The sequence below is a fragment of the Seriola lalandi genome, unplaced genomic scaffold (assembly GCF_002814215.2).
Source record: "Seriola lalandi dorsalis isolate HSWRI2012SDOR001 ecotype SW California unplaced genomic scaffold, Sedor1 jcf7180002053898, whole genome shotgun sequence".
Taxonomy (NCBI): Eukaryota; Metazoa; Chordata; class Actinopteri; order Carangiformes; family Carangidae; genus Seriola; species Seriola lalandi.
The window spans coordinates 246340-314313 of record NW_019524451.1 but is presented as its reverse complement, the minus strand read 5'-3'; the positions used below and the strand labels follow the sequence as shown (position 1 = coordinate 314313).

Genomic DNA, 67974 nt, shown 5'->3' with positions numbered 1-67974 from the left:
CACCTGTGGTAATGTGTGAAGACATGCTGGAACAGAGGAGTAAAACGCCGGCAAGCCTGTGCTGCGTGTCAGGGTTTGGAGCGGTTTAAAGCTGAGAGGCAGCACTGTAGTTTTATTATAAAAGTCCTCCAGACCCGCTCAACTAGCGGATCGCAGCAGCCAATCAGCTCACGGAGCAAGAGAAAACCTCAGAGGTTTTGCTCTAAGTGGAAAAAAGTGGGCGGAAAGTTGAAAGGAAACCCAGACGCAAATGAGACAGACAGTTATAAGCCGTTATGCAACTCCGGTTGAGGCTTACATTTTTGTTCCATGTCTTCAAATGAAAAAAAAACAAAACAAAACAAAAAAACAAAACTTGTGTAGACTTTAAAAGTTGATTTCCCCCGTTTAGTATTCATTATAGATTTATCATGTTTTTGGCACAAACAGTCGGCAACAAAGGGGTTTTATTTTAAAAAAAAAAAGGACCTCAAAGATAATAAGCTTTATTGAAGAATTCAAACTCTGACGATCGATTCACGTAAAGACTTTGTATCATCTTACAATTAATGCAGTCTTTTTGGATATTTTTATTTACTTACATTTTTGATTCGATCAATTTATACCCAAGCCCCTGGTTGTATAGTAGCCAGGAAATGAAGCCTAGCCTACTTGAATAAAAAAAAAAAAAAAAAACTCCTTCTCCAAATGTCAGAAAACTAAAGCTTTAAAGAGGAGCCTATAATTCTGCTGTAGTCGGTGCAGTACTTTACTCTGTCGATAGAGGTCCCCCAAGTGTGATTCCTTCTCCCAAAAGCAGATGTGCATGTCTTTGGGCTATATCATGCAATTTTCAGTCAAGTAGCCTTGGTTTACCAGTGGTAGTGGTAGTCAAGTAAAACTTAGACAGTTTAAAATACTGCATTACAAGTAAAAGGTCCTTAGTTCAAACTTTGAGTTAAGCAAAAAGTAAAGAAGCATGAAATGAAGTTCTGTAAAGAGTGGGCTAGAATATTTACCTCTGAAATATACCTCTAAAATTGACTTCCCCAATGAAGTTTACCTAATGAAGAAACTACCAGTTTACATCCCCCAAGAACCTTTTAACATTGCTAACACTCTCATTGATGTTAATTATATTAATTTGATCTCTAGGGTTATAAACAGGACAGAGGAGAATAAAACAGGCGACAGGTGTGTCAATAAAAATAGGTGTGTAAACACATCAGGTATTGGCACATTAATCCTTTCCTGTATAGTTTAGAGGCAAGATATATATAATCCTCAGGCTTCCTTTTTTATTCTTCAGCAATGCATGAGTTGTTCCAAAAACATTTGTTCAGCTCATGCAGGTAAACCTGTTGTTCCTGTGACTTGTCAGTCTGACACACAAGGTAAGTGTTGTGGGAGGGGCATGTAATGAATCATGCTTTCAGCTGTGCAGGTTTAGGTTGCTCCCTCTCTCCTCAGCATTCACTTGCTGCCGGGGAACTAGGGTAACATGTGTCAGGGCGATGGGCCATGGGACTCCTGATAATATGAACTGGGCTGGACTATTGCAGGTCAGTGAGTCAAAAGCAAGAACTATCCACTCTGGTGATACTGGATTATGGTCTCTGTGTTTCTGATTGAGTGAAAGGGTATAACTGGAATGTTATTCTTTACTGTGCAGTTTCAAAAAAAATATAAATGTACCTAATGTCAGCTGTTGGGCTTTATGAACAATGGTGCCAAGTCACAACCCTTTAAAAATTAAAAAGAAAAACAATGTGTATAATCATCAAATATATGACAGTATGAAATATTTGTTAAACTGTAGAAATATATGCAAATGGCATGTATTTGTAACACCAAGTAAATGCTTTGATATTTACTTTTTGATTTTTTTGTGTGTGTTTTATTTGTATGTGAGTGTAATTGGTTGGAGATAAGTGAGGGGCATCACATTACCTTCATTGTACAGTTGCCTGCTTTGAAAAGAGCTCACTGAGGCATGAAGTTTAAACCACCTGGAAAAACTACTCTGTCAGAGTGAAGGGCAATAATAGGGCTGCAAAATCACCACCAAAACATGAAAAATACTGTTATATATATATATATATATATATATAAAAAAAATAAAAAATACTTCTGCTTGTTTGTTTCTCCGTCAGAATCTGCTGCTTTTGTTCCATCTTAGGCAGATCATATGTGGGTCCGTCTGGTTTTCTGTCCCAGAGGAACAGGAGCCTGGTACTCTGGCCGGGTCACTTAGTGGACACTTTCCACCTCCGTACCAGCTGCTGACCCAGGAGTACCTGTGGATGGATACAAACACAGGGAATTTCTACACCACTGAGCAAAAGATGGATCGTGAGGCCCTCTGCCCCGAGGAGACAAAAGCTGAGGAATGCATTATTATACACAATGCCATCGTGAGGCCCTCGGGAGACCTTATACAGTTTCCTGTGATCATAGAGGACATCAATGACAATGCACCTCATTTTGAAAACAGTGAAATACACCTGAAGGTGTCTGAGGACGTGACTGTAGGCACCAGTTACTTGTTGGATGACCAGGCTCAGGACAGGGATGCCGGCCTTAATGGAGAGCTGCTGTACCACCTAGAAGATTCTGATGGAGTTTTCAGTTTAAAAGTTGAAGCAGATGGGCCTTTCATCATGCTGGTTGTGCAAACAGCCCTGGATAGAGAGACTCAGGACCAGTATCGGATGGCGCTGGTGGCCACCGACTGCGGCGCAGATCCTTTAAGTGCTACAGCAACTTTAATAGTCACAGTGACAGATGTTAATGACAACTGTCCAAGCTTTAGTTCTGACAGCCCACGCAGTGTCACCATCCCCGGAGACTCCCCGAAGAACATGTTGGTTGCTCAGGTCAGAGCCACAGACCCAGATTCAGGCCCGAACGCTGCCATTCTTTATTCCCTCAGTCCCAAAGTCTCTGAGTGGGCCAAGAAGCTCTTTAGTCTCGACAGCCTCACTGGGTACATCAGACTAACGCAGGACCTCCGTAGTGACAACTCGGAGGAGCTGGTGTTGAAAGTGTTAGCGAGCGGTCATCACTGCCCCCCAGCAGACACTCAGGTAACTGTATCCGTGCTCCCCATGGTGAACCAAGACCTGACGATCAAGATCGGGTTCATAGCGGAGCATCAAAACCAGACTATGGTGTTACCAGAGAACCAACCCCCCACTGTTTTAGCTGTCTTGGAGCTTGAGGGTGACAGCAACTTTAAAGGCTCATCTCTTGCCATTGAGGGCGAAGTGCCTTTCACTTTGAGCCCACAGAATGGCAAATATCTACTTTCCACATCAAAGCCCCTAGACTATGAGATGAAAAGGGAACATCATATTTCTGTGGTAGTGCATAGGAGATCAGGTGAGGCGTCTGTGATCATTCCTTCTAAGCATGTTATCAGGGTATTGGTGGCAGATGTCAATGATAATGCTCCACATTTCCTCCAGTCTCAGTACCAGCTGGAGGTGGAGGAAAACAACGAGCCAGGAATGCCACTGTTGCAGGTCTCAGCTTCAGATGCAGACAGCGGGCACAACGGTAGGGTGACCTACAAGCTGGACAATCACACATCTACCATCTTTAACATTGACCCAGTGACAGGTCAACTGTGTGTGTCAGCCTCTCTGGATAGGGAACAGCAGGGGGTACACAAACTCACTGTGTTTGCACAAGATAGCGGCTCTCCTCCCTTGGAGTCCGTGACCACAGTAACCGTTCGTGTTCTGGACCAGAATGACAATGCACCCGTTTTTCTAACTCCTCACTTCATCTTTTTCATCCCTGAGAATGTACCACCGTTCGCCCAGGTGGGGAGGGTCGGGGTGACAGACCCAGATGAAGGGGAGAATGGGAACACAGAGTTGCATGTTGTAAACAGCAGTGGACCATTTGTTGTGGATAACACCCAGGGGACACTTCGCACCACCACCAGCTTGGACCGCGAGACAGAGGACCGCTATGAACTGTACCTGCTGGCCAGCGATCATGGGCACCTGCTCACTTTGACATCCAGTGCCAGGGTAACTATCTTTGTGGAGGACATCAATGACAACCAGCCAAAAGTGATCCTTCCAAGCAGCAACTCCTCATGCCTGACTGTCTCTCCTTCTGCAATGGCAGGCACCATGGTGACAAAGATCTATGCCATCGATGAGGACTCAGGGCTGAATTCAGAGATTACATACACCGTTGTGGCGCCAGAGCCAGTGCAAAACAGCAGCCCCTTCCAGGTGGACTCAAGGTCAGGGAACATCACCTTAGCTCAGCAACTTCTACAGAAGGACCTGGGAATGCATCACCTGCTCATTGTGGTCAGAGATGGGGGGAAACCAATTCCACTTTATAGCACTGTGTGGGTTAATCTGTTGGTCAATGACAGCATGGAGCCCTGCCACTTGGACAGACCACCCACCTGGGCAGGAACACCTGACTTGGTTCAAACTCCCTCAAGGGCCCCCATTTGTGAGCTAGAGAGTCCAAAAGCCGCTCAACTGACCTTGTTAGCAGGCCTGGGTTTAATGCTGGCATCCACATGCTTGTTCGTGGTGACAGTCATTTTATACCTGAAGCAGAGGAGAAGAAGTCGTCTAAGACAGAACAAGAGGGGGCCCATTGAAGAGAATAAGATTCCGTTCAGGCACAAAGACAAATATTACTGTGATGACTAACAGAATAAAACAAGCAATGTGCATAATCCTCGCTCACACACTGTCAAGGATAAATTCAGCCTGTGAAATAAATGTATTCGGAATATTTGTCAAAGGCTTCTTGCATTTTAATTATCAAATTTGTTGAATTATTCTGATACACAGTGTGTTCAAACATCTGTCAACAGCAAAAATGCTAAATTCTGTGGGAATAAAGTCGATCCATTTTCTGATAAAGATCCCTGTAAGCTACCGGAAAGGCAAATAAAAGGTGATCTGATAAGTAAAGTGTTTGAAGTTTCCAGAGGAGACTTGTTCCACATACTTTCTGTAGAAAAATTTTGAACACCATAATTGCATGATGCCTTCAGTATTACCCACCCTAAGATAGAGCCTATCACAGCAAGGCATTGCTTAAATACCAGTATTACAGTCATTATCTTTAGGGATTATGACCACTGAAGCCAGAAGAAGGCTGAAGTAATGGTCTGCTAAGTTGATTGGGCCTTTCTCAAATTTCTAACTCTGAGTGATGGGGAATCTAAACTATTTAGACACACAAAAGGGTTTAATGTTCCTCCAGTGGGGAGGTGATGAAAGTCTCTCAAGAAGAAAATTCAGCTCTGAGACAACCACAGGAGGCGGGGAGCGACTGTGGACAGGTGAGAGGCGGCAGAGGGAGGGCACATCTCAAGTGACCGCGTCACACCTGTTACCCGATAGCACCGCTTCTCACCCACAGCGCTGGATGACAACCAAAAGGCAGGAAACCGACTGTACTGCACCCAGTAACCCAACAGCGTTGTTGTTTTGATGACAGATGTTTGGAGTGAAATCATACTGCGTTCAAAGAAATCTTTACAAAAGGCATTTGCTCTCATGTGTTACTGATACATTTGTAGGCTCGGGAACAATTGAGATATCAAACCAGGTTAAGTGACGCATTAAGTACGAGTGAGTCAGGGAAAAATATGCTCACAAATCTGTGAACACACAATTACAAACAGGGCAGGGTAATTGTTTTAGAAAACATTTTTTTTTTTTTTTTAATCTTTACAGTATCATACGCTATTCAGTGATCTTTTTCAGATACACCTTTGTTAGAGGATAGAAGGAAAGCCAAGAGTCAGAGCTTGTAAAACACTATGTACAACAATCTGGTTAGTGGAGAACAAGGCTTGTATAACATGAGTGGTGTCTCTCTGAGGATTTGTGAGCTCGCAGCTGAAAAATAAATAATCTAATAGGATTGTACTTTGAGACTAACTACATTAACTGAGAGGAAATAAAGAGCCCCTTAACAAAATTACAAATTAAACAGCATCTTTACATAAGGAATTACAGGCTCCATTAGATTACATCATGTACAAATTAATATTAAAGAATAGGCCTATTGGAGTTTTTCAATGGAGACATTTCTGACCCGCTTGGCAAACTGTGGTTTTCACAGCGTCATGTTTAGAGACAGTTCCAGACAAAGCTGATGTTTCTCTAAAAATTGTAGTATTATGGGATAAAAGTGTTGATGTGCCTGCTGCTGTGCAAACGCTTTGGCAGGAGAAAGCCTGCCATCTACTGGACAAAGATGAAGCCAAATCTGGCTCTTTATTCCTGGTATTTTGCCAGAGGGTGGAGATGAATCAGAGGACAGTCTCTCGCTCCGCCACAGTCAGGTGGCCTCTGATATCAGTGATGTTTCCATGCTGCATGCTGCTCTGCTGCACTCACAGCACATTTTATTTCAATCAATTCATTTTCTCCCCAAGTTCAACATTTGATAGGGGGTTAAGAGTTTGCATGAGCTGACATGGACAAGGAAACCAGCTGGCACCGACCCAAATACCCAGTGGACGGTTTCTAATACACATCAGGGATTTCATAATCACAAATGACATAACAATCCAGGCTAATTGACATACCAGATCTTTTTTAATCAAAGAAGCTATGAAGACTATCTAAATGTATCAAAAGTTGAGCTTTCCACATATTCATGGTCTGTGAATGCCACTTGAAGCTTGCTTTTAAAAAGGAACATTCCAGGACTCAATAGGCCCATTTAAGAGATAAACGATAAAGCACATATCTGTTTCGCCAGCTGTGATGTCAGATCTTTTCTGTTCAGTACCATATCTCAGCGACTGCAGTCAAACAGATAGTATCTGACAATTTCCTAAGTCTGGAGAGCATCACCTGACTGTCCACAGGCTAATATTGATGGCGTTTTAATCTCAGACAAATCACCTTCGCTGTTCTTAGACATACAGACATGAGATCAATCCCACTCTGCATGATACATGAGCTGCTCTTCACTTGGTTATATTTTTCAGGTTGAAAATAACAAAACAAAAGGCCTCGGCGAACCAGGGATTGAAAACCTTAGGGTTTGAATGACCAACTACTCACAGAGGAAAAGTTATATTTTTTCCATGGGGCAAAAATGTAACTTTCCCTCTTCTGTATTTGCATAAGAAGTTGCAAGTTGCTGTCTAAATGCAAATATGCGTCAACAATGAACTAAGTAAATTTCTACAAGCGCAAGAACCTTGAACTCCTCATTATTCTCCGCCTTGAAGTTCATTGAAAAGCAACATTGTTCCTTTAAGATTGCACTTGCAGTCATCGGCGGGTCTGTCCATTGTTGTAGGAACAGAAAGCGAGTTGAGATTGATATACGGGGGCCGAAGACAAGTTGCGCATATCATCAGCGGACCAGCTGCAGTGTAGGCAGCAGTGTAGCCAACAAGTCCTGAACGCATCCTTCCAGACATGGGTAAGAAACTCCTGCCAACTAGAATCTAACTGTATTAGCCTTTAGCAGATAGGATACTTCTTATTATCAAATCTGTATTTTATTTTATGTGATTGCACGCTGATAAGAATGGGACTGTGAGAGAGCATCAGAAGTTATTAAGCTTTTTTTTTTGTGTGTGTGTGTGTGTCAGTTTAGAGGTCGGCTACCCACCGGCTGATGCTCCACTGATATGATGAGATTTATTTCATGCTTGAGATGGCAGGGCTACATTCAGAGGAGCCCCTTCGCATTTGCTTTCGGTCGCAATCTTTCTCAATTTTTAAAGAGACGAACTTGGCCTGGGCTCTGCATTTTCGAGCAGAACTAGACCTGTATTTTCATTTGAGTCACAGTGGAGAGACTGGGGGGGGGGCTGCCTCGGTTCAGATCCTTCAGCTGTTTGCTCAGGCTGGTGATGTCATTAATTAGTTAATTGGTACAAGGTGTATCTGAAGGCGCGACTGTAAGATGCTCCAAAGCTCTGGATTATGTGCGCGCTGTTACTTGTGTACTTGTACTTGTGGTGACTATAATTCTTTGTGTGCATAGAGGTAACTATGTGTATTTGCCCTACTTTAATTATGTTCCTTTCTAATTTAACAATACTCAAAATAACTGTGTGCTTTTGGCTAAACTCCCTCTTCCATGCTATAGTACTGTCTGAATGGCAGTGATCACAGTTTTGCCTCTCTCTCTCCCTGACACACAGACAGTCAACACTGCCATGTAGATGTGTTCAATTAAAGAGCTATCTATTTGCCCCTCCTGCCATCTGTGTTTACTGTAATGGTACCAACCACAGTCAGTGTGCTTCCATTGTGTGTGTCTGTGTGGATGCATGCATGCAAGCGTGTAATGGCACACATGCACACAGTTGCATTGTTTGTTTATAGATTATCTTTTTTTCCCCCCCTCCATCCTCTCCCAGTGCAGACAGCCTCCGCACTATCTCCTTCTTGTTCCTGTGTCTAGCCCAGAAGGAAGTCCATGAGTGTGTGTGTGTCAGGCGTAGAGGTGCCTCTGGTCTTTGTTTGCTTGACATTGGTGGCCCTTGTACCCCCATGATGCTGTGGGACAAAGACTGTTGTCTCTCCAGTCACAAAAGCAGCCTCTCTCTCTTTCACTTTGTCTCTCCTCTCCGTCCTCCCCCTTTTTCTCACACTCTCCATGCTGGGTGGTGAATGGAGTCAGGGTGTGAGCTGGGGTCAGAGCAGACACATCCCCATGCCCTTTGCCCTTGGCATCCATTCAAGCAGCACATGACTATTAGGGAGAATGCAGAGCTTTACCAAGTGAACTAAACGTTACAGCTGCAGCTTGAGCCATAGTGATGAAGTAGCATAGTACAAAGTAGCAAATCTTCTTTAAATAGTTGGTTCAAACTTCACCTACCCCTAGTGTTATCTAGGTATGCAGATAGATTCAGCTTCAGATTTGAGGATATCCATCTCTGCAGACTTCTGCCATCACCCCTGTTCAATGGAATTTTGTAAGCCGTCCACACCATTAAAAAACAACAGTGTTCCTGTTAGTCCAACCTGATTGTACACTTTTGTTTGTGGGAGCTACTTTCTACTAAAGAAACAGTCACAACAAAAACTGTTGACAGTGTGTTCTGTGAATTATCCAGCATAACAAGGAAACTGCTTCTGGATAGAGGAGAAGTTGTTGAATATACTGTATCGATCCACTGAAAAATTAATGTCCAACAGTTTTGATAATCAATACATTGTTTTCGTTAAATGTCAAGCAAAAACTATTTCCAGGTTCCAGCTTGAGGATTTTCTTTTCTCTGTTTTATTTCATTGTAAACAAAATATCTTTGGGTTTTGGTCTGTTGGCCGCACAAAACAAGACTTCCGAAGATGTCATCTTGAGCTCAGAGTGTGAGACTGCGGTAGACATTTAATCACTTTTTGTGGAGATTATTAGACCAAAAAATAATAGCTTAATCAATGATGAAAATATTCTTTAGTAGCAACCCCTAGTTTGGAGCAGCACAAGCAAAATCCATTTCACATTCATTGTATTGGGATGGAGGCAAAAATCTCAGAGGGATGCTTCAAAAGCAAGGCAAATGCGACCACCAGAGTTACCTTTACAGGAAAGGAGTGATATTCTGCTGTGCATCATTTGTACATTGGAGCAGAGTACTTCTGTGTACTCTTCATATAGCATTAGTGATAATAATGTGTCCTGACCTTAATGGTATGTCGTGACTCACAGGTTGCTATGACTGCTGTATGCGCTGTTTGGGTGGGGTGCCATACTGCTCCCTGGTCGCCACACTGCTGTGTTTCTCTGGCATTGCCCTCTTCTGTGGTTGTGGGCACCAGGCACTCACAGAGACAGAGAGACTCATTGAGACTTACTTTGCCCGTAACCTTCAGGACTACATCACCCTTGCCTACATGTAAGTAGTAAAATTTAGCTTTTCCATCATTAGAGTGACATCTTCTTAACCTCCCCATGGGATTCTTTTGGTGTTGTAGTGTCTATTTTGAAGATCTGAATTCTCTGTAACCCTGAATTTTGACTGTTTTCTTTTCCCCTTTCCTCTCCCTCTCAGCATTCAATATTTCCAGTATGTCATCTATGGTTTGGCCTCCTTTTTCTTCCTGTACTGCATCGTGCTGTTGGCTGAGGGCTTCTACACCACCAGTGTTGCCAAGCAAACCTTTGGAGAGTTCAGGAGCACCATGTGTGGCCGCTGCCTCAGCTCCTCGGTGAGAGGGCCCAGAGTGGGACAAGTAAAGGGGATTGGAGAGATTGGATGGGATTAATACACATATCACTCCCTGGTGGGTGCTGAGCCGAAAATCTTAAGGCTGCTAAAAACCTTTGGGGACATGCAAAGATAAGCATACAGTGTGTGTTTGAGCGGTTGAGGGGGAAAAAAACTGAGTGGTTCAAAGAGGAGGAGAACAGAGAGTGAGATAGTAAAGTAAAGCTAATCAGAAAAAAGTAAATGTGGTCACCAAGTGAGTCACTGCTCATAAAGACACTCTCTTAGATTACTTATGTGCATCAGTTTATTATGATGATGCACCATAATGTTTATTTGTATATTGCTAATGTGAATTGCTTTCTCCTTGTACAGTTTATAGTGTTGACATATGTACTGGCTGTGCTGTGGCTGTTGGTGTTTGCCTTCTCTGCCCTGCCTGTCTACTTCTTCTACAACATGGATGCCACCTGCCACACCATCGACGTACTGACTGAGACCCCGGCGAGTATCAACCAGCTGTGTGTAGATGCAAGACAATACGGTAACAAGAAACCCTTTCATGGCAGCCTAAGCTACTGCCCTCCCACATTAATTTTGTTTTATATATTCTATATGTCTTTTTGTTTACAAATCCCATGAAAAGACAAAAACCAACAATGAATTGATCCTTCAACAAGTATTGCCTGTGTTGCCAAAGACTGATAAAGCTTATTCCTAGCGCCCATAGACTTCCATTGTTGTCCATCAGTGAGCCAGACAGTTGCACTGGGTGACACGTTTCTTCATTACTATGAACATGGGTACTGTAGTTTTTGAGTAAGTCCCACATACACCCATCTGCTGCTGTAAATACTCACTAGCTCATCGAATGTGTATTAATCCTCAGCTGAAAATAGTCCCCAACAAATGCTATTTACTCATGTTTTGGTAACGTTGGCGATTTACTACAGTGCCCAGCTTTTGTAGGACATTATCACTTTTTATTTTTATTTTAAATGAGAGCATGTATTTGGGACCTGATTTACATCTTCAGTGTGAACCAATGGACTTAGAGATAACAGCCACAGACAAGTTAGGGAAGTCTGAACATTTTGGAAATGGAAAAATTATTATTATTATGGTCTGTTATGGTCTGTTCATGGATTTGTAAACAGTGAGAAAAATAAAATATAGAGTAACACCTGCTTTATCCTTTACGCTTGATTTGAACAGGGCTCCTGCCATGGAATGCAGTGCCAGGGAAAGCTTGTGGTATGACTCTGTCCACTGTTTGCAAGACCAGAGAGGTAAACGCCTGGAAATAATTCAGACTCTGCAGTCATGTTCTACAACTGGCCTGACATGAAATGAAGTAGACATGCTATCACCACCAATGTAAATCTCTTCCCTTTCAGTATCAAATGACCTATGACCTCTACATTGCTGCCTTTGCCGGAGCGGGCATCACTCTCTTGGCTCTGGTGAGTGATCATGCTTCAGCCGGAGCCAATTTGGCTGCGCTTCCACAGTGGGGTACAACAATAGTGTTATGGCTCATGCGACTTAGTGACGCTCAGAGTGTAGGCGGCGAGGCATCTCAGACCTCCATGACTGATGACTTTTGTACTATTGCTCTCTGTTCCTCTTTCTCAGCTGATACAAACATCATACTAATGCTGTAATGTCTGGTGGGTTTTTTCCAGACAGGCAAATGGTGTACCCATTATACTCACATGCTCCATTACAGAGGCTGTTATACGGATGGTATCAGCTACCAAATTAATGCCATTAGCAGTTAATCAAATTTTTTTATTTTTTATTTGTAGTTTGGAGTTTTCTTCTCTTCACTTGTGTTCTGACACTTCCTGTCTCTGCTTCTCCTTCCATAGCTGACCTATACTGTGTCAACCACCTATAACTTTGCGGTTCTGCGGTATCTGGGGAGAAAGGGGATAGGTGCACGGTGTTAGGCTCACCAGCTTCCTGTCGGCTCTCTCACTACTTCACCACCAACACAGGGGTCTAAAGGGTCAACAACAATTCTCTCCTTCCACATCATCTGCACAGGACCACCACATGGACTTTTAAAAAAAACTTGTCTTTATATTTTTACTTTCCTTGTTATAAGGATATTATTGTTTTGTATTTCCTTTTTCTTTTTCTTGTTGTTTTTTTTGTGTGAAGTTTCTCTGCTGTGTTGTTCATTATTTTCAGTGCCACATCACCAATATATTTGTAAATTATTGTTTTTGTTGCTTGTTGAGGTTAGTGTCTAAAATTAATTTCTGCTTCCCATCACAGTCAAATAATAACACTCAACTAATCAATTAACATATGCAAGAAATAACCACCAATTGACAACACGTACAGCTATAATGCAGCTGTTACGGAGAGTAGGGATTATAGGTTACCATGGCTACCATCCCTCACATCTGGTTGCCATGGTGGCAGACAAGCACGCATTTGCAGTCTCACGCTGACCTCAGGACTTTTCTCACGGGCTGGAGAAAAGCCTCAACAATGGAGTCATGCCCGTTTTGAAAGCTAGCCAATAAGGATCCAGTTCTGGGGGCCACCTGCGCTACGAGCCTCTGCCAAGGGTTATATTACATGTCAAGGGAGAGGCTCCCCTGGACAAAGAGAGGGCTAGACCTCTCTAAGGCCACAATGCAGCTCTTCTAGGACGGCAACCACACACACACAACGCATCCATATGCTGCTGCATGACCGCCACCTCCCCCCGAATAATGGAAACGATGGATTCAGAGTGAGGGAACTGAAGGAATTTTAGATGATCTTGACTAGTTTCTTTCTGACGAAGGGACTTACTTATTTAGATCTGATCTAGAATGGTCTGAAATTGTTTCTCATAATTTTGAGATGGAAAAAGCACTAGGTGCTAACTTATTGAGTAACCTCGTATTATTAGATGCAAAACACATTGTTGAGGTGTGACTCCCCCCTGCTGTTAATGCATGACTGAGGTACTTTTATAGAGATAGGACAGCTTTGTTTTATCTCTAATTCTTTAGGAATTTTGTTGTAGTTATTGTATAATAATTCTTTTTACTTATTGTAGCTGTATTTACTAATTGTACTCTTTGGTATTACTAACAAAACCTATTGCAACATAATGAGTAGATTATTCTATTTGGTGGAAGCTTTACCCAGCTGTGAGTGGTGGATTTGTCAAGTGGCAGCTGGCTGTTTGATGATTATTTTTTGTGTTGGTATAATTTGATAATAAAAAGAGTATTCTTTGAAGTATTTGTGCAGAGTGCCTCTGAAAATATTTGTTTGAAGTCTGTGTGGAAGCAAAGAGTCTGGTGTAGTGTCATGGTGTTCAACTCGTGCTCCATCCTTGGCTTCCTGCCATATCTAGGGGCCAAGGTGTTTTGTAAGGTGTTTTGTATTCTCTCCTCTTGTGTCCACAGGTGCACTGTTCCCTGCGCTTGGCTGTGAACCAGGTGTACCTGAGGAGGCTGAGGCACAGGGCGAAAGAGGAGTCGAGAGGCTATGACCTATACGGGAGGCTGCAGAGGGACAGAGGGGGGACGCTGTGCTCTCCGTACCCTGCATACACTTCTGACATCTCCTGACAGTGCCTCCAGTTTTGCTGCATAAGCTTCTCTGTTATGAGCTGGTCATGAAGTTATGTTGTTTTGCTCCAGTTTGTTACAAGTTGGTAGTAATTAAGTTGATTCCCTTCATTTTTTTGGCATTAAAATACAGGCAATTGCATGTTATATCTTAAGTTGTAAAATGTTACAAATGCACTTTTTTTTTTTTTTTTTTACTGAGCCACACCATCTCAGTATTTTGTGCTTACTTCCTATAATGTTCTGCATTTGACCAGTCTGAATATTTAGACAGTTAGAGATTTAAAAACATTTATTTTGAAAGGCAGACTGCCTCGGTCAGATTTCACAGTATGCAGAGCACGCTTGATATCCTTTTTAATGAAGGGAAAATAAATCTGCAGTGCATGCTTGATATTCTTTTTTAATGAAGTGGAAATAAACAGCGCTCACTGTCTCTTGGGTCCCACACATACTTGGTCAATCAATGACATTCAAGGTCTTGTGTGATGAAACTCAAACAAGGTGTGTATTGGGGGTAAAATCGGAAGACTTCGGTTTTACTCATGATCTTAGTGCTTAATTTTAACATTGCTGCTTATTACTGCAAATATTGGGGCTTTTGTTCCTGATGGTTAAGTGAGCGAAGGTGGAGAAAGGTGGAAAACTTTAGTTTTTTGTAAATTTGAGTGACCTATTTTAGTTTTAAAAATAGTTTAAAAAAACCTTTTGTTTTCAGACTTGAAAGTAATTTTGAAAGCCATGTACTTTCATGGATTTTCAAGGCATCGGCACAAAAACAACAGATGACATTATGTCTCCATTTGGTATGTCGCATGTTTTATTTGTAGCCAAGCACTGGAGAGTATTCACCGCTTTGCCAGCATGTTGGCACAACCAGTCTTATCTTCCGTAGTGCAAAAAGAGGAGACAGGGAAGTTGTCCATTAGATCAACACATAATCAAGATGAACAGTCTTAACTTTCACACAGCTTAAATCACACTCATGGGATGAGCACAGAGTGAAACAGACGTTCACTGTCATTTTTGTACATTATTATAAAATGAATGCCCTTTGCAATTTACATAAGCCATTAATATGGACAGCCCAAAGAAATTAGTTTTTACATTCATAAATATTACAGCAACATTAAAAAAATACTGACATTACACTGGGTTGCAGTGATATAAGACAGCAACATTAGGACAATATACTGTAGGGTTATGCTACCAGCTTGTAAATACCCACTCATTCCCGGGGATGTTAGATTTCAGGTAAACACTGTGGTAGGCTACATTATCTGGACAGGATTTTAACTGTAATGGTAAATACAGAGACAAGGTATTCTGCTTAATCCAGAAAGCATTAACACTGACAAATAATACACTTTCAGCCCTCATTATTGCTTTGAATTAATGTAGGCTAACAGCTCCATTTTGTTGAAATGCCCGACTCTGTTCACAGCTGAGAGTGCCATTACTCAAACACATCTTATAAAACTTTAAACCATGATCACATAAACAAGCTAGTTATTATAGGCCTACATTAAAACAAACAAACATGTAATAAAGTAAATATGACAGTACCTGATTGGATTGGTTTCACTTTCACAGAGAAACTCTTGTAATGTTCACCATTAATCTGCGTGCATACTGAAATATGATGCAATTTTTGACTTGAAAGGCAAATAATGCAATCTCAGGCTGAGAGACTACACTAGACCATTAACACAACAGAAAGCTGTATGAGAACATAGGGCCATAATGAGAACCATGGCGACTTTGTGCAGTGAGAAGATGAAAACATTTTATCTTATTTATGCAACAGGTTTGGTTTTTAGAGGAGACACAATATAAATTATTTGTCAAGCAGCAACTAAAATACTGATAAGAATGAATTTAAACCATGTTAAACTCAGTTTGAAGCAATGAATATGAGGCATATTATTTTCTAAAAGCACACAGGCAAACAACACTGCCCTCTGGCCAACGGAAGTAAAAACCAAAGGGACAAATACAAGTGCACCTGTGGCAAGTAAACCGGTGTGTAGAAACACTGAAATAAAAGTAAAGTACCATCCAGATTTACACACGTAAACGTCAACAACTTTTCAGAATACTCAGCTGTAGGTTTCATTCAATACTGTATGAATGGACAGGAGAGGTGATGCACACATTAGTGGTAACGGCATTATCCTTGTGCTCATGCTATTTCATATTCAGGTGAGACCTAGAGTGACAGACTGACAGCACACGTGTATGTAATGTATCAGTAAAGGACAGGAGACCTTCAGAATAGGCAAAGCTAAAAGACTGGAATGTTAAGGCCTGCCACGCAATCAACAAGGCAGACACATGATTACAAACATGCCATAATTATCTAAATTAATGTTAATAATTATAATAATTATAACCTCATCTACACATCAGAATTTTAAATCAGCCCCTGATCAAACGCAGAAGCCTAAAGATCAGACAATAAAGTCTGTTAAAAAGATAAAAAGTCGAAGGTGGAAATGTGCTTCTCAGAAATATAAACAGCAGTTTATCAACAACAGCAGTATTATTTCTGAACTTTGAGAAACACTGAACCTTACATAATAAAACAGGCCCATGTACATAAATCACAGGAAATAAATATGATCTGATAATGCCTGGCTCGTGCACCTGATACCTCCGGCTACACAAAAGTGCAGTGGTAATGAATCTAATAATCAAATGAATAAGAGCACCACAATAGTCCGTACCCAATGCTTACAGTCAGAGCTGTAAAATTAAAGCTCACAATTCCCTTCGCATTGAAGACAAGCGAATCTTCCTTTTGAGAGCAGCAAATATTTATCGTCCTCGTACCTTGAATCGTATTGGTCATTATACTGATGCCAGGAATTCTTAATCAAGCTCTCCAACAACTGCTAACACATCTAATTAAAAGAGAAGGCAATGTTGTATTCAGTCCTTCTAAAACCCTGGAAATAAGCTCATGGACAAAAAGTTGAGCAGTAACAAGACCAACTCCAAGTTGCTGTGCCAAAGACTGTGCTCTTCAATAGAGTACTGGTGTATTCTCTCTTCCACTGTATTTATTTAAGTTTAAATTATTTTGATTAAAACCATAACTTTGAAAGCACTGTTTGATAAAACTCCTGCATAGGCAGACAAAGCTTAAGCCGGGTAAAAATATTTTGTGCAACTCTACTGAAAGCAGACAAAGTACAAAGGATGAGTGTGCCTGTTACAGTGTGTCTGTACCTCGGTTAGAGCAATAATTCAACAATCTAAACACCAGATGAGTCCTTGACACCGCCCTCCTCAGAGCAGCTGTATCTTAACCATATCTTAAGGGGATACTGTTCTCAGTACCTTGTACCTACAGTATGTGTACCATAAACAATATCTGACTGCCTCAGGCAAGTTTCAGCCAGAAAGATTAAGACAAGGTGTATTCGCACCTGACCAATCAGCAGCAAGATGTGCGAGAGGTTTTGCGGTTGCCATGGAGATCAATAGTACTACTCAGTAGTGCATGGTCAATCTGGTCCTCAGCAGCCAGAACCTCTCTGACAGCTGCCTCAAATGCAGCTGTGACATTAGTGTCATCCTTAGCACTGGTCTCAAAATAAGGACAGCAGCCGTTCTCTTCACACCAAGCCCGTGCTTCGTCCTCCCCCACCTCCCTCTGCTCCATGTCTACCTTATTGCCAAGCACCACAAAAGGGAACCGTTCAGGGTCTTTAACGTCTGAGTAGTACATGAACTCCTTCTTCCAGCAGCCAAGGTTCTGGAAGCTCTGCAGGTCATTCACAGCAAATGTGAGCAGACAACAATCGGCGCCTCGGTAGAAGGGCGTGCGCAGGGACTTGAAGCGCTCCTGACCTGCCGTGTCCCAGATCTGAAGAGTCACCAGGCGCCCATCCACCTCCAGGTCCCGGTTGAGGAACTCCACACCAATAGTGTGAAAGGACTGGGAGTCGAAGCGGTCTGTGACATAGCGGTTCATCAAGGAGGACTTGCCCACTCCACCATCCCCCAGCAGGATCACCTTCAGTAGTAGGCTCTTCCCGCTCATCATGCGTCCTCCCACCCAGAAAGGCCTCCTCACTGGGTTACAGCCCCCCACACCAGGTGGCAGACCAGGGTGGATTTAACCTAGAAAGAGAAATAAAGGCAAAAACAGATATTTACTGGACAATCAAAAGAGAAATACAGATCACCATTAGGCAAAATGCAATGAAAGATTCTGATTTCTCAGAAAAAAAAACTCAGCACGCATCCACCCACCTAGGGTTTGACTTTTTTGATGATTCAGTGAAGATTACTCAGGGAAAAGACTGCTGTTCTAGCAACATTTCCATTCAACCTCAAATGAACTTTTTCAGCAACAAATGAAAGCCTTATGAGAGATGTGTAATGGTTGACTAGTTTCAGGACACAATGACAGGGGTGAATGACCAAGATGTCTGCCAAAGGTTTCTGGCTGAAGTAAGGACGCTAATTCTGGGCTAGACGACCACAGCCTTGTTGTTTACTACATGACACAGTAATTCTGACTCATGACTGTGTAGTACTATGCCTGTTTAAACTGAAATGAACAGGTGCCAGCCATAGAGTAGGCATAAACATTAGCCTAAGACAACATTTGTTTGATGACTTATGTAACAGGTAAAGTGTCTGAGTCCTACGCCACAAAAACAAGGGCGAGTCAGGATCAAACACCGACTCTGGAAACGACCATTGCACCTGCGCAGACCACAAACACACAGGCTGCCGGCTAAACTCTCTTTAAACTGCCTCGTCGAAGCTGTCTGTGAAACTGTGCACAGGGTACTTAAGGACAGAAGTTAAACAGGAACCGAAACAGATAACAGACTTCTAAATAAAAACGTTCATGCAACGGGCATGAAACTGTTCAACTGTGTAGCCGCTTAGCATGCCTCGCAGCCAACTAGCAAGCTATCCGGCTAGTCTGACGGCTTGTTGACATTCCAGCCAAGCCAGGCTAACCGTTAGCCTCAGTGCATATGCGACTAAAAACTATTTTTAAAAGCGTTGTAAGCAACAAAAGAACAAATACTGCAGTGAGGTGATACATCTATACATGAATGCAGCCACTACAAACAGAACAAATAGGTATTTTCATTTACCCTGTTCCTGTTGTTGATGTTGCGTGGTCTGCCCTGCGCCCCTGCATCTGACTGAGATTGAGTGTCGTGACGTGCGCGCGCCCATCGACGAGCTACATGTGCACACCGCTCAGGCAAACCCGGGTCTTAAAGTCCGACAAGTTCACCACCTTTCATAAATGATGACAACATACTGAATGTTGTCGAGTGTAACTAAGTATACATTTAATCAAGTACTGTACTAAACTACAAATCTAGGTTACTTGTACTTGAGTCTTTTCTTTTCATGATACTTTATACTTATACTTTTTCTTATACTAGTTCACTACATTTCATGGTGAAATCACATTTATCTGACAGCTATACTTTATAAACTAAAATCTTTGTATAATAGAACCTATAATATATGATGCCTTGTCGATTAATCAATAGGTTGACTGACAGAAAATGAACTGACCACTCTTTTATAATAATTTAAGTCACTTTTTTCATGTAACGATAACATGTTTCAGCTTCTCAACCTGCTGCTTTTCCTTTAAATTATTTTAATAATTTTAAGGTTTGAACCAAAACTGAGGCTAATCGAGAAAATAAAAGATGAGCACAGATAAACTTTTCCCTCTAGCATTTGAAAACAGCCTTCTAGTGTCAGACAATGTACATCATTCTGCACAGTGAAGCTCAAACATCAAAGTTAGTATAGAAGCCCTTCAATATACTAATATGTACAGGGACTTTAAGTAAGATTTCTACCAGTGTTTAAAGCAGAAGGAAATACCTGTGAATTTAACCCTTCAGAGTAAGACAGATTCAACAATAATAAAGGTACAAAGCTACGGTTGCCATAAAAAACACTGTAAAGCTAAACGCTTATCTACAACAGGAATCATAATGACAAATCTTTTTTTTGATGATTATTTTAAATAACTTCCATTCATTATTTAGTTATTACCAATTAGAAAAAGCAAACGAAAGAATGACATGGTAACGTTTTATTAGTGTCATTGTTTTTTTTCACATCTGTAGAATTAAATGTAGGGATGTATTTGTATAGGAGACTATATTTCAAAACTGTTTCGACATTATTTCGATTTGTTTTTCTTTTCTTTTTTTTCTATGAAGTATTTGTTGTACTTTCAGTACACTAATATTCGCTGACAAAATAAATGTCACTTTGTCCAAACTGAACACGGAAAAAAACGTGCTCCAGCGTTCACAGATGTTTATTAGAAATTCGCCTGTGGGAGGCGCTGTGGGGCACTAGGTTCGTTTACGAGCCACAGAAGAAGAAAACCAGAAACGTAGAAGAAGAGTCCAGCTGTTTTTATTCCCCCTGTATCGTTGGCTGTTGTTAGAGAGCATCCCGTTGTCTCCACTCCCTCAAGGCAAACTTCTTCGGCGAATAGCCATACAAGTTTTTGAAGAATAAAGAGAAACGTACCTTCATGTGTTTGCTGCAGTGACAGTGGTAGGAAAAATGTTGCCATATTGATGCATGCTCTGACAACACTGACACGTATGACTGAAATGTTTGACTTACTTGCTAGGGTATTTGTTAAACGAAGTTGGTTTCCCAGAAGCAATAACTAAATCCGTACGCCTTTAATTTTAGTTACGGGCAATGACGCAGGCCGTGATTTTATATGTTAAACTGCGTATACAATCATTTTGTTTGGTTTGTCCTTTTCACTGTTGACTGCTTGTATCCGAGTTAATGCCTGTCTCTTAAATTTGTTTTCTGTTCTTTTCAACCTTGCAGATGGCAGGTAGGGGCAGGCTGGTGCCCTGTGTGTGTCTGGGACTGTTTGGTGTCCTGTGCTGGGTATGGGTCTCCTTTGCCTCCTTTCCAGACGATCAACTTCCCCTGGAGGCTTTGGATGCAGTGGACCGAGGAGCCTTTCAGCCCCAGAGTGCTCTATCAGAGATGGAGTTTGCCTCCATCAGTTCATACAGAGGACCTGGCAACAGTGACCGGCGCAGCAACAAGGAGCTGCCCATTATCCTCTGGTGGAGCGGGGGACTGTTCCCTCATTTTCCAGGTGACACTGAACGCATTGACTGTGCCACGTCCTCCTGCCTAGTCACAAGCAACCGCAAGGTACCAGAGATATTTAACCTCACAAAGCTTTTTATTGAAACTCATGGTTTAGACAAAGAGGAGATGCATGCACACATTAGTAATAATTATCATTCCAAGCTGTTCTGCCAGTAATTTTGAGTTTGATCTTGAAAGGTCCAGCTGTACAAGCGGACAGCATCCATCATCTTTTATGGGACAGACTTCAGGGCATATGAGGCACCGCTCCCTCGACTCCGCCACCAGACCTGGGCACTGTTCCATGAAGAGTCACCCATGAATAACTACATCCTCTCTCACGGACCGGGAGTCAGGCTGTTCAACTACACTGCCACATTTCGCAGAGAGTCCGACTATCCTCTGACCCTGCAGTGGCTGCCCTCCCTGGGCTACTTGCTGGAGCCTGCAGCTGTGTTATTGCAGGAGAAGAACCGCCTGAGGAGGGAAGGCATGGCCCCTGTGCTTTACATGCAGTCTCACTGCGATGTGCCATCAGACAGAGACAGATATGTCAAGGAGCTCATGAAGTATATCGAGGTGTGGTACAGAGGAGGTCTTCCAGGACCATGTTTACTAAGATGCATGCCAAATGAGTGATGAGATTCATATTACTACTGGCAATGAGTATGTTCATGGAGATTCAATTTTAAAATTATAGCAACTAAGGGGCAGTCATAGTTTTACATGCTGCAGCAGTGCTGTCCAAGCGATAAAACATTCCAGTCAGAGAGCAGACTGTGATATTGCCAGTGAAGCGTCCAGTGTCTGCTGGAATGCGATCAAAAAAACAAAGTATTTGAACACAGTGATTTAGTGGTGTATATTTCATTTTAATCTCACCCTCTAATATTTGAAAGCTAAGCTGTTCTCAAATAGCACACATCTTTAAATTGTCTTGTTTCACATCTTTATTTTGAATACTACCATGACCACTTAAGATTAATTACCAACTGGATCACATGGCATTGAAGTTTTCCCCATTTCCACTCACACATACTCCTGCACACAGGTCAGTAGCTCAAGGTCATTAACAGTAACACCACTGTAATTGCTTTGTAAATATTGCTCTCAGTGATGTGTGTGAATTCCCATCAGGGAATAAAATATTAAGGTCAATTAGAAATGTCTAATCAGTGTTTTATGAGAAATGTATTCCATTAAATGTTTGTCATCGCTCATTAATAATCTTTTCCCAAATGTTTTCTAACCATCCCCCCCATATGTCTCCTTCCTCCTGTATTATTTCTGTCTCTGCAGGTGGACTCTTATGGGAAATGCTTGAACAACAAACCTCTACCTGAACATCTGGAGGACACAGCCACCGCTACCGGCGAGGAACCCAGATTCATGAATTTTGTTGCACGCTACAAGTTCCACCTGGCCCTGGAGAACGGCCTGTGTCCAGATTACATGACGGAGAAGCTGTGGCGGCCTCTCCATCAGGGCTGCGTGCCTGTCTATCGAGGCTCCTCTGTGGTGGTAGACTGGATGCCCAACGACCACTCTGCGATCATCATAGATAACTTCCCCTCACCAAAAGCTCTCGCTGACTTCCTCAAACGTCTTGATGAGAATGATGATGAGTATGCAAAGTATTTAGAGTTTAAGAACCCCAGGCGAATCACCAACACTCGCTTGCTGGAGGCTCTAGATACCCGTGAGTGGGGGGTTAATGACATGAGTAAACCTAACTACCTGAATGGATTTGAATGTTACGTGTGTGACCAGGAGAATGCACGACTGACAGCAGAACGAGCATATAGGAAAGCACCGAAGAAGAACCCGCCTCCTCAGCCTAAAATGGCAGATAACTCTCACATGGGGTGCCCCCTGCCCAGCCCTGGGTACGGAGACATTCAAGACTTACCTGCAGATGATGGGTGAGTTTGTCCTAAATTATTCACAGTGCTAGTTGTTAAATCCTGCTACTTCCAGTACTTGATGTGAATGACAATGTCTCGAGGGAAGAGAAATCCGCCTATTTTAATTGTCTAATTAAAATATCCTCTGTGATGGGTCTAATCTGTTTGTATATCTGTCTGCAGATGGTTGCAAATATGGCCTCAGGATTACTGGCAGAGTCTTGACCAAGCGGAGGGGCTGGAGTCTCTGATAAGACATAACGAGTCAGACCCTTCGCTGCTGTGGAAGCACATCCAAAACATCGCTGTGAGCAGAGCCAGAGGAAAACACTGACCCAGGCCTTGAAACAAACAGAGGATGGACCACATGTATATTACAGGAGTGTCCCATATTATGCATCCCCCCCAGTTTAAATGAGGGAATGAAGCAGAAGTGACTCATATTTTTGCACCTGAGCCAAAACTCCTTTACTCTTATGAGCAGTTTAGTTATACTGGAACAGATTTTGATATTATATTCTGCTGACGTGATACTTTTGTCCTTTATCCCAAGTTCAGTAATGGGAAAATAATGTTTTAGAGTGGTATATGCTAATATTTTCACGTTGTTTTATTACTATAACTGAGGTGCCATCATTGCCCTTACTCTGCATTGCATTGTTAACGTTAACTGCATGCAGTGCAGTTGTTCCAGAAATGCACATTCCCATGGGAGGCACATTTTCATTGGATTGGGACAGAGCCAAAGACGTGTCCTCTGTACCAAGGGAGCTCTGCCTAACTGAGTGTGAAGACCATCAAGACAGTCGCCAATGAACTGCATTAGCTTCTCTACAGTTACTCAGCAGGTAGCTGATGGTTATTAGCTAAAGTCACATTTATGTACACAGCTATTTTAAGTGACTATGCAAGGAAAATATTATCTCACCAAGGAGTGGAGAAAGGCAAATGTAAAGTTAAGCACAACTCCCAGTGGGAAACCACCACTGCATTTGCAGAATTTCTGTGCTCGATATTTTATACTGTTGCTCTAACTGTATTCTGATCATTTTTATGTGCAATCATTTTTGACTAATGCTTTTCTAAGACCTGTAATTGCTGGAGACTCCACAGCAATTTTGTGTGTCTATTGGCACACTACCTTTGTATCACATATTTATACCAGGATCTTATAAATCATTTTATTTTGTTAACAAAGCATCACACATGTGAACATACTATTTTGTATCAAGAAGAACAAAGGAAGTAAACATTTTGTAACAAAGTCATTTTCTTGCATACCATCTGTTACTAAATTATAATATTATACCCCATTTGCCAGTATTAGTCTGTTCACAGTTCACTGTGTTGTACAGATATATCCTTCATAGTCTACTGAGTCAGATACAACTATTACCACCAGGGAAAAAAAAAAAAACACACAGTTGTATAACATGTTTGAGAAATTACAAAATTTAACCTAATGTAAGAATCAACATTGAGCAATGGTATTGTTCACTATAGGAGGCTCTGATCACCCTGAACCACGGAAAAGTTCAAACTGAACACCGTACAAACTTTGTGAAAGAACAGTTCTCACTTTATATGCAAATGAATGCGAAGGGAAGCGGGTGAGGACAAGAGACGGCTGAAGAGCCTTGTTAATCAGTCGAAAGATTTGGAGTAGCAGCTCTCGCAGTGGACTTTCCCACCATGTAGGAACATACTGTAGAGAAGGTCTCCCATGGGCTTACTACACACACCGCACTGAAAAAGTATGAGAATGTCATTAGAAAATGTAATTAAAAAATACAGCGCAGAGCAATGTTTTTATACTTGAAATTCAGTATTGCATTTTTACAAAACACAGAAAGAGAAAATGGTTTTAAGCTGTTAAAACACAAGTTACTGGTTACACCTTGTTATAGACTGATAGTATACCAAAGTGATTATGAAAGTTCATCACACTTATATCAGTCAAATATGAAGCTGTAGCCCACAGCCTGTTAGCTTAGCTTAGCACAAAGGCTGGAAATGGGGAAATAGCCAGCCTGGTTCTCTCTAAAGATAACAAAAGGTAACAGCACTTCCAAAGCTCACCAGTTAACATGTTACATCTCATTTGTTTATCAGTGCAATAAGCAAAAAGTTGTGGTTTTGCAGGTGAATATGTGCCAGTCTTGTCACCATGAGGTTACCAGGCAACCACTGAAGACAATCGCTGCTCCTGGCTAAGAAATAGTCAAACAAGATATAACATGTTTAATGTTGTATTTTGCTTTAGAGCTGTTGGTCAGTGAACTTTTGAACTATGGAGAGTTTACCCCTGTTTACAGTCTTTATACTAATCTAAGATGTACGTCATTTATCTATATTCATCATTCATTTATGGTACAGACATGAGAGTGACATCCAGCTCTTGCCGAAAACGTGATCAAACCCATTTACCAGAATTTCAAACTATTGCTTGAGGTGAAAAAAAGCAAATTTTCTGCAGGGAGATGTGAGTATGCCACAATGTATCTTCAGCGGGATTGTATCTGAGCAGACAGATTAATTACCTTGAAGCAGGCAGGGTGACAGTTGATGTTGAGGTGCTCAATGGTGATCTTGGCATCATTGCCCACCTGCTCTCCGCAGTATGTACAGGTGGATGACAGCGAGCCACTGGGGAAGACAGAGCGATTGAAGTTAGTTTGGCCAGTGATGCAGAAACAGCTCTTGTGAAACTGCAGCTCTTTCTGGTTAAATAACCTGTGACCTTTTCTGTCCTGTGTGAGGGAATTTAAGAAGTGTAAATAATCCTTTCATGTCCCTGCTTAGCCTCCTAATGAGCAGGCTTGGTGGAATTTCTGCCCTACTGCTTACACCTATCCAGTTTCGTCAGAAGGGGAAATAACAAGGCAGTGGGAGAAAGGGCTTAAAGGTTTTAAAACAGGTTTAGGGAAATGTGTTGTTAAGGAGTTAAGTAGAGGAGCAGCTGTAAGAGCAACTAACAGAGCTTGATATCAAATAATATGACCCACTATGGAAACGAGAGCAAATACAAAAAGTACAAAATATATTGAGGAAAATGTACTCGTGCTTGTTGAAGGAAATTTGCAGTTGAAGCATTTGAAATAAAAAAGAAGTTGAAAGTGAAGTTGAAGCGACAGTCACAATACAAATACTGAAAGTAGCTGAAGTGGCAGTGACAAAAAGAGGTTCAAGTTTCAGTGGACGTGTTAGCAATGAGTTAAGTTGAAGTAACAATTTTAAGAGAGTGTGTTGAGTGAAGTTTAGTGTACTTTTTAAGTTGAAGTGAAAAGGCTGAAAGGAGTTGAACTGTCATCTGAAGTGTGACTGATGTGAACTGAGCTGGAAGTGTCAGCTGATATGGAAATGTGTATAAACTGAAAGAAGGTATCAGTTGAAGTGTTAACTAAAGTGTAAGCACTGAAAGCAGTTAGAGTAAATTGGTTACAAACAGTGGAAGTTGTGGGAAGTTTTATTTGTTGTTCAAAGCTTAAGATCTCAGATCTGAAAGGACTTGAAGTGTCAGTCAAAGTGTGAGAAATGCCAGTTGAAGAGAAACAGAAAAATTCAGTGAAGAAGCAATGTTACATGTAACCGCTGAAAGCAGTTGAAATGTCAATTGAAGAGCAAGAGATGAAAGCTGTTGAAGTGTCAGGGGAGAAAGGGCTGACGCTTATAGCTGGTTCAGGGAAATGTGTTATTACCTGGAGTAAGTGGAGGGGCTGCTGTAAGAGTAATCCACGGAGCTTGATGTCAAATTGTCTGATCCACTGTGGAAACAGGAGCGATAAGTAAATCATCACCAGAGCAGTGTTTTTAATCAGTACTGTTTTTTTTTTATCATTATGTAAATAATGTAGTGGTCCTACCCATCGCTTGTATCTTTGGCATTATGCAAGGACAGCTCTGTTGCATTGACATACTCTTTCACATAAACGAACCCCCTTGAACAGAGGCAGGTGAAGGAAAGAGTGAGTTAGTATACACACTTAAAAAAAAGACATTAGTTGCCACCTTTATACAAAAATCTAGTTTGTAAAATCCCTCACTTCTTGGTCTCAGGTTCTGGTGTTTGGACACGACGGTCTTCTTCTATCACGGTCCTGGAATAGGTTTCATAACTGGAGAAGGAGAGTGCAGTGGTGTTAGTCTCAGCTTTGACTCACTGATGACAGCAGTGTGATGGCTTATACAGAGGGACTCTACATCTGTCAAATGTAACTCAAGAGATAATCATTTTCTGCCATCGCTTGTTAATGGCATGCTGTTTAACGGGCTGTGATTTGACAAAAGGACATCTCTAATACACATCATTAATCTGACATCTGGAGACTGATAATTAGAGGGAAGGAAATGAGTGCAAATTGAAATACAGTGGGAGAGAAGATCTTGTCATTTGGCTTCAGTAACAGAGTTCAGACGGGAGACTCATACAGGAGTTGCAGGTAACTTGAGATCCAGAGTTTAGTATTAAGCGGATACAGCTGCATTCCCACAGGGTTTGGCCTAAATCTCTCACCCATCTGACTAAGACGACAAACACAGAGACAAAGGCAGATGTGGTGTAGGTGAAAGTGTAAAATAAGCCCAGATGACCTAAATATAGGATATTGTTTGTTTGATATTAAATAGATGTTATTAAATTAATTATTTAGTCCACTCAGAATAACAGGAACATTTAATTTCCATGCAGTAGCCCGTCATAAAAGACAAAAAGCTCTAGTGAAAAGAAAAGTGTCTTTACAAAAGAGAGAAAATCAACCGACCAAATAGTAGAAAATAACACTCAGGAGACACTCTTGCATTATACTGTGTCTGATGCGAACAAGATCATAAACTTACCGATCCATAGCAGGCTCTGGTTCACTGTGTGTCTCCCTGGAAGGTAAAGAAAGCTGTATTAGACTTTTACTGTAGGCTGTAGAAACCAATAAGTTGGACGCTATCCAGTGAGCAGGAATTCTGCGGTTTTTATAAGTGCATAAAGCTGATCTTTCTAACTCACAGCTCCAGAGGGGTCTGGGTATATTGACCAGGTGTGGTCTGTTTTCTTTTGTACTGCAGCATTGCCTCATCCTGAGCCCTCCTCCCATCACATTGTAATTGCAAACATTAACCTACATGCCTCTCACGCTCCCCATCCCTTCTAATCGCTGAGGTTTTGATCGGAAGATGGGAGTCTTAAGAAATTTTAGGAGTTTTTTCGAACCTGATAGTGGTGAAGGTTGTGACTGTCTGCTTCTGTGTATCCTCAGGGCTACAAAACAGAGGACATTCCTGCATTATAATAAAGTCTGGCAGCACAGATAAAAAAATAAAATAAAAAAAAAAACAGTGACAGTATTAAAGTGAAAAATAACAAGTCAAGAAGAAGTTGATTATTCTCTGAGTGAGCCGTGAGGAACTTGTGTTTAGCTCACTTTCAATTAAATGGTTGACAGCCACTGAATTTTAAAGTGCTATAATCACATCCTGCTAAAATGGTACAAAAAATAAAAGTGCTTTAATATGCATTTAATGAGCTCAGCCACAGCAGAGATACCTTTCTTCCTCCTCCTCATCCTCCTCCGCCTCCTCCTCCTTCTCCTCCTCCTCCGCCTCTTCTTCTTCCTCTTCCTCTCCTGTAGTGACAGTATAGACAGTGGGTGATGTCCACCTGTCCCATGGGGAGTCATTCTCAGTGGACCTTGAGAACAAACAAAGACATGACATTGTAGCTTGAGAGGATGACGAAGTCGCAACACTCACACAACAATACTGCTGGAGAAACAAATAAACAAACAAAAAAAAAGGCTGGAACTGGATCTGTTTACGACAGTTGTGAGGGAAAGTTGTAACAAATATATACAGTATCTGACCTATTTTCATGAGCACCAGTGCACAATGTCTTCTGGCTCAATGAGTAGATGCTGCAAAAGCCTTGTTACTCGACTGTAGTGAAAGGTAAGGAGGTTATGGGAATAAAAGGAGCAGATATGCACCCGGAGCTTTTAACAAAAAGATGACTTACTTTCTCTCAAACATGATCAGCGTCTGTTGATCTTTAGCTTGGCCTTCGGGTTCAGGTTCTTGGCTGAGAGGGGACATACATTGAAAGGCTTTTAGCGCGTAATGGACAAGGATGGGTGCATGTAGATGAGCGAAACATAGTCGGCCGCATTGTGTGGAAGTGAAAGAGTAAATCGAAGTGTGTCATCACCTCTCCTCTGCGTTAGTCTGCTGAAGTGTGCTGGTTTCCCATGTGCGTGCCCATGACCGCCTAGTGCTGAGACTGAAGAGCCAAAGTGGAGAGAGAAAGAGACGATGCAGGAGTTGTGACAGATGAAGCATATCAGACACTGGTAACGTATGCTGTTTGAGAAATTGATTTCTGCAAGCCCACACTGTTCCTTTCCTCCCCATCTCTCAGTCACACGTTCTTAACACAACTATGCACTAGGTTTAATACCTTGTGGTGTCAGTGTTGATGGGGATCACGTCCTCTGCAAGGGATTTCAGTCCATTACTGCTCATACTGTCAAACACAAAGGAAAAAAAAAACATTTAAGACACTGTATATTAAGTTAATTTTAGTGCTGACATGATAAGAAAATTAGTTGAAAATCATTTAAGTAATTTAGAGCAAAATTAGCAACATTTTCTAGTTCCAGGTTATCAAAGGTATGAATTTGCTGCTTTTCTCTGTTTAATAAAATTTATACATTAACATAACATAACATTATAATTGAATTAATTATATTTTTTGCACTGTTGGTCAAACTAAATAATCTGAAAATACCTAATTTCTGGGAAATTACAACATTTTTTTTATATTTAATATTTTTATTTTTATATGTTTTATTTGCTTAACAATTAATTTACTGCTGGGCTGCAAATAACAATTATTTCCATTATCAATTAATTTGCTGATTATTTTCTCTATTTTCGACTATTTGTTTTATCTATGGTATATGGTATATGGTACTATAAAAAGAATGCCCATCACAACTTCTCTGGACCATAGGTGATAGTCCAAATCCCCAAAGGTATTTAATATACAATGAGTTAAGAGAAAGAAAAGCAGCAGCATCACATTTAAAAATGGAACCAATGATGATGAAAGGATTATCAAAATTGTTTCTAATTAATTTTCTTTCTAATTGACTAACTTTGTAATCATTTCAGCTCTAATTTACTGCTAAAAAATAATAAACAAATTAATCAATACTCGAAATTATTGTTAGTTGTTGCCTTATTTTGCTTAATTTTTAGCTTAATTTAAAGAGTTAGATAAGCGCAACCAACTTACTTTATTTCTGGACTTGGATCCTTGTTCTCCATAGAAGTGGCTGATGCACTGAAGAAATAAAAAAAAGAAATGATAAACCAACAGAACTAATAATAATCCTATTAATGAGATGGATTGATAGCTACTGATTGTGATAGCTGCTGATTACAAATAATAATTATTGGAATAACTTTCAAAGTGAGGTGAAGAAGTGGTAAAGAGGATGTTATGTAGCAACATGCTACAATCAGAGGTTACACTATAGAAAAAGAGGAATTTGCATTATCATTCCTGGTACCTGTTGATGGAAATATCTGTGAGGGGCTGGAGCAGGTCAGACGAGCTGCAATAGAGAAAAGTGGCTCATAATCAGAAACTGCTGCATTATGCATGCCGAGATGCTATCTGGCTGGCTGGAAAACAGTCACAGCTCCAAACCAATATGATTACCTGTTAGGGGATGTGGTCCCTATCGGATATGGATCAAACGGATCAGCCGAGCTGAAAAACAATTTCACACTGATTTCACTCTCAATTGTCAGCATGGCCCATCTTGTGTTGGAGGAATTCTGATCACATTGACTCATAATGGAAAGATTTAATGCAGTTTGAATGGTAAACAGAAACACAGAGGAGCTTGGGGCCAGACTCAATCAAAAATTAGAATCTGGATGTCTTTGACAAATGGAAAGACTGTTCTGCTGCTGAATGGCAAAATCAGTGTATTTCACATTTTCTTCACCTAAAATGTTAATTTTAGTTAATATCAATTGCACTAAACAAATCTTTAACATTATCAATTCTGTTTTCAGATATTTCACAGACAACTATTTTATTACCAAGATTAAACTTGTATGCCTATTTAACAGGAATGAGAATGTATCTTACAAATGAATCCATTTTTTTTTTTTAAAGCAAATTAGATTTTTTTTTTTCACTCAGTGTCAGTAGGGTAAACTATTCTTTTACACACATTTACATATATATTAGATACATTACATTACATTACACTGCAACACAGACATCTTAAAGCACTAGCCCATATGTGACATGGCGGTAAATAAACTACCTTGATTCAGTGACCGCAGTTGTCACATGTGTGCTCCAGGGATCTGCATTGTCCTCTTCACTGCACAGAGGCAAGACAGAAAAGTAAAGAGGGTGGTACGGATGAATGGCATGATGGGAAGAGAAAAGGGGGCAAGTAAAGGTTAGTGTGGTTCTTCTCATACACTATTTACAATGTCAGTCCATTAGAAAAGCCTGAAATCCACTGAACTACATAACAAGCATGAAAACCATCTGAATATAGTACAGAACTGACTTCTTCTGTGTGCGTGCACGTGTGTGTGTGTGTGTGTGTGTGTGTGTGTGTGTGTGCGTGTGCATGTGTTCCCATACCTTTTGTCAGTAACGATCACAGTTTTGGTGGTTATAGTGACTGTCTCTGTGGGGCTGACAGGCAGAGAGACACACAGCACAGTTGCAGGTAGAGTTAGTATAAATCATTACAAGGCATATCTGAATTGAATGCATTTCTTAGCAGGAACAGCTCTGCATAGATAGTTAATTGTTTAAGAGCAGCCTGTCATCTCTCTCTACCTTTGTGTTGCTTTGGCTGTCTCATCTGTCTGCTTCTCCTCCTCTCGCTGCGTGCTGAGGCTGGCAGAGACAAAACAAAGCCGCAATACTAATCAGTACAGAACATTCTCTTCTATTTCCAGTCGCACGGCAGATAAGACGTGGCTCCCCGTTTCAAAGTGTTACTCAGTCGCTTCAAGAATCTGCGACTTTCGTTTCCATCTCACACGGAGCAGGGGTTAAAATAGAATGCTGGGAGTAGAGGAGCCCCGATTTATGGATCAAACTTGAGGCGGATGGGGTTTATTAAAAATCTTACACCTCAGGGAGCTCAGATTCTTGCCCACCCCCCTCCCTCCATCTGTAGTGATAAAAATTAATGGTACACAAGGAGGGAGGGATGGGGAGCAGAGGCCATCATATGTCTACCTATTTCTCACCTGTGTGGCTCTGTGTTGATTAGAATGACATCATTAGCCAGGAGATCCAGGGGGCCACTGGTCTTTGCTGGTTCTGCCTCACTAAAGAAACCAAACACAAAAGTCAAATACAGAGCAGAGGTTTTTTTTTTGTTTTTTTTTTTTGCTGTGTGTTTTCCAACCCTGGAAAGGGAAGTTAAGGTAATGCTTTTGCTTGCTACTGACAAGGGAGCTATTGATTTTCCACTGATGAAAGGATAATTCTTTGCATAACTCTGTGTTCAGGGCTTGGGTGGGAAAGAGTTCTTCCTATACCTGTCTAGTCCGCTGAGCAGATCCTGACTCCAGCGTCCTGGGCTGGAGGGAACAGGCTCTGCTGACTCCTCCGGACTGCGGAGGCGGAAAAGAGGAGAGGAAGAGGAAGTGGAGAAGATGATGAACGAAGGGGGATTTTGGAGTCAGAGGAGATTTCAGAGCAAGAGAAGGCCAGTTGAGGTAGAGGCGAGGGAGAGCATTCAAAGTCCAACAGTGCCACCTTGTGGGTAATATTCAGAGGATAACTTATGTGAGGATTTCTTAATTGCACAATCAGTAAGAACATATTTTTAACAAACCCATCATTGAGAGCCAGGAGATCCTCTGTTATTGGTTCACAGTTGCTGAGAGCTGTAGCTGGCTCCTCTTCAACACTGCAGACAGTAAGAAAGAAAATCAGTGCAACTGCTTTGGCACATGCACACATGTTTCTATACTACACTGCCACATTTAATGAAGACTAATTTGGGACACCCTGTTGTGTAAGGCAGTTTCAGGCACCTGAAAGTGAGGTGTGGCGCATTCTGTGATTACTCTGAAGTGAACACAGTGGTAGTTTGTTACTATAGATTTTCTTGCCAGCCCTGCTAGGAATGAGGAAGTTTTTGGTTTTATACCCATTCTCTGTGGTGTGACCGTCCACTGAGCCTCCCTCTTCCTTTGCCAGCTCTGGCTCATCACCCTTGAAGCTGGGGAGGAAATAAACTCTGATTATCAGATGGAGGCACTAACTTGCTAGTGTCATGGTTTATTTTCCTTTTTTTCATACTGGTATCTGCTGCTTCTATCTTTTTCTTTTTCCAGTACCTGGTTGAACTTGTGTCGAAAGAGATGAGACCGTCGTACAAGGCGATGTGAGTGTCAACATTGGAGCTGTGAAAATAGATGAAGAACAAACATGTGGCATTCCAGGGCTGTTTTCAATCACACAAGTGAAAAGAATGAGAGCAAACATACCACAGACATAAAGAAAGCAATCTGACAGCTTATTTGAAGCTTTGCTTAAGAATAATGATATTCAATTATTATAAAATATGATGTCATTTTACTGTTATAGTTAGTCAAGGTGGAGCTAGTTTGAGCTGCTCAATATAATGTTTGGTAGTTTAATTTGTAACAATCCACAATATAATTTAATATTAAGTTGATCTTTGTCTGTAAAATCTTCATATACATAATTTCCAGCAACTTGTGAAATCAAATTTGAGTTAAAAAGTACAATATTTTCCTCTGAAATGTAGTACACTTATAAATTAGCATGTGTAAGCAATACTCAAGTATATGAGCTATGTGAAGAACTTAACTTGCTTTGCATCAATGATACTAAGCTACAATATGTGGCAGCACTGATTTTGGTTAGTGAGAACCTCACCTCGGCTTTGGGGACAGTTTAGATTCTGGTTCTGACCCAGGCTCAGGTTCAGGTTCAGGTTCTGGCTCAGGTTCTGACTCAGGTTCAGGTTCAGGTTCAGGTTCAGGTTCAGGTTCAGGTTCTGACTTCACTGTGATGTCTGTTACAGTAGCTGGAGTGGGTGGTAATGCTGGGGTGAGTGGAACCAGAGGGGTGTCAGCTTGCACAGAAACATCTGAATCCTCAGGTTCTGGGTCTGCGCAGACAACTTGAACACACACAGGGCTGAGTTCAGGGAGGGGCGTGGCCACCTTGGTGCACCCTGGTTTCATGTCTTCAAATGGATTTGTTTTTGTAACAGACACTGGAGGGAGTTCTTCTTTCACAGGCTCTGGTGCAGTCTGCTCCACCTTTGGAGCCACTGGCTCATTAGCAGCTGTTGTCACACTGGTTTCAACTCTGCAGACAACACAGGTAATGAATGAAATTGAAGGAACAGAAATCACTTGTTACGCTGGAAACAGAAACATGGCACAGGACTCACATTTTCCTTGGTTCGGGCTGAGGCGCGGAGGCACCAGATGTGACGGGGATGACGGGGGAGGGAGGCGGAGAGCTGGCAGGTGGTGGAGTTGTAGCGCTCTCATCATCATCAATAATCTCCACCCTGCACATTTGTAGCCAAGCACACGTGCACACACACACACATGAATGCATGTGGAGTTGGGTGTGCAACACACCCATAAAAACGTACAAACATTTGGACACACACTTGGATTCACAGGTTTTTCTTTTGGCTTCAGTGTCAGATATTTTAGAGGGAGAATTTACCTTTTAGCCACAAATGATGGAGTGACGGTGTCAGGCGCGTTTTCTTTCGACCTGTGGTTTTTCAACACACAGCTTTCATAAATACCACCATAAATTCTCGCCATTTATAAACATATGTGAGTGAAAAGTGCAATTTCTTTTTTCTTGTTTTTAATATGTAGCTCACTTCTTTTATAATTAAAGAAATCCAAAAACAGGTTGACTGTTCAGATTAGCATAAGGAGACATGAAACACACATACTCGTATTTCTTAGCAGCAGAAAGCACATAAGACCGTTGCCTGACTGTAGATTTCTTCAGAACATTGCTGGCTGCCTCCGTCCTGCGAAATGAATCATTATGATGTTAATGTAATCTCTTTTCCTGGGTGTGTGACCTCAAATTGGATGATGTTCTTTGAGCGAGGAGAGTCTCACCGTTTGTCCTGCTCCTCCTGGCTAAGCTGGCCCTCTTGGTTCTCCGAAGTGGGCCTCACAGTGTGGGGGGCTCTGAGGAACAGAAACACAAACATACACCTAATGAAAAACCCATTCTCACCCAGCTGCCAGCAGTTCACAGGGAATCTGATTTGTGCGCACTCACATCCTCTTGTAACTCTCCGAAGGTTTTTTGTTGAATTGTGTTGTTTTACTGCGAAGAGAAAGGAAAATTTGGGAAGCTGTGCATCACTAGTCACACTGTTAACTCTGCTCATTCAAGAAAGAGAAGCTCTTACCTAAAACCGTTAGATGTTGAGGAGGACTCAGGCTTTTCATCAAGTTTAGTGAAAACGCCTCTGAATGGAAAACAAAAAGTGTGAATAGATAAAAACCTTTTCTCTATGTAATCTATGTTGTCAGAGCTCAGATCTCCCTGTGTCTGAATGGATTGGAAGCCTAAACGCTTGAGCCAGAAAGTGACTCTAAACTCCGGAGCTATAATCCAAATGTTGTTGTAATTGTAAAAAAAATTCTGCTAATTCTTGTACTGACAGTAAACACACTGAAACCAAACGGCACCAGAATGATGTGCTCATAATTTCACAAGTCAAGTCAAGTTACCTGATCAGGAATCCTGACTTCGGGGGTCTAAGATCAAAAACAGAGAGTTTTTTATCAGCACAATCGTGTTTTGTGGGAGGTTTGAAGGTGCTCGGTAGATGACTGAGTGACATGAGAAACCTGTGTTTACCTTTCAGTGTCAGGCTTGTTGGGTGGCAGAGTGGGTTTTGTTGGTGAAGACACTGGACTGGTCTCAATAGGGGCTCCATTCACACGGCCGGCTCTCACTTCTGCTAACCTGCATGGACGCACAGGATGTTGGTTTTGTCTAGTCAGGTAACTGAGTAATGGATAACATGGACGGAATAGGGGTGTCGCGATATACCAGTATTTACGATAACGTGATATTTAAAATAAAAATGAAATACTGATACTGTGTTAATAATAAACATATGATAATACTGTGATGGCAGATGTGAATCCTTTGTTTATCAGTTCCTCTGGTTGCCTTTTCACTATTCATTAAGCGCAATTGTTTTGTTGTACTCTTTTATAAAGTTATGGTTACACACAAAACACACAATAAACAAAGTTACAGATGAATTTGACTGATAGTATCATTATTATTCTTCATCATTATTCTTTTATTTTTCTAAGATATTGTGATAATAATGTTATCTTGAGTTCTTTTGGCCACGATAATGGTGTAGGGGAAACTCTTATATCGTGACAGTCCTACTTAAAACATGTGGTTTACCAGGGTTTCTCCTCCCTCGTCTCAGCCTGAGTTTCATCGCGGCGCTGCAACCAACTCCCATCTCCCTTCAGCTTGGTCCGCACTTTGGTGGTACGAAACACAGCCGCTTTGTCCCCCTCTGAGACACAAACACGTGCACGTCACATACCCACACACCATCTGAGATACCATACACACTGTAGGCTGCATCCTAATGATATCCAAGTCACTGTGCATGATTTTCAGTCCGCTTTGGGCCGACACACACCACATAATCAACCACTTGTGTTTTGCATTAAATCAGGGCAATGGCAGAATTTACAGCGTCAACACTCTGAGACATGCCCTTTGATGACCTCTGCTTTTATTGGAGGAATACATCATCACACGTTCAGATCAGAGCAGTCACCTTTTCTGCTTGACATGGTGGTTCTAGATGTTTCTATTTCTTCTTTGTTCTGCCTTCTCTTCAGGCCACCTACAAAACACATGGGCACCACATTGAGATTAGTTACAGAGATCGTTTTAAAAGGAAGTGTAACAGCAAATTTCAGTGTATTATGACACAGTTACGAAATGGTCCTTCCCACACTGGGTTCCCTCCTAATTAGGAGCATGTGCTCTGTGAAGCATTCCTCAGTCTCATCCTTTAGACATGTAGATCATCCTGTCCTACCACTTTCAAAAAATACTGCTGTTTTTTAAATATGAATGGGCAGCACATACTTGATCACACATATGATCCTTTGTCTTATACAAGGATACAAGGTATTATCACACAGAATGACTTATGTGATTGGGAAAATACTGCATCCTTTTCACACATTTCCAAATTAGTTAACCTCACACTTTTTTTACAATCAAAAATGAACAGCTCAAAGGGAAACACACTTCCCCTAGGAACTTCAGAAAAAAAAAAGGAAGACACTAATAAAACACTGATGAGCGTTTGCTTATCTGAAAGTAGGCGCAGGCTACAGCTTATGCAAACTTATGGCGCACTGCCAAATTCAGAATGCAGATGTAACTTGTAAAACTCCTGGGGCTGTGAATTCACTTCTTCTAAAAGCACGTCACCACAGTATCTCTTGAAGATATTGTCCTGAATACTGGTGACAGAAGAAATACACCGAGGGCTCAGAAAGCATATTTATTCTGGGTTTAACACATAAATCCACACACGATAAATGATTAATGAGGAGCAATAGCATTTATGACAGAGCAAGGAGCAAGACAGACAACTCCACTGACAAGCAATTATGGCAGGGAAACACCCAGAAAAATGAGAGTAAACACTATCACCAGCTGACATTTTCAACAGTTTTTATAGCATGATTAAACACTTTTAAACTCTCCGTTCTTACAGTTGATGATTACTGAAGCTCTACATTCAGAAAGTATCCAGATAACTTGCTGCATCACATTGTAAATAACACAAACATCTGCCAGTCAGAGCACCTACCTGCTATCACTTTATATCCGGCAGAGCAAAGTCCACGCAGTTCAGTGAAGAATCAGTCTCAGTGTGTCCCTCCAAGTGTGGCTGGTGCGAGCAAATGGAAAGTCTTTCTCTGTCTGACAGGTGTTTCACTCCCTGAGCTAGTGAACAGGTACGGGCGTAAGCACTAACAAGCCCAGCCAGTCAAGGTAGGTAGATATGGGGTGGAGCAGAGAGTGTTTGTCTATTCGTGTGTGTGTGTGTGTGTTTGTGTATGTGCGTAATAGAGGTTGCTAAGAACTCATTTTTGTTTACTACATCTGTGCTTTGTTAATGGGAGTAAGCAGGCACATACCTGTCACACAGGTGACTGAGGATCAGCTCTGAGAGCGAGCTGAGGCAAAGGGAAGAGAAGGACGACAGCATGGTGAACACACAAATGAAGCAACTTGCAGCGACATCTCCGGTGGGAACTCTGTTCTCATGCTCACTGGGTAGGGACACCCAGGAAGCAAAGGCATGATTCAACTGGGATCGAAAACAACATACACAACTTGAACTGAAATAAGGAACAGAAAGAGTGGTCCACACACCAATAAAAAATAATATACAGGTCAACCTAAGCATTTTTTTTTAATTATAACTTTCTAGAAAAATTGTAATTTTATATTAGTGTTTTTGTACAAAAGAAAAGTCAAACCACAATATATATATATATGTGTGTGTGTGTGTGTGTGTGTGTGTGTGTGTGTGTGTGTGTGTGTGTGTGTGTTGTCTTAAAGAATTGATTTCCTCACATAATAGGGGTTTTGTAAATGTCAAAAATGACTTATTTGAACCTCTTGTGAGACATAATGCAGGTACAAAATAAAAATGTAAGTCTATGGTAAACAATGTTTGCTCAGCCTAAGTGACTGTCTGTGTTTGTACAAGTGAAAGTCAAGAAAAATGATGAGTCTATGCTCCTGCGAATTGTTCAGCAATTTCTTTGACAAATGGCATTGAAGAGCACTGTGTGTGTGTGTGTCCATGGTGTGCGCTCTTTGAAAACACAACATGGGGATCAACCTACCACTGTTTCTGTACAGAAAAAACAATCTCACACATACTGCGTATACATTTACAAAGCCCTTACAAATCAGAAAAAGGGTGTGAATAGATTTCGCAACATGTCACAGAGAGTAGGTGGAAGAGGAAATTAGCAAGTCTGAGAGCCAAAGTTTCACTCTGGTGAGCACACTGGCAAGTGTAAACGCTCGAGTCTATTATCTACATGGATCCCTCTCCCTCTCTCCCCTGGAACACGAAACCAGTCTGACGGCCTTGCCCGGTGACTCTAGACTCTCGCAGTGAATCATGTGGGTGCTGCTGGCGTAGAATTAAAACGAGAATGCAAAGTATCTGAGCTTAAACTCCACCTTACTGCCACCACACCAAGACAGGGAATGACAAAAATGCCTCACCTAGAAAAAGGAAAGTCTCCGTAGCAGTTAATTAATACATTAAACATAAATATTGTGAAAACGAGGCACTATAATTTCTACAAGTTCATAACATTTTATAACTTTGTCATTATCAAAATGACAAAATGGCAGATTAAACATGGACATAGAAGGATTGTGGATGACAATGCATTTCCATTGCCCATCCCATTATTGTTTTTGACGACAGTCCTTGTATATTATTCTAGCAGTTTGCTTAACTTGTAAAAACACATGCCATAGTGATGATATATAGTATCTAATACCAGAGAGGCGGAGTTACTGCAGTATCAGAGTGCAGATAGAAATTGTGTTCGGAACTCGGGAAAGATGTGTGTGAATTATGTATCTCTGAAAATACTATGGCTAGTCCCATGTGTGATTGTTGGGCATCTCATTTGTGAAATCTGTCTTAAAATAATGCTCACATGCGCAAATGTGAAAAAGTTATTGATCACTATAGTCACTCTTCCCTCCCAGAGCCATCAAAAGAACTTCTAATTCTGCATTCGTATAATTCCATTATAAGAGACTGCCCTCATTCTGTGTTAAAATCCCTTCTTAAGTTTAGCCTGAGTTAATATGCAATTTTGGCAAGTGTGTATCCTCCAAGGTTTCAGGGTTTTTTTGTGTGCAAAATTCTCTCTTTTCTTTTCCTCATATAAGCTTTGGCTGAACTTCAGGATCCAGTTTTAACACAGAATGAGGACTGTCTGTTACACTAGAATCACATTAAAGGGACCCCTTTTTATATCCTTTGGACAGGAGGAATAATTACAGCAACCATAAACTGTTCCGTTTACATATGGGCACGCAAGGGTATGTATTTGGGTTGTTTTTGGACAAACTTTGTGCTTTAAAATGTGGGCAGTAATATGCTGCTGTAACAGCCCACAATCTTTAAGGAAGGCCTTCCACAAGATTTTGGAACCTTTAGTACTTTGGTAAGATCAGCCACTGATTTTGAGCAATAAGGCCTGGCTCACAGTTGCCGTTCTTATTCATCCTAAAGATTTGGATGGGGCTGGGGTCAGGGCTGAGTGCAGGGCCAGTCAGGTTCTTCAACATAAAGTCCAAAGAAACCCTGTTTATATTTATGTGGCACTGTGAATGGGGACGGGGGATGGGGCTGGGGTGTGTTGTTGAAACAAGAAAGGGCCTATCCCAAACTGTTGCCACAAATTGGAAGTGCATTACTGTCTGAAGAATCACTGTGTGTTGTAACATTAACAATTCTCTCAATACAAACTGGTGCTTATTAAACTACATTACAGCTAAATAAAACCGCCCCAAACAAAACAAAAAAAAAATACATTCCCCTCCATATACTTTTGGCCATATAATGTAAAGCTAGTTATCTTTGTAAACAATAATATTCATGCAAGTTGTATCAGGAGAACCATCATTTAGTGGAATGTATTAAGGCAATTTGACATACAGTATCAGCAGCATGTCAATGTGTGTACAGCACATGGGTGAAACATGAAAATAGAACATGTGTAAGTCTTCGTAGTTTTCACAGTGTAAGGTCGCTATATTTAAGCTGAAATAAACTGCTCACTAAGTGCTTTAAAACTTATGTAATATCAGACTGCAACATGTTAACCAAAGCCAGGATCTTCTGCTGCCATCTGCTGGCGAAAATCACACATAAACGTGGAAAGGGCAAACAAATGCTTCACGTTGTGAGGTTTGGATAAAGATAAACTGTCTCTCCGCTCATGTTTGATATGTCCATTTGACGTGACATCATCACTTCATTCTCACCATGAGCATAACTGTACTAACATCCACAGCATTACACATCTCTACAGTCTTCATCTCCACGCTGCCGTCAAGCCCCTCGTCTGAGATGAGGGTAGCTCTCCACCGTGCGCGCGATGCCCTCCTTCAGACTGACTACCGGCTTGTAGCCCATGTCCTGCTTGGCACGTTCACAGCTGTAGTAGTGGTGGGTTCCGGCCAGAGCCACTCTCATTGGAGTAAAAGTGGGTTTGAAGGACACTAGAGGACGCAGGATCAGGGCCAGCAGCCACAGGAGCAGGGCCAGTCCGTACACAAGGGTGTAGGGGAGTCGGTAGCGCGGAGCGGCGTATCCCAGCCCCACTAACACGTCAGACATGAAGTCCCAGAATCTAACCGGCTCGTCATTGGTGATGTGGTATGGCTGAGAATGAAGCAGAGGATATAAGGCTAAATATACAATGTTGTGCTCATCAGTAACTAATGCCTCTGCCAATGGCAAGACAATAGTTGACTTGTTTGAATTGGCTTGTTGTGAACTTATTATCATTATTATTAGAAGTAGTAGTATTAGTATTAAATTAATATTAAATTCAATTTGCCCCGCCATAGTTTCACATCAGTATCCCATGTGTGTATGTAACTAGCAGCAGGATCTCATGGACAGAATCCTTTAAACCAGCTGTACCATGAGGTTGGCTCTGCTTTTTGATTGTGTTTTCACTCACTTTTCCACATAAAGGCGAGTCCGGCCTCAGGCGTTCAGCAGCCAGGATGTGTCCGTGAACTACATTCTCCACAAAGGTGAAATCTACCAAGTTGGTTCCATCACTGCGGTAAATGAAATAAAAGAGAAATACCATTGAGCACAGAGGACGTAGGAAACAAGAATCAGCTGTCCCTCAGCACAGCGGTACGACAGTCTATCGGTTGAATGACTACCTCACTATTGATTCCAGCTTTTCAAAAGGCAGGGTAGAAGTGGGTAGGCTGGTAAGAGTGTGTGAATGAAGAGTTTAGAAGTAGATTTTAGAGCTAGGAAGATGTCAGAACCCAGTGTTTTCACCCACAGTGAAAGGACATAAATACATGCAGATAAAATCTTAAAACAACCAATATGAGTCAAGGTTTTAGATTTCATCCGGTAAAACAAGTTCCCAATAATTGTGCAAAAAATTTGGTCTTTGTGCCAGTGGAAAAACACAGCTGCCATCACAGGGGGTTGATAGATTATTTGTGTGCAGCACTTCATGTCAGTGTTTTAGGTTTACACAATAAACAGGTTTTTAAATCAAGCTCTGTGTTTATGTCTAGGAAGCCAAAACAGAACCGGACTGATGTTAGTTTCACTTAAACTGACTCCAATAAGTCACACATTTTCCTTTTGAAGAGGCGAGAGCAGTTCATTATAGTTCTATTAATGAGTAAAACTGGTGAATTGGCATCAATGCGATGAATCGATGATTCCCAATGATTACCCAATGATGAACTTCATCTTGCCCCTGCGAGCCGTATCCACCAGGATAGGAACCAGCTGTGGGTCCCGAGGGCCAAAGATGCCATGAGGCCGGATGGCAACAGTTAGGAAACCCTTCTTCTTGTCACAAGCCTCGAGGACCAACTAAAACAAAGACAGAATATGGCAGATGACATGCAAATAACAAAGGAAGTCCAGGTACCCACTACTGCTGAAGTTAATATTAAATTGTTGTGGGATGCTGATGAAAATAAAAGTACTTGTTGAAAATAAAAATGTATATTCATCTGAGGGAGAGAATTTAAAAACTACTCAAATTACACCAATTAATTCAATTAAAAATCACATATTTCTTTCCAAATCATGAGGAGCTGGATCGTGGTCCAGCAGCAGCTGAGATCAGCACATCACACTGTGAGTTACTGGGCCACACTGATGAAACCAATAAAACTCAAGTTGAAATCACCACTCTCCTACCTTCTCCTGTTCAATCTTGGTCTCTGTGTAGTAGTCGATGGGCTTCTTGGCATACGGTAGGTCCTCTCTCCCATTCTTAATGTCTGTCCCTTCAAACACCACACTGGCACTGCTGGTCAGGACCAATTTCTGGCAAACACATTGAGTGTAAACGCTTTTTTTCTCATCCTTAAACACCGAACAGTCGTGTGCGTAAACAAAGGGAAAGCCAAGTCTCTCATCGTCTGGCTGCCTCACCTGCACTCCAGCCTCGATGCAGGCCTGAATAACGGTGCGTGTGCCCTGAATGTTGACGCTCTCAAACAGTGCACGGTTATCACTCCCGGGGGCTGGGGAGGCACAGTGGAAGACCAGGGACACATCCCCCAGAGCTGGCAGCAGAGTCTGCAGCAGAACAACACAGAAACCTCACAGCTACTGACAGCGGCATCTAAAGAGTCACTGCTCCAGGCCAAAGATGTGTTCATTTATAAACTGCTGGTATAACAGATGTCTGAGCCATAAAGTGACACAGCATTTGCTTTTCAAAGCTGAGTCAACAGTGTGTTTTAGCTAACATCAAGCACTTTTAATGTGCTCAAGACTTGAATGTATTTGATTCTGTTAAGTCAGGCCACTTCAATGGGGAGTCAAGTCTCACAGCAGTCCAGCGGCTGAGAGGACAGCCCTTACCTGTTTGTCGCAGAGGTCTCCCTGGTGAAAGGTGACACCGGGCAGCTCGTAGCTCTGACGGATGTCGAACACAGAAACGGAGTAGCCTCGGTCCAGCAGCTTCTCCACCAGGTGTCTGCCCAGGAAACCAGAGCCGCCGATGACTGCACACCGCTTACTGCTCTGCACGACACGCAGTGATACGTTGTAGCCAAACCAACAGCACAACAGCATCTGGAGATGGTTAAAACACAACTTTCTGAATCCACAACTTTTATCATAACTCACCGGTCGGACACGCGTGGCCATGATGAGTGAAAAGTGACCAACAGGTGAGCGAAGACAGCGAAAACAGACAGGCACTTTGGAGAGGACGGTTTTCCTGACAAGCAGAGCAGTCAGTGAAGAAGAGTGCTCCTAGATAACCAACACACAGAGCACATATGTGTCGACTTTTCACTGAAGAAGCACAAATACGATACACCGTTATTCACAGTTAAACTTACCTGCAGACGAAGCGTGCAACTACCCCCGCGTACAAACCGTGAGCTGTGTGAATCAGCTGAGTGAGACCAGCTCTGTGATTGGTGGAGCTGACGCTGAGCACAAAGGGGACGTTTGCCAACAGCCAATGGTGTTTAAAATACGTCAAAGAACGCCACAATTTAAACCAATAGTGGATCACAAACCGGGATCACAATACGCCTCATAGTTAAAAGACCACGCCCCTTGAACTGCTGATTTATCCATCGGCTTCACTGATGGTATTTTTTAATGATTTTTTTCTCCTCATATGTCGTTTTTTCTTGTTATGATAATACATCAAATGTCGGATTATAAATCAGATATCTGACTTATACACTAGTGCAAATGGGAGAAACGTTATAATAGATGAAAAGAAAACTATAGTGAGTAAAGGGTAATAGCAAAATAAAAGGAACCGCTATAGGATATAATTCCTGGCCACTTTATTAAACACACACATTTAGTTTGACAGATGATAATTCTGTTTTATGTTTAATATTAATGTGATAGTGGGTGCTGGTGTGCATTGGAGAGCATTAGGAGGTGTTTTAAACATTTTGTCCCTTGGTGCATGTAAAAAGGGTTGGACAAGTGAAGTATTGTAAAATGGAATTATCACCTGCTTGACAATGTCAGAATAAAAAGAAAAATGCATAAACTTTGAAAAATGGAATTTATGGCAGAGTGGTTCTATTGGACTGTTGTATTGTACAGGTGGCCACTGAATATTTCAGAACATATTTGAAACTTCAGCAGCCATTCTTGTGTCACGGAGTGTGTCTGTTGTACTGTGGATCCTTATAATAATGATAATAATAATAATATGCTTTCCTCAGAGGTGATAATGGCCCTCTTCAGCAACAGAGGCATTGTCTGATGCATATAAGAACTACATTGTAAAATTATTACATTTTTTAAAATCTTTTTATTATATTCCATTAGCCATTCCTTTTTTATCATATTATTCTCTATATTATTATTATTATTATTATTATCATCTATTCTATTAGAATAAGCTTTAATAATATATCTATGATCTGCTGACACTAGAGGGTGTATTGAGGTAATTTCAGAGTAGCAGGAGCACCATTTAAATCATACAGTATATAATAGGATATAATTTGCATATAAATGTTTCCCATTCTCCATATGCTCTTCCACTATTTTATATTCCTGTGGGAAATCCCAAGGAGGTTTAACTTCATCCTCTACAGCTCTGAATTTTCTGATCGTGCCTTGTGCCCCGTGATTTACAGCAACCAATCATCTTTTTGCCCGACCGGTGCGTTCGATTTTTACTCCAATTTGTGCCTGTTTGTGTCCTTGTTTGACGCGTCAGCGGTCACGAGACGACGCACTTGTGTCCTGGCAGAAGGGGTGAAGAAATCAAACATCTTTACTCCATCGGGCAGCTGAACCTGTGCATGCTGCTATTAGCTATAGACGTTTATTTTCTCCACATTTTGGCAGCTTTTCCCACGAAATACACAGCAGGTTTTGTCGAATACGAGACTATCATACATTCAGTGTGGTTGAGCGGTAAATGCGAGTGACTGAATGTAAAGCAGAAACCGTTTGATGATCTCCTCCTCCCTAAATGATAGGGAGGCTTCCTAGCCCAGAGGAAAACATTGAATGCTGAATAGATCTGCGGTTCCTCTTTGTCAATCAAGTACACGGCAACTGATGGTGAGCGAAAATATCTCATGCTGTAATAATAATCTCAATATATGTTAGCGTGTTGCCACAGGTGAAGGATATTTAAATAGTTCCTTATTCATGTGGGTGATAGGTCTGGGGAAATGCCAATTTTCACCCAGAATCCTCTCTGATTCTGATATTATCATAGAATTTTTTTTATCTTAATCTTTTTCCTCTTCCTGTGTCTCCATCAGGCGACCAGTGCCAAGAGACCATCCCTGCAGGGTCCAGTGCCCCCTCCTCGCAAGAAGACAGCCCCCAAACCGGAGCTGACAGAGGAGCAGAAGCAGGAAATTAGGGAGGCCTTTGAGCTGTTTGACACAGATGGTTCAGGATACATTGATGTCAAAGAGCTCAAGGTAAAAACTAAAAAAAAGAAGAAGACGGGCTAAAACACTGGTCACAACTAACCTGTGTCAGGCGGAAAGAAACATTTTCCTGTGTGTGTGTCTGTATCAGGTCGCGATGAGAGCTCTGGGGTTCGAACCGAAGAAAGAGGAGATCAAGAAGATGACTGGTGAGGTGGATAAGGATGGCACGGGGAAGATCTCCTTTGGCGACTTCCTTACTGTCATGACACAGAAAATGGTAGATATCTATACTGTTTATTCATTTCCGTTGCATGCAACTCCCAACAGTGTTGAATTTGAACCTGCACTCCATCTTGTCAGCGCCATTTAGATTGTCTTGTATTGCCTTTCATTGGCGTACACAAACTCTGGCCACAGTTTCTGATCCGGTCATTCTCTTGTCTCCAGGCTGAGAAGGACTCCAAAGAGGAGATCCTGAAAGCCTTCCGCCTGTTTGACGATGACGAGACAGGCAAGATCTCCTTCAAGAATCTAAAGAGAGTAGCCAAAGAGCTTGGCGAGAACCTGACAGACGAAGAGCTGCAGGTAAAGCACATAATTATGTAATAAACAACATTCTCGCATATGAACACTAACTCCTGCCTAATAAAAGCAGACTACTGGTTGTGTTTACAAAGCCGAGGGTTGTGACCGTGATTTTGAATAATGTCAACAGAACATTTGCTGATGAATACAGTCAAACTAGCTTCATTTGCTTGCTGCATCCCTCCAGTCTTCTTTTCATTTCCTCTTCTGCTGTGTGTTTGCGAAGGAAATGATAGATGAAGCAGACAGGGATGGAGACGGAGAAGTCAACCAGCAGGAGTTCCTGCGCATTATGAAGAAAACCTGCCTGTACTGAAGGAGATGCATGACATAAGGGTCGGTGATACAGTGTCGAGAGGACCAGTGGTGGTTTTTACATGTGATGCTGCTCATATATCTAGTTCTATCTCAGAATTTCCCTTTCCTTATTGTTACGTCATGCCATTTTCGCTTAAAAAGGTTTAACTGTCACAGACTTCAATGAACAACTTGAACCATTGATCCATCCTCCCTTGATTTACATGATTATCTACATCACATTTGCCAAAAACGAAGAGAACACTCTCTTTCTTGTTTGAAATGCTGCATACTTTGATAATATTAACGATAATATGTCCGTTATTTTTTGTCAAGAGATTCTCAGTGCCTGCCTCAATACGGTAACAAACACAGTACATTCCAATGCTTTGACTGAAAACACAGTGCGTGCATTAAGTTTCATCCATCTGTAGGATGCTTGATTTATACGGCAACTCCGGTGTTTCATCTTGTCTTGTTTGTAATGTGAGCAGTTGGTTAAGCGCTGATGACTGGGGGAGTGCTGTCTCACCTCAGTGCTACCTGTGGATTTGTGCCTGTGCCTCTTAAAGGGGTGACCATCACAATCAGGGAAGCCGCCCGCCCTCTCTGACCCACACACCTTCCCCACAAGTCTCATTCCCTTTCAAATATGCTTGATTGTTGATGTATTTTTCTTGTAGCATCGAGTATTTATCCTTCTGTTGTGTATATTTACTCTGTATTCTTGAACGTTTTGTATGATATATATGGTGAATTAATAAGTAGATATACAGCATATTACAGTTTAAGATACAAATTAAATATCTTGAAGCAGTTTGTCCTGACTCTTATTTCTATTTATCAGAAGCATCTCGTATGTGTGCAATAGTTATCAGTGTTTGAACAGCTTGATTCGGTTTCTACTCTGATTTTTCTGATTCTACTGCTGCCAATATAACACATGTTGTTTACCTTTGAAATACAAATGAATTACAGGAAGATGGTGTTACCTGACCTTAGCATATTGACTCAGCTATCCAACCATACTTTTTCAAACAATGAAGTTTAAGCGTGGCACAATACATGTGCAAAGATCTTCTGTGCTGAACAGGAAGATATTCAGGCAGTACAGGTAAAACCGGTTCAGTTTTATAAATAGCAGCTCCACAAATGAATTCTCATCAGACTTTATGACCAATTCTGGTTGATGACTTTGTTCCTGTGTGCAGCCTCTCATATCCTCTGCTGCAGCTCTCGTGAGCGGTATCCATATACTAATGGGATGAGTGACACCCCCAGGTTGAAAGTGATGGTTGCTGCTAAATCAAGAGTATCGCTGTGCAGGAAGCCAGGGATCAGGTAGCTGTCCATGATCAGAGGAACTGAAAAGAGAAGAGTCTGAGCAGCCTGGAGGGTCAGGGTCACAGAAGCCCTCTTGGTGCAGAGTAGCCCTGCATGCATGTCCCAGCAGAGCAGGCAGAAGCATCCCAGGATGGTCAGAGAGCAGAGAGGCACCACCACAGCAGTTCCCACGGTGCAGTAAAGTAGCATAGCTGATGTCCCTGACAGGCAGGGTGTGAGGTCGACAGTGAGGAAAGGAAAAATTCACCTGGATTGTGCTGAGGCTGATGCATAAACCTACACCGCTGAGCACAACTGATAAGATCCATATGGCTGCAACTATTACTCGTCTCCTTTGAGGACACATCAGCAATTCATAGCGCAGGGGCCACTTGACAGCTACAAATCGGTCCACAGCCAGGGCGGTGCTCAGTAAGAGGTCCACCTGTGCAATAAGTGAAGACATAAAAGTGAGATGTTGCTTTCCATTTTGGTTGTCAGCGCAGGGAGACCAGAGCATGAATACACAATTACAAACTACAACGTGGCCATACTGTGGCCATTTTAATGTAAAGTAAGTTGTTAAAGCAATTCAAAAATACCTATCTTTACTATAATTTACTGTGCTTCCCTTTGGTCTAATTTTACTTCATATAGTATATAGTAATTATTTCATGTAACATTTGGCAATATCCTATTAAGAAATTCTGAAACTCCACTTTGGAGAGTTGATCCCATAATAACCTGAGGAAACATGAAATCCACGATCCAGCCTATACAATAATTACAATAATGGAACAAACAAATATTTGGCTTTTTGCCTTGCAAAATGACTTAAACAATCAATTGATTATACAAATAATTGCTGATTCATTTGTGTTTGGATAATCAATTGACTTATTTCATGACTACTATGTAGACTGGTGCATGAAACATACAGTAGCGCAGTATGACTAAAGAGAAAAATGGATTGCACAAGTGTAATCAACAAATGACAAACCAATGAGCAGGCCTGGATAGCAGCACAGAAGATCAGACAGTGGGCCACAGGTATACCTTCTCTGGATCTTAAAAGAACTGCTTTGACGGTCCAGAGGAGCTGCTGAAATGGTAAAGACGGTCATTTAACTCAAGGGACACATGGTTCTCACAGCATAAAAAAACTATAGACATTCTTCTTACCTATTATCTTAAAAGCTGATTGCAATGGGATTTGGACAAACAAAGTCTAAACCTACTTGGAGGTTGTCACACAAGAGGAGGTGTGTGAGGAGCAGGAAGCGAGTGTGCCTGAGGAGGGATGGGGGGCGTGTGATGACCAAGAGTAAAGGAAGACTGAGAATGACGTTCAGGGTGTAGCTCACGCACATGCTGACCATCTTAACCAAGTGGAAGATGGTTGAGTTGATCTGCATCTGGGTCTCTAGTATTGTCACATTGCAGTGGACATCCATGACACAAAGCTCCCTTTGATCTGCCGCCCTGATAGTCTTGTTTCCTATTAAAACAATACAAGTCTTTAGCACAGAGCTATTTTCAAATAACTAGAAATACTCTCACCTCATGTCAAATGATATAGAATAAATTGTAATACACACCGTCACATCTGTTTCAAAGTTGCTCTTCTCTGTTGAGAATTCCCAACACACCATGGTACAGCAGACAGATGGTCAGACCTGTTTCATTATGATGGCTGATTTCAATTGCATCTTCCTTTTATGTGCCAGCAGCACATTTACTCAGCTTCACCATGTCAACGTGTCAAGACCTCAGGCCTAAAACCTCATCCCTGTGGACAGTGATGTGTCAACAGCTAGTGTTTGTTATCGGGATTGCATTTGCTTATTTATACAAAAGTCAGGGACGGCATTAACACATTTGTACAGAACTGAATTCTACCTGTCAATATTTGCCTGATAGCATAGGCACAGTCATGGAAAACATAACGCCACCCTCTTTCACCCACACACTGCTATATTTATGCAAAATATTTCAAAGGATGCACCATACCTGGACTAAAAAAATAGTCATCCAAACATTCCCTTTGTGTGGGAGCGTGTAGCAGAAAATACTAAGACTTAACTTTATATGATTTAAGGTGTGTAATTTAAGATTAATTGACCAATACATGCAAGTATGAACCCTGTAAACCCAAGGGATTGACACTGGATTAACATACCTGAAATTATATGATTAATGGTTAAGACTAATTTACAAAAACTGTAATATTTTCTGTTCCAATCATAAAAAAATAACTGCAGTAACTAAAAATAATTTTTGGCTAATATGAGACAAAATTAGTCTGGAATAGATTTCTTGTCACACAACTTTTAACTGTTCATATATAAATATACATGTATAAAAGATGTCAAGGATTCATTTAATGTAAAGTCACATTTTAAACTTTATTGTCAAACCAGTCAAATATTTCAAAACATATGGATCTAATCATACTGATCTCCAGAATATATTCAATACCAAAGACAGCAGGTGGTATGAATTTCATTGACACTGCCTCATCTACACAATACACTACATAAAAACACACTCAAGAACACAAACTTACTGCTTAGGCTCCCTGTTACAGCAGGTCCAGTCTTTGAACACATACTGACAAATACAGAAATAACAGAAAACATAAAAATAGATTTAATATTCACAGCTGCTCACTGACGCAAGACTTGTTCACTGAGGTATTTGAGTATTTGAACAGGTTTCCTGTGGTTGTGCAGCTCAGTTCACAGCTTTAAGTACAGCTACAAGCAAGATCTCAGCTTTAACTGAGTTTAGTCTTGGAGGCAAAGTCTGCACTAAGCTTACGCATCACGTCCGCGTGCCTTTGTCCTGCTAGCTCCTGTCGAACAGTCCCATAATTCTCTTTGACGAAGTTGGCAAAAGGTGTGGGAGCACGTGGCTTGGAGGGAGTCAGTAAGACGAGTTGACCTTTGCAGAGGGCACACATGAACCTCTGCGTGTCCAGTGACTTGGAATGACGCCCAATACTGTGAGGAATCATGGTAAGAGTCAAGTGTTAGGAATATTTCCCAGTAAAAATGAAAACACAAGTCTGTAAAATCCAAGACGAATAATAGTAATAAAGATGATATGAGGTTGATAGTTGAATTTAGTCAGACTTACGTATTCTGGCAGCGGCTGCACTGATACTGGAATTTGTACTTGATGTCATAACTGTGGCAGCGACTGACCATGGGCAGCTCAGGATGCACCACTGTGGACTTTCGAGCATAAAACTTCCAGATGCTCCCATGCCCGTCCCTTACACCATGAATGAGCCAGGTAGCAGCGTGACACATCTCATGAATCAGTGTGTCCCTGAGGCGATCTAGAAGGGAGGGACAATAAAATAAGAGATTTAATCAAATATATACATTTGTACATTCAGGAACAATCAAGCAGGCACCATTTATTAGTTGAGTCTTTCTGGCTTACTAGAGCATTACCTGCAGAATCGCAGACTTTCTCTGACAGTTCAATGCGGGCGTAGCGGCTCCCTCCACCTCGCTCTTGCCCTGAGATACAGAAACCTGCTGTCTTCCGCATCTTCTTATTCCAGGTCACTGACATATTGACAGGGAGCTAGAAAAGTAATGTCAGACAAGGAAAAAGAAAACATAACATATGTTAACAAAGCAAGTGAACAATGTAAAATATTTATAAAGTATACAATTCAATTTGGATGATATTTCTAAAAATATATAAATGAAACAAGGGCAATTGTTGGTCATCACCTTACTGTCAAAGACACTGATATTGTAGAGCTGGTAGAGCTTATTGGTGAGGTCTTCCTTGTTTTGCTTAAAATTGCGGCCATAGCTGGAGCCAGGGTTTGAAAGTGACTCCAAGAAGCACCCAGGGGTCTTACACAATGCTACCCTAGAAGAGAACGAACAGGGTGAAATAAAGACAAACATCAAACTGAGTTAGTGACAAACAGAAATGTTGCTCAAGGCAAAAAAACATTACAATTGTTGAAATGTTTGTTGGAACATTCAAGGCTGTCCATAAAATTCGGTCAGCAGATGTACCTGCTGGTGGGACCGTGTCTGGGCTCTGTCTGACTGACTATGGGCTTCAAGATGGTGGATTTCCCTGGGGTTTTCACATGCAGAGGTGTTCCACCTGATGATTTCGAAGCTGGTGTTGTGAGTACCTTTACAGGAGGAACTACCGCAGGAGGCTCCTTACTGGTATCTAGATTTAAAAACAAGATATAGCAGCCTCAAAACTTTGTGAAAATTAATGCAAGAGACTACTGGAAGTGTTGGTGACAATAAAAATGAAGCAGTTACCTTTGGTGTTCTTAGGTGAGAATGAAGTGCTAGTGAATTTGTTTTTCTTTTTCAGTCTATCCAGCAGGGATGTGAACTCCTCCTCAGAACTGGCTGATTCATCCAGCTTAGATGGTGCTGAAGAAGTACGCTTGGGAGAGGTCAGTGACGTTGGAGTTTTGAGGGGAGGAAGAGAAAAAGGAGATGGGACTGGAGGCAAAGGGAGTGATGGCGAACTGTCATCTTTATCAGACAGCAGAGCATTATTCTTATTAGCTTTTGGCGGGGCTTTTGGTCGCGACTGACGAGTTCTCCAACTGCTCTTGATCACAATATTACCATCATCGTCATCATCACTGTCACTAACAAAGACTGGGGAGTCACACTGAGACAGTGGTCTCCTCCGTGGATGCTGGGCTGCTGGAGTATTGCTCTTCTTAGGCACTGCAAAACAGGGGAAACAAAACATCATCATTACACACATTTAGTTCTATGTTTATTTTCGTCAGTACCAACAGTCATTCAAAGGTCATACCTTTATGTGATGATTTTGGCTGAATAAAGACATCATCTGATGAGTAGTCATCCACTATGAAGTTTTTGAGGCTTTAAAGATAAAAACAGGTAAAACAGATATTCTTAAAAACAAGTTTTCAGGACAGTGACAATGCATTTAAAGGAAAAAATATAACGCAAACCTACCTGTCTTCACTCCTGCTCTCTGATATTTTCTTAGGCTTGGCATTAGGGGTTTTCACTCGTTGCAGAACTTAAATATGCAAAACGATGGATTAAGTGAAGTGTAATCCACAATATAAAAAGATTTTCCTCATCATATTTCTGTTATTAGATTTTGACTCATTTATTGTAATTGTTTACAAATAGTGACAACAGTACACAACAGAAAAAGGCCACTTACATGTCTCAAAACTGCCCTCATCATCTGAGCTCACCACAAGAACATTTGAACTAGAAAGGAGAGCAGTGGGTTAGGAGGTAGACTGCAATGCCCCAAACCTTGTTGAGACAAATTAGAGGTAAAACTGTAATCAGAAACAAGACAAAGATTTTGCTTTATGAAAACACTTTCACTGAGCTACATTTTCTCACCTGTATTTCTTTGCAGAGCTACATATTTTTGAAGTGGCAGGTTTAGCTTTCAATGAAGCCGTTCCCACAAGAACTGAGGAATAAAAAGGTCAAATGAACAAATAAGCGTATGTGCAAACTGACTCACACAATTTAACAATATTTATACAATTTAACTCACGCACACTGGTCAAAATTTTCATCACTGGAATCAGTCAAAGACTTGTTCCTGTAATTATTGCCCATGGAGCACTTGTTCTCCTTCTCCTGATCTTCTTCACTTTCAGAGAGGCCAAGCTGGATAGGCAAAGAGGTTGGATCCATCACCTGATGAACACTTGTGGCAAAACGACGAGTTTTGCCAATTTCGATTCGCAGCTAGAAAAAATAAAGACAGACAGACAGACAGACATTATAACTTACATAATCAGACATATTTAAGAGCATTTAAATAGGGCTGCAACAAACAATTATTTTCATTATTGATCAATCTGTTGGTTATTTTCTTTATTATTCCTCTTTTTGTTGATGAAATGTAAGAAAACAAAAGGTGATGTATTCAAATTACTAGTTTTATTCAACTAACCCAAATATATTGAGTTTACTATAATGTATGGTAGAGACATAAAAGCCTCACATTTAAGAATGTGGAAAAAGCAAATGTTTTTGGTCGAAAAACGACTACAGCAAGTAACTATCAAAACTACAGTTTAATTATCTGTCAGTTGAATAAATAACTGTGGCACCTCTAGTTACATTCAAATATATGTGTGAATTATTCTCCCAGTAACCTGAAGATAAATCATTTTTTACGCTACTTTAGAGGTTATTAAATTAGAAGAAAAAGAAGTGTTTTTCTTTTCTTTCTGTTTATATGTTGAAGTCTGCAACAAACCCTCTCTGCTGCTGCGTCCAGTCCCTCATCCATCCAGCCCATCTTTTTAGCAACGTTTTCAAACAATTTGCGAGTATCATCATTCATAGTGTCCTCTAGTCTGCGAAAACAGTAAACACACGAGCATGAGTCATTTAACAATTAAAGTACAGCACTAACATCAACCATATGATTTACAAGCCACAAAGTAAGGCTGGCTAACTATTAAAATGTTCTTTTTTTTCTCCATTTGGTGTAAAAATAATTTATAAACACAACCGACATAGCTTACTGTAGCTAGGTTAGTGGAATTACTAGCACGTTGCTAGCTAACATTATCTTCTGACTGTGGACGCTGACTTTTTAAAAGCGGTTAAGTTTGAATTACATTTATGATGTTATCGCTCAAAAATATATAACTTGAAATGTGATTACCGAACGCGCTTCTGTTGTGGAAAATAGGAAGCAGAGGTGGAAGACGGAGCTGACGGAGAAATTCAAATCTTGTGCTCCATTTCACCGGAAGTCGTCATGTACACATTCGGCCAATCGGAGAGAGCTTTACATGATAAAGTAATATTGGCCCAATTCCAATCCGGCCCCTACCATCCCTACACACTCCCACTCAGAGTCGGAGAGTAACTTCGTGTAGTGTCACACTCGCGGCTGTGGAGGGTCTCTTCATTAAGGGGGAGGTATAACAATGGGACGCCCTCACCTTTCTCCGATGGAAACAGGAAGTTCATTGTTACCCAAAATACTTCAGAAAGAAATTGTGATTAAATCAATATTTATCTAAAAGATAATCTTATACACAGCATTGACAAAGATGTAGGTGTGTGGGCAGTGACATGGCCCCCATCACATTCATTGCATAGTAAGCTTGTGAAAGGAAAATGATTAATTGTATTAAAAAAAAATTCACTTCTATGCTTCTTTGGCCGCATTTTCCTTTTTGGTGAACATTTTTTTTTGCCGTCTTAATCTAATCATATGCTTATTTTCTCAACAGTTTAATTTACAAATATCAAGTCAAAAAAAAAAGAAAAAGAAAAAGAACTCTTCCTATTTTTTCTGGTACACATCGCCACATTCATTCCAAAATACAATGCAGCATCTAATTTCGTCATGTGTGCATGAAAACAGTCTATCAATGGTCTGTTTGAAGTAATTTATGACTTTTGACCATTGTAAATAGTCACGGAATTCACATTAGTAGGTATATGACATTTCATCTATCCCGGACTCAAAACGATGCTGCACTCGTCTGAGAGTGTGGTCTATTGTCTGTTTTCAAGTCTGCATCGATGCAGACTCTGTGTTGGAGGGCTTTATAACCCACTTGTGGCGGACCGTTCTAACGAACGTGCAAATGGAGTGACAGTGGGTAGGGAGAGAGGATCGGAATTGGGCCACTCTGTAAGACCACCACCAGAACGGATCCAAAGGCCATACAAAATATTTCATTACATTTAATTAAATTGTTCCGTTTAGTTTTGAGATACTTCAACTTCATCTATTTCCATTTAATACCACGCTATAATTCTACTTTTAAATAGAAATCGTGACCGATGTGAAAAGTGTGATGTTGGTGAAATAACCAAGACATTTGGTTAAAACTAGAATATTATAATGCTGCAACCTATCAATGCAGAACAATGGAAGGGTGTTTTCCAATAATGAGCATGTGACTTCTATAATCAAGTATAATTTTGAATGCAAGACTTTTTCTCATAATTTTGGCATTGTGATATTGTTACATGTCCTGAAACATACATTCTTTCAGCTGTATTTTCTCTATCTGACCGACCAACAGGGGATAAGGAAAAGCAGCAGTTGCAGTGCCATAGTTCTTGTGGAAAGCACGTGTACCTTGCAAGTCACAGAAAGGTTTAGGCGTAGCACATGAAACGTTCAGTGAACAAATGTTCAAAAAAAATTATAGAAAAACTATCATGAGAAAATCCAAACATTATTCAGTTAATTATAGATTGCCGGCACGTGAACAAACACAGTAATGTCAAACTACCTTTCAGAATTAGGAAAAGGCTTATGGCTGCAAGTCTTTGTTTCTACCCACAACTGACTCAAGTGGGTGTAAAATACAGTACATAGTTTTGCCATCTCTTTATTTTTTTATTATATTTAGAGCCTTGTGGCATCATTGACAGCATACAGTTAATGGACAATACAAAAACAAAAACTGCTTAGAAAATACTTACCTAGGCCGTTCCTTGTGTGATTTAAAAAAAACAAGATCAATTTGTGAACAGCTCTGACCTCTGAACTGAAATTTAGGCCCTTTCAATGACTCCTCTGTCCAGCTTTGCCTGATCATTTTACAGAGCAGAGTGTGACATCAAACAGGACAATAGCTACTGAACATATTTCTTGATTGACAACAAAATTAGTAAAAGTTGGCATTAGGTGAGGGGAAAAAGTCTTTATCTAGACCATATTCCTCAAAACTTGCACATCTACTAATTGCAGTCATTTAATAACAGCTTAAGACAAACTAAAGAGCACTTGCAATCTAAGTTTTACAATTGCATGTTAAAGCTGATGAAACTTCTGTCAGAGTCACAATTTTCATGGTGCAACATTGTCCTTTTAAAACACACAACACTCTTTATCCATTTATAAATAGATCAACAAGTAATGATGGCTGGGCATTCTCTCCACAAGCTGCAATTAGTCCTGTATGCACACTGACAGGAGAAACAAAATCCACTGATCCAAGTACTGAAGGGTGTAGCAGGGCATTCACAATCCTCTCATGCTGACCAAATATACTTTGTTTAGGACAGGAGTCTCAGACAAGGTGCCTGAAAGTCTCAGGCGCTATCTGGCTCAGGAAATGCAGATGTGTGACAAATGTGATGGGGGGGGCGGCGGCGGCGGCGCAAATGTGTACATCTGTAGGCTCCTTCACAATTAAGAGTCCCATTAATAGCAAATGAGAGAGATGGAGACAATCATTCCGGGAGAGGGACTGGAGTGGAAACTGACCATTCACACTAGGGTGCTGAAAAAAAGATGGTGGGGAGGAGGCTGAACATGGCTGGGGAATAAGGGAAAAGAAATCGGCGTGCTTCCAGTTCAGGCATTCTCACTGGTCTCTACTGTTTGGAATTTCACCAGGTGTTCTGGCTTGCCGCCATTGCTATGGTGCTCCCACATCTGCAGATACAGCCTCTCCAGGTCTATTGTGTACTGCTTGGTGTTGAAAAGAGGGCTGCAGATTCGCTGCTTCCAAACACGTGCTCTGACCATTTTCAGGCTGAAGGAGAGAGAAAATGGTCAGACTTCATGGTTTAGCAAACTGGAAAGACAAGTTTTTCAAATGAAGTGAGATAAAAATCTACTTACTATTCCATGTCAGAACCCAGTTTGACTGCTATATCCTCATAGTCCTGGCGACTCTGGGCTATTAGCTCAGGGCAGCCCAGACAGTTGAGTTGTGAAGCAGCCACACGAGAGGCAAGGGTTTCACCTTTCCAAAAAAAGGTTTTACAATTAGAAAGCAGCCTTCACTTGAAATTAGTTCCACAGATAACTTATCAAAAGAAATCAGTAAACTCAATTGTAAAAAGCTGTATTTTATTAGTTAGAACAAATGAAACAAAGGTTTTAAGTCTGTCCCTAAAACCCTACTGTCCTCACCTGGCATGGTGACCATGGGTGTTCCAGCCCAGAGAACATCCATGCCTGTGGTGTGACCATTGCACAGTGGAGTGTCTAAGCACACATCAGCTAGCTGGCCCCTTCTCACATGCTCCTCCTTGGGTGCCACAGGAGAGAAGATGATGCGCGAGCCAGGCAGACCCATGTTCTGAGCGTACTGCTGGATGTTGGGTTCGCCCACAGCAGGGAAGCGAAGAAGCCACAACACACTGTTGGGCACACGCTTCAGGATCTGCAACAAGGGAGATTTTAAAAGTGATTTTCAACACAAACTTAAGGAATAAAGTTTTCAAGAGTGCAGAGTTGAAGGAACACTCAAAGCAGTTGTTAGAACCAAGTCAGACTAACTTACATTGGCCCACATTTGAAGAGTGGGGGGGTCAATCTTGTAGAGCTGGTTGAAGTTGCAATAGACAATGGAGTCTTCTGGAAGGCCATACTGGGAGCGGGTTGTCACAACGATCGTGCGTGGCACCTCCTCCCCAGTGGCAGCTTTGTTATTGATCTAAAACGGAACAAAAACAGTGTTTTATGATGGAGTATCCTCAATTTGTTTAACTGGTGTTGATTATTTGAACCAGTTGATATTAAAAAGGTCCAGTGTGTAGGATTTAGTGGCATCTAGCCATGAAGTTGCAGATTGCAACCGAATACCCCTCCCCTCACCTGTCCCGCTCCCTTTGAAGACATGAGGGACTAACTTCCCATTTCAGGTGATTATACACCATAAAGATTATATTCCAGTTATGCCAATAGATCCCCTTAAATCCTTCACACTGGTACATTTATGTGCTACCAAGACAGTAGGGTTAATTTTAAACCCAATCCATAGTGCCACCATTTACCCTCACCAACAATTCTGTGCTACCACCTTACTTTCATGAAACACCGTACCTGTACGGACACAGTCTGAGAGACTACAACCTCATCTGCTGAAAAGATCTGGAAAAGCAGCAAGCTAAATTCAATCGCTAATCTTGCCTTTGTTTCAGCATTTGTAGACACTTGTAGGCCCATGCTACATATCTCAATATTTGCATTTATATTGACAATTGTGTCAAAGTCTGACATACCTGTGTGGTGGCCAGGCCATTGCTGACAGTGAAGCCATTGATTGTGACTTGGATTTGGCCTTGATTGATCATGTTGATGATTGCTTCAGCTGCGGTGTTCATGGGAATTACAGGCATGGACAGAGCTCCATTTGTGTCCCCGGCAGATTCCTGGTTGTTGTCACACTTCATCTGGTCACAGAGAACAGTTTCAATGTAAGTGCTTGAATATAGTTCAGTGCCAATTCATTCAATATGGTATTTTTGACTTCAGGTTTCATATTAACATATTTTAATGAATCTGAAGCATTAGAATCCAGACCATGGTTTCCCTAAGTAACATAAACCAAAAATAGGAAACTGATAAAGCCATTTATTGTTTCGTTCTGCTTTGTCATTCTGACTGAAAGACAACAACATGACATGAACAAATAATCAAACAATGCTGTCTAGAGGTCTGCATTGCCCTACTCACACGAAACTGGTTTGTCAATGATACAGATAAAACAACAACTCTTCTCTTTACTCACCTTTATCACTTTGACATCTGGCAGACTGTCCAAGAAGGCCTTCAGATCAATACCATTAAGAACAATGCGGTTGTCAAAGATGTGTCCATTAGACTTGAAATCAATCACTGCCTTTTTCTGTGAATTAAAGAAAACAAATGTTACAAACACCCTAATTATACTGATATTTGAGTTACTTTTCTTTTGAAAGAAGGGACAGCAATGTGAGGAAGAACAGACCTTGAGGTGAGGGAACATGTTGGCATGGTCTCCAATGAAGAAAGTATTGGGCATGTAGGCGAGTTTCTCAGAATACTGCTCAGCTACCTCCAAAGGTGACGTCTCCTTGTCACTGATGATGTAGTCCATGAAGGGAGCCCCACTGGTTCCTGGGTATCCCAGCCACATAGCCTGTTGATGGGAAAAAGAGACCAACAATTATTTGTGGTTTCTTTGATGCAAAACCATTTACTTTATTCTCCAATTAACAGATCAGACTGATTGTTGCAACTATCTGTTTGCATACACATCCATGACATCTATCCTAAGGATGCAGCTTTGTGTCAATTAGAAATCATAAGTAGAGTTTACCTGAATGGGGGCAGGGCGGAGGGCAAACAGCTCATTTCGGGCTCCTTTGGTGTATCCGTTCATGTTGACCAGAATGTGGATTCCATCCTGGTGAATACGATCAGCTGCCTTGCCATTGCAAGGGATCTGGATGAGAAAGGTACCAGTTTCAGTAAAAATGGTTAATGTTTGACATTACTTACAACTTACTTACTTTTGTGAAAATGACAAACCATTTAGTTAAAAATTGAAATGCTTGAGGTTAATAGACACTCAGTAAATATAAGAATATTGATAAAGAAGTAACTCCAGGTCATAAGTTACCTGAGAGAGGTCTGTGAAATGATGAGCCTCTGCTACCACTTTCACACGGAAGTTGGTACTATCATCAGGGCTGAGCGCGTAGCAGAACACCTTAAGGAAAAAACATATATACTCATACGTTAAATAAATATGCAAACTAGCAATAAGCACTATACTGTATTCTTACCAAATTAAGTTTTAAATATTTCTAGAATTAAATTTACAATAAATATCACCTACCTCAAATTTCTCAGGATTGTGCATTCCAGGAATGGACTGCATCAGGTGTGAAGTTGGGTGGTTGCCAAAGTCCGAGCTGACATAACCAACACGCAGACGTCCACTGCTGGTCTTCAGATCCTTCGGATGCTCATAAGCAGGTTTGTGCAGTGCATTGATCTGTGGAATAAGCAACAGAATAAACAACTACAGCAAGATAACCAGTTCCTGGTTACATTGACTAATGTTGACTCAAAAACTGCCACTGGTTAATTCTCTAATCTTTCAACTTCATAACATATACCCTTATCCCTGCAAGCAACCCACCACCAGCTTTGACCTTTCACCTTTTTCTACAAAGTTAAATCTCTCCAGTATCTGGCCCATCCCTTACCTTCCCCATATCCCTGCAGACAGCCACTGCCATCACCAGCCACCTTCCACCCCCCCCCCAAAAATGAATTAAAGGTTACTTGCTTTGATCAGTGCGTGTACCTTGTCCAGGCAAAGGTTTCCGTGGCGCTCAGCAATGGCCTTGCGGAAGCCGTGAGAGAGAGGGTACAGCATGCTGTGGTGTGGGTGCACTGAAGGCAAGCGGTTCTTATCCAGCTGGTCAGCCACGATGCTCACAAGCTTCTTCATCCGCTCGTCATAATCTGTCCAGTCACACACAATCTGGAAGAATGATAAAAGTAACAGGTGAGTGGAGGTACTTCTCACTCAACAGCAACAAAAGTTACATAACATCTTGTATTGCATTATAATAGTTGACAAATATATGAACATCTATGAACCTGCAGGCAATGTGCCAAGTTGCAGTAAGCATCAGGGAAGTCTGGCTTGAGTTTCAAGGCTGTGCGGTAGGATGCAATGGCTTCTGGGATGTTTCCAGAATCCTAATAGAGAGAAGCATTGGAATACAAAATAAAAATTCTTGAACTTGCAAAAAAAATAAAATAAAAATAGACATATTAAACACATCTGCAATAACAGGAATATTATGGTCACCGTCAACCCTGGACTTATTGTTCTAGTATTTGACATCACAATACTGTTAAAAATCACACACACATCACATTTCTCCAGGTTGCCCATAGCAAGCCTTCTACTGCACATAACTACATGCGTCCATTATCTGACATCCCCATTAAGCAATCAAGTGTACTGGAGCACGCAGCTCTCCAAGCAACCAGGACGTAGGTAAGAAATTCTCAACACAGCTAGCTTAACTGAAAAACATCAGGGAATAATGCCAAAGTTGAAAACAAGACTTATCTGTACCTTGTGGATAGAGGCCAAATTGCTGTGAGCATCAGCAAAGGCAGGGTTAATCTGGATGGCACGAGTGTAGCATTGAAGTGCTCCTTGTACATCTTGCATTTCCTTCAGTGTATTACCCATGTTTGAGTAAGCATCAGCAAATGTGGGGCTGATTCTGAAATCAAACAGAAACATTGTGTAACTTGGGAATTTATACATGTTCACCAAGTGGTGGGATTTCATAGCAGTGATGTGACATCACACCAATATGATTACATATATTTAATTTTCTGCTGCTTTCTGCTACTTTCTACAACCATCATGGCGTAATAACACAAATTAAATCAGCAGGTACCTGTAGTATTAACATACCTGATGGCCTCCTTGTAGTGCATGAGGGCTTCCTGGAGTTTTCCCTGCTGCTGCAGGACACTGGCAAGGTTAGAGTGGGCTGCTGCAAACTCAGGGAACACCTGATGAAAAACAGAAGAGGTTACTAAGAAGAACGATATAGTAATGCCATGCTCACATATACAGCAATAATTCCTTATCAAACCTGACACGGAAATATAAATACAGTTATTCACTCACCTCTAGGGCTTTCCTGTAGAGCTGAACCGCCTCCTCAATGTTGCCCTGCTCACGCTTGATATTGGCCAGGTTGTTTAGGGAGTCAGCATGGGTGGGACACAGACGCAAGGCTGTGTTGTAGCACTCTTCTGCTTCAGACACCTGGGAAAGATTATGGCATTTTAAAAGTTAAATTCAGAAAAAATGCTAACTAACTTAAAGAAATCTGACAAATATTGACAAAAATTTAGTTACATAAGATGGTCCAGACAGGGGACAGATTAAGTACTGTCTTACATTGCCTTTCTCCTTCAGGGCATTTGCCAAATTACAGTAGGCGTCTGGGAAGTGGGGCTGCAATTCAATAGCACGACGGTAGGTGTCGATAGCCAGGTCAATAAGACCTTGCTCGTAGTACACACAGGCCAGGTTTCCATGGACAACCGCATGGTTGGGGCTGAGACTTAAGGCTCTCAGGTATCCAGCCACAGCTCTGGAAACAGATCATAGGATATGGCACAAAATCAAACTCTTGCTGAAATTTGACATTGTAGTCCTCATCTTTTTAAATAACGTCTCACAAGCCATGGGAGCATTAAGAGTGTATCAAACAATTGTACACATTTTAAAGAACGTCAGAACTATCGGAGCACATTGTATACTGTTGACGATTTATTGCTGAAAATAAATCTATTGTTTCAGCAGCTGAGTTACAGTCCTAAACATGACGGCAGCAAATCTGCCATAACTAAACAGTTGTATGTGAAAACACAGCTGCAAGACCAACTCAGACGAAGAGGTAATCAAACTGACAATGTTCTTGACTCATTCTAAACTCCACATGGGGTTTGGAAGGGCAGTAATCATAAAGACAAAGGACTAGACATGAATGCATAAAGGGAGTATCATACCATCTATGTCATGATTTAGACTTACCTGTCAAAGATTCTGGCCTCCTTCAAAACGTTTCCTAAATTGATGTAAGCATCAAGGAAATTTGGGTCCAGAGTCACTGCCTAAAAATTGAAACCAAGCTTGAAAACATGGAACAACACAAAAACATACCACAACAGAGAGTAACAGGATTGAATAATGATTTAAAAAAATGATGTGACTGACCTTTTCAAAATGGTGTATGGCCAGCCATATCTCTCCCTGGGCGTTGAACACACAGCCCAAGTTGCTCCAAGCCACAGCAAAGTTGGGCTGAGTCTCAATGGCTTTCAGGTAACAAGCCTTCAACGGGTTTAAATTGAAAAACCACAGGAAAGGAGGAGTAGAGGTAGAATGGGAGAAGTATAGTTTGTAGAAGGGAGGACAAGGGATTGTAAAAAAAAAAAAAAAAAAAAAAAAAAAAAAAAAAAAAAAAAAAAAAAAAAAAAAAAAAAAAAAAAAAAAAAAAAAAAAAAAAAGATTGAGAATAAAAGTAAGAAAAAACAAAAAGGGCAGAGAAAGTAAAATTAGTGACTGTTCTCCATGATGGCAAAAAGTGAGTCTACAGCATGGGCTCGCGTGCGCACAAGTCTGCCGCGCTAAGCTGCATTGCTTTTTCCTACGCTGCGCAAATCCAACCAACACCCACACGTACGCCCTCATCCTGCAGTTATGACCACACTCTGACCAAATCTAGTGGTTCCCACACACAGGTATAGTCTGTTGCCTTCTACATTGATTAGTTATAACCCAAAGTATTCAATTAAAGTTTAAAAAATAACATCAAATATCTCTCCAATTTCTGTATATGTGGGCATAATATCTCACAACCTGGGATGCGAGACAGTTCGTGCAGGTGATGGTCCCTGTAATGCATGCGCAACAAACGCAAGCGCGCGGTGTGTGTCTTTTGCCACCATCACCACAATTCACCATAGTATGCCGCTTGCGAGACCTTGCTCCTGGCAAAGGTCATTGCGCGTCGCCGCTGCGCTCGCTGAATGGCCAGATAAGACAGCTGCAGACCAACAACCCCTGGCAGAACACCTGCAACACCAGACTGGCACACACTCAGCACCCATGAAATATCTCAGAATAAAGGGTGGGGGGGTTGTGGGGATTGAGGGATCATCCAGTGGCTACACTGTGATGTTTAAACATGGGGCGTTTGGAAATAAACAGCCAATTAACAGTCATTTCTCACTGAGTTTGTAACAAGGAGTTGCACAAGACCAAATAAGTGCTTTTTTTAGAAGCCAATTATGTCTGAGATTTGGGAGCATTTGGGAGCGAGGCTGGTTGTGAGTGGGGAGAGGTCCACAACCAACAGGCCAAAGGGAGTGAGGGGGTGGGGGTTGCATGCTTGCGCTTTCCGCCTTTTTGGTTTCTTGGAGGGTATCGCTGCGCAGCCCCTGCGCTACTGCAGACTCACAGCGCACTATCTGCATCATCATCAGAACGCTGCAACTCCAAATAAAGAAGGAAAAACAAAACAAAATAGGAAAAATAACCAACATGTAAGAGTTAGAGGGTTCTTACTTGTTTTTCTCGATTATTGCTTCCATAATCCAAGTTTCTTTTTTACTTAATATAGAATTGGGTAATTAGTATAGCATATGCTACTGTAATTTGTTTCGTTACTTTTTTCTTTTGCTCTTCAAAGGAAGCCACAAGATAGAGCTCAAGCATAAAGTGAGGTGGTTTTTCTTTTGTTGGCAGTTACAAACCCGTTACCATATTTTTGGACTTTGTCAGAGTGGTGGCCGCAGCTGGCTGGAAGAAGAGGAGAGGACTGAGGCTGCCCTAGTGTTCCTTTCCGCCAGGCACCTACGCAGGAATAGTGTCACCCACCTGAAACCTTCTAAATAACAATATCAGTTGTGGAAAAACCAAAAGAGACAAAATCAGAAAACAAGATCGTTAGTAAAAGTTCTCAAACAATACATTCTTTTTTTAAATATGGAAATAAAACAGGTTCTTCCAAATCACAACAAACAAAAACAGACTATTCTTAGTTTTCATTCATGCAATGAATGTTTCATTTCAAAGAAAACAAAAAGGTATGCCTTAAGGGTAACAGGGAGGGAAGAAAGGCTTTGATTTGATCAGTTTATCAATTAAATAGTCAGGCTTCCAGCTTTCCATCAATTCAGTTTGCAAGTCAAACTACAGGAGGGCAGTTACTGGCTTGATCTTGCCCAAATGAACTGATCCCATTTCTCTGGGAATAATATTACATATTTGAAGGAAAAGGGAAAAAGTATTAATCATTGCTTTTAGTTTGTTCTTTTAGCATTTGCATGAAAGATTTTTAAAACTTTGATTTCTTTATCCTGGCATGCTTTCTTGAATCCTGGCCAATGGGGTAGGGAGAAAAGTCTGTGGTTTAATTATTTGTATCTAGAAGCCTCCACAGTTCTGAAATAAAGAAGTCATCGCTGTTGCTGCGCGTGCTTCTGTCTTTCTAACCCAGCATCTGACGCGGGCGGTGAAGTACAAATTGTGAGCTGTCTGCCTGACGCTGCTTAGACCATTATATGGCATTTGAAAATTAGCTTTCATAAACCAGCACTTTAACATGGTATTCAATAGCAGTGGATATCAGAAGAGATAACCAGCTTGGTAAAATTTTCATCATCAACCACAGATAAAAAGGAAAAACAAATGCTAATGCAGGTTTGCATGAGCATCGTTAGGGCATAGCTAAAGGGTCAGGAAGACAGCTCTAAGCGCGCACTCCACCAATCCTCAGCGAGCGCGCGGGGGGTGGAGCGACAGAGCAGGGGAGCTTGTGACTCCCTGAAGCTCCTCCCCACTCCTTTACCCCCCTCTAGCACGAAATAAGATGGCCTGTAACCAGTGGGACAACTCCACATCTCAAGATTTGACCCAACCCAGGGAGCCCCCTGTAATACAAACAAGTTTTAAAGTGACAAATACAAGTGTAACACTTGAATGGGGAAGGGGAGGGGAGGGGCGGAAACAACCCACACTGTCAGCAACTGACAGCAAACTGAGACCAAACATTAGTCATTGGGCACTTGATAAACAGTACTGGAGTATAGTGTTAGGTTAGAAACCATCTTATCTTTTGCACTGCAAAGTTAAACTAGCTTCTTATCAGTTCATGTATTCTTCAAAGACCGAGCCAGCATTTTCCCTCCAAAATCAACTACATGAAAATGCATGGGCCAAGGTTAAAAAATTACAATATAGATCCACTGTGTCAATTTATATACTCCAGCCTTTCTTCCTGAAAGGGGAGGGACTGACCTCTTATAAAAGGTCGGGGTAAAGCAAAGGACATTGGGGCTAAAAGTGATACAGAGGGGACAAATGTTATACCGAAAAAATATACTGAAAAAACAAAATGCATGACGCTGTCTAAAAAGTAGTCAACAGAAAGTGTGTGTACTATGATTTAAAAAAAAAAAAAAAAAAAAAAAAATACAGAAAAGTTGGTTGCCTCATATAGGTGTTGACTGGTGCAGGTCCAATATTTCCAATGGTTAGGTTAGGGGTGGAATCTCACTAACTCTGAGAAATGAGAAAAAGCTACCATATTCTGTCCTTCATTTTGCCAAGGGGGTTGAAGGGAAAGGACTCCATGTGGCTTAAAAATGTCAAAAGGAAAAAAGGGACAACATCTATGGCCTTAGTGGGATACACTACAAACTAAAAATGTAAGGAAGGAATAAAAAAAAAAAAAATAAAAAAATCTACGAGAAAAACACAAACGACACATCTATACAAATGCCAACCCGCTGTAACATACCTTGGCCTCTTCCAAACGCCCAAGGGCTTTGAGCAAGTTGCCGAGGTCACTACGCACACAATAAAGATCCTGGGGAAGAAAAAAATGTATTTTACTGCTACAATAAACAACAGATCAATGTACTGACTACAAATATGTTTGTGTTTTTAGAAGATAGGTTTTCTGTCAATGTAAGGTTTTCAACATGGTATGCTATGTCACTTACAGGGTTATACTGTAATGCAGACACATAAGCCTGCACTGCTCCCTCCATGTCCCCTGCGGCCACCAGAGCTGCTGCCAAGTTGATGTATCCATCAATAAAATCTGGCTTCAGCCTTAGAGCATGGCGATAATGCTCTATGGCCTCCTGCAGTTGTCCACGCTCCTTGTACACATTCCCGAGGTTTGAGTAAGCCTCAGCCAGCATTGGGTTCTGTTTGATGGCCAATGTGCTGAAGTGAGCAGACCTGTTGGGCCAGAATGGGTAAAGAATGGTTACAATCCTGAAGGGAGTGGCTGGCAGTGTTGTCTCGATGTGTTGTGTAGAGGCAGCAGGAAGGCACGGTGCAAGTGGTGAGAAGGAGAGACTTGTTCTAAG

The 67974-nt window shown here is 41.2% G+C and overlaps 10 protein-coding genes and 1 long non-coding RNA gene across 23 annotated transcripts in view; 5 read left to right on the top strand and 6 right to left on the bottom strand.

Moving 5' to 3' along the window:
* The window catches only part of LOC111652032 (regulator of cell cycle RGCC), a 3584-nt gene extending 3423 nt beyond the window's left edge, over positions 1-161 (bottom strand). Inside the window, exon 1 of the mRNA XM_023402134.2 lies at positions 4-161. Within this exon, the coding sequence (XP_023257902.1) occupies positions 4-25 (22 nt within the window). The 5' untranslated portion in view covers positions 26-161. The remainder of the gene's footprint in view (positions 1-3) is intronic.
* A 1315-nt stretch (positions 162-1476) lies between these two features.
* On the top strand, positions 1477-4761 carry pcdh20l (protocadherin 20-like). Its single transcript, XM_023402119.2, has 2 exons — positions 1477-1541; positions 2133-4761. The coding sequence occupies exons 1-2, from the start codon at positions 1494-1496 to the stop codon at positions 4665-4667; spliced, it is 2583 nt and encodes an 860-aa protein (XP_023257887.1). The 5' UTR covers positions 1477-1493; the 3' UTR covers positions 4668-4761.
* Positions 4762-7260: 2499 nt separating this feature from the next.
* plp1a (proteolipid protein 1a) lies at positions 7261-14179 on the top strand. 2 transcript variants are annotated; one of them, XM_023402091.2, is made up of 7 exons: positions 7261-7416; positions 9664-9850; positions 10007-10163; positions 10538-10706; positions 11378-11451; positions 11560-11625; positions 12034-13408. In XM_023402091.2, exons 1-7 carry the CDS (start codon positions 7413-7415, stop codon positions 12112-12114), a joined length of 738 nt encoding a protein of 245 aa, XP_023257859.1. In that variant the 5' UTR covers positions 7261-7412; the 3' UTR covers positions 12115-13408. The 2 variants fall into 2 exon arrangements, with proteins under 2 accessions (XP_023257859.1, XP_087029022.1); XM_087172896.1 differs by lacking the exons at positions 7261-7416; positions 12034-13408 and adding an exon at positions 13579-14179 and having other exon boundaries at positions 9648-9850.
* Positions 14180-14534: 355 nt separating this feature from the next.
* On the bottom strand, positions 14535-18930 carry rab9b (RAB9B, member RAS oncogene family). Its single transcript, XM_023402207.2, has 2 exons — positions 18867-18930; positions 14535-17871 (listed from the first exon to the last, which is right to left on the bottom strand). Exon 2 carries the CDS (start codon positions 17792-17794, stop codon positions 17183-17185), a length of 612 nt encoding a protein of 203 aa, XP_023257975.1. The 5' UTR covers positions 17795-17871; positions 18867-18930; the 3' UTR covers positions 14535-17182.
* A 1243-nt stretch (positions 18931-20173) lies between these two features.
* Positions 20174-24052, top strand: pofut4 (protein O-fucosyltransferase 4). Its single transcript, XM_023402158.2, has 5 exons — positions 20174-20313; positions 20605-20943; positions 21079-21459; positions 22180-22802; positions 22968-24052. The coding sequence occupies exons 2-5, from the start codon at positions 20605-20607 to the stop codon at positions 23116-23118; spliced, it is 1494 nt and encodes a 497-aa protein (XP_023257926.1). The 5' UTR covers positions 20174-20313; the 3' UTR covers positions 23119-24052.
* Positions 23952-38069, bottom strand: znf185 (zinc finger protein 185 with LIM domain). 2 transcript variants are annotated; one of them, XM_023402154.1, is made up of 34 exons: positions 37721-38069; positions 36668-36736; positions 36280-36397; positions 35713-35820; positions 35583-35609; positions 35258-35317; positions 35125-35172; positions 34959-35030; positions 34784-34864; positions 34543-34593; positions 34256-34378; positions 33733-34170; positions 33168-33233; positions 32978-33049; positions 32660-32734; positions 32361-32435; positions 32067-32147; positions 31648-31707; positions 31447-31500; positions 31115-31174; positions 30496-30546; positions 30344-30388; positions 30067-30114; positions 29227-29292; positions 28978-29049; positions 28789-28851; positions 28321-28464; positions 27988-28035; positions 27621-27656; positions 26828-26899; positions 26648-26722; positions 26483-26548; positions 25325-25430; positions 23952-24530 (listed from the first exon to the last, which is right to left on the bottom strand). In XM_023402154.1, the coding sequence occupies exons 2-34, from the start codon at positions 36681-36683 to the stop codon at positions 24429-24431; spliced, it is 2679 nt and encodes an 892-aa protein (XP_023257922.1). In that variant the 5' UTR covers positions 36684-36736; positions 37721-38069; the 3' UTR covers positions 23952-24428. The 2 variants fall into 2 exon arrangements, with proteins under 2 accessions (XP_023257922.1, XP_023257925.1); XM_023402157.1 differs by lacking the exon at positions 30067-30114.
* On the top strand, positions 37772-38590 carry LOC147819364 (uncharacterized). Its single transcript, XR_015436998.1, has 2 exons — positions 37772-37905; positions 38063-38590. It is a non-coding gene; the product is annotated as an uncharacterized LOC147819364 (long non-coding RNA).
* Positions 38591-40562: 1972 nt separating this feature from the next.
* On the bottom strand, positions 40563-44112 carry nsdhl (NAD(P) dependent 3-beta-hydroxysteroid dehydrogenase NSDHL). The gene is made up of 8 exons (XM_023402093.2): positions 44032-44112; positions 43814-43942; positions 43547-43708; positions 43112-43258; positions 42875-43003; positions 42399-42541; positions 41649-41751; positions 40563-41344 (listed from the first exon to the last, which is right to left on the bottom strand). Exons 2-8 carry the CDS (start codon positions 43832-43834, stop codon positions 41012-41014), a joined length of 1038 nt encoding a protein of 345 aa, XP_023257861.1. The 5' UTR covers positions 43835-43942; positions 44032-44112; the 3' UTR covers positions 40563-41011.
* Positions 44113-45432: 1320 nt separating this feature from the next.
* On the top strand, positions 45433-47763 carry cetn2 (centrin, EF-hand protein, 2). The gene is made up of 5 exons (XM_023402102.2): positions 45433-45739; positions 45946-46110; positions 46211-46339; positions 46510-46647; positions 46874-47763. The coding sequence occupies exons 1-5, from the start codon at positions 45686-45688 to the stop codon at positions 46961-46963; spliced, it is 576 nt and encodes a 191-aa protein (XP_023257870.1). The 5' UTR covers positions 45433-45685; the 3' UTR covers positions 46964-47763.
* A 2883-nt stretch (positions 47764-50646) lies between these two features.
* Positions 50647-55086, bottom strand: gcna (germ cell nuclear acidic peptidase). Its single transcript, XM_023402106.2, has 13 exons — positions 54955-55086; positions 54541-54640; positions 53831-54023; positions 53667-53739; positions 53476-53525; positions 53259-53325; positions 53092-53162; positions 52578-53000; positions 52314-52479; positions 52017-52161; positions 51729-51864; positions 51406-51610; positions 50647-51269 (listed from the first exon to the last, which is right to left on the bottom strand). Exons 2-13 carry the CDS (start codon positions 54625-54627, stop codon positions 51044-51046), a joined length of 1842 nt encoding a protein of 613 aa, XP_023257874.1. The 5' UTR covers positions 54628-54640; positions 54955-55086; the 3' UTR covers positions 50647-51043.
* A 1545-nt stretch (positions 55087-56631) lies between these two features.
* ogt.1 (O-linked N-acetylglucosamine (GlcNAc) transferase, tandem duplicate 1) overlaps positions 56632-67974 on the bottom strand; it is a 14193-nt gene continuing 2850 nt past the window's right edge. For 2 of the 11 annotated variants that reach the window (XM_023402198.2, XM_023402200.2), the window contains exons 3-23: positions 67600-67843; positions 67395-67463; positions 63806-63922; positions 63623-63702; positions 62942-63179; positions 62708-62848; positions 62489-62589; positions 62138-62291; positions 61651-61752; positions 61334-61531; positions 60878-61036; positions 60659-60748; positions 60356-60481; positions 60005-60175; positions 59786-59902; positions 59277-59447; positions 59098-59145; positions 58556-58708; positions 58183-58435; positions 57889-58012; positions 56632-57799 (exon numbers count right to left, since the gene is read on the bottom strand). In XM_023402198.2, the coding sequence (XP_023257966.1) occupies positions 57619-57799; positions 57889-58012; positions 58183-58435; positions 58556-58708; positions 59098-59145; positions 59277-59447; positions 59786-59902; positions 60005-60175; positions 60356-60481; positions 60659-60748; positions 60878-61036; positions 61334-61531; positions 61651-61752; positions 62138-62291; positions 62489-62589; positions 62708-62848; positions 62942-63179; positions 63623-63702; positions 63806-63922; positions 67395-67463; positions 67600-67843 (3037 nt within the window). In that variant the 3' untranslated portion in view covers positions 56632-57618. Of the gene's footprint in view, positions 57800-57888; positions 58013-58182; positions 58436-58555; positions 58709-59097; positions 59146-59276; positions 59448-59785; positions 59903-60004; positions 60176-60355; positions 60482-60658; positions 60749-60877; positions 61037-61333; positions 61532-61650; positions 61753-62137; positions 62292-62488; positions 62590-62707; positions 62849-62941; positions 63180-63622; positions 63703-63805; positions 63923-65353; positions 67349-67394; positions 67464-67599; positions 67844-67974 lie in introns of those variants that run through there. The other 9 variants (XM_023402203.2, XM_023402204.2, XM_023402205.2 and 6 more) reach the window with 7 other exon arrangements.

Coding starts and splice junctions, on each gene's coding strand:
- pcdh20l (XM_023402119.2), top strand. CDS start 1,494: ATGGGCCATGGGACTCCTGATAATATGAACTGGGCTGGACTATTGCAG. Junction 1,542..2,132: donor ACTGGGCTGGACTATTGCAG/GTCAGTGAGTCA, acceptor TTTCTCCGTCAG/AATCTGCTGCTTTTGTTCCA.
- plp1a (XM_087172896.1), top strand. CDS start 9,681: ATGCGCTGTTTGGGTGGGGTGCCATACTGCTCCCTGGTCGCCACACTG. Junction 10,164..10,537: donor GCCGCTGCCTCAGCTCCTCG/GTGAGAGGGCCC, acceptor CTCCTTGTACAG/TTTATAGTGTTGACATATGT. Junction 11,452..11,559: donor CTGTTTGCAAGACCAGAGAG/GTAAACGCCTGG, acceptor CTTCCCTTTCAG/TATCAAATGACCTATGACCT.
- rab9b (XM_023402207.2), bottom strand. CDS start 17,794: ATGATGAGCGGGAAGAGCCTACTACTGAAGGTGATCCTGCTGGGGGAT.
- pofut4 (XM_023402158.2), top strand. CDS start 20,605: ATGGCAGGTAGGGGCAGGCTGGTGCCCTGTGTGTGTCTGGGACTGTTT. Junction 20,944..21,078: donor TAGTCACAAGCAACCGCAAG/GTACCAGAGATA, acceptor TGATCTTGAAAG/GTCCAGCTGTACAAGCGGAC. Junction 22,803..22,967: donor GACTTACCTGCAGATGATGG/GTGAGTTTGTCC, acceptor ATCTGTCTGCAG/ATGGTTGCAAATATGGCCTC.
- znf185 (XM_023402154.1), bottom strand. Junction 34,171..34,255: donor CAGCCCGAACCAAGGAAAAT/GTGAGTCCTGTG, acceptor TGTTGTCTGCAG/AGTTGAAACCAGTGTGACAA. Junction 29,293..30,066: donor GATCCAAGTCCAGAAATAAA/GTAAGTTGGTTG, acceptor TGTGTTTGACAG/TATGAGCAGTAATGGACTGA.
- nsdhl (XM_023402093.2), bottom strand. CDS start 43,834: ATGGCCACGCGTGTCCGACCG. Junction 43,004..43,111: donor GCATCGAGGCTGGAGTGCAG/GTGAGGCAGCCA, acceptor TGTGTTTGCCAG/AAATTGGTCCTGACCAGCAG. Junction 42,542..42,874: donor CCAAGATTGAACAGGAGAAG/GTAGGAGAGTGG, acceptor TCTTTGTTTTAG/TTGGTCCTCGAGGCTTGTGA.
- cetn2 (XM_023402102.2), top strand. CDS start 45,686: ATGCTGAATAGATCTGCGGTTCCTCTTTGTCAATCAAGTACACGGCAA. Junction 46,340..46,509: donor CTGTCATGACACAGAAAATG/GTAGATATCTAT, acceptor TCTTGTCTCCAG/GCTGAGAAGGACTCCAAAGA. Junction 46,648..46,873: donor TGACAGACGAAGAGCTGCAG/GTAAAGCACATA, acceptor GTGTTTGCGAAG/GAAATGATAGATGAAGCAGA.
- gcna (XM_023402106.2), bottom strand. CDS start 54,627: ATGAATGATGATACTCGCAAATTGTTTGAAAACGTTGCTAAAAAGATG. Junction 53,163..53,258: donor GAGAGCAGGAGTGAAGACAG/GTAGGTTTGCGT, acceptor TTATCTTTAAAG/CCTCAAAAACTTCATAGTGG. Junction 52,480..52,577: donor CTCACCTAAGAACACCAAAG/GTAACTGCTTCA, acceptor TTTTAAATCTAG/ATACCAGTAAGGAGCCTCCT.